We start from the raw sequence: 60,077 nt of genomic DNA on the forward strand, positions 1-60,077 counted from the left end.
GCGCGTGTCTTTAGTCTCTTGCGGGCCGCGCGCGATGACGTCATTTCATCGCGCGCCGCCTGCTGGAGAAGACCGGCACAGAGGACCTGGGAGAGAAGAGGACCTGGACTGCGTGGGAGCGGAGGTAAGGTGAGTGGGATGTTTATTTTTTTATTTGGGGGTTAGCTAGGATCCCAGGGACATGACTGATGGGGGGGGACAACTAGGCTACCAGAGACATGACTGATGGGGGGGACAACTAGGCTACCAGGGACATGACTGATGGGGGGATAACTAGGCCACCAGGGACATGACTGATGGGGGAGACAACTAGGCTACCAGAGACATGACTGATGGGGGGGGGGGGGACAACTAGGCTACCAGGGACATGACTGATGGGGGGATAACTAGGCCACCAGGGACATGACTGATGGGGGAGACAACTAGGCTACCAGAGACATGACTGATGGGGGGGGGGGGACAACTAGGCTACCAGGGACATGACTGATGGGGGGGGACAACTAGGCTACCAGGGACATGACTGATGGGGGGGGACAACTAGGCTACCAGGGACATGACTGATGGGGGGGGACAACTAGGCTACCAGAGACATGACTGATGGGGGGGGACAACTAGGCTACCAGGGACATGACTGATGGGGGGGACAACTAGGCTACCAGGGACATGACTGATGGGGGGATAACTAGGCTACCAGGGACATGACTTGGGGGTTAACTAGACTACAAGGGGCATCACTGGGGGTTAACTACAATAGCAGGGGCACTAGGGGAACAATACTATGCCTTGTCCTGGGTGCTGCAAACCCCCGCTACTAACTGCCGCGCACGGTATGCGGCCCTCGAATGATTTTATTAATGCCCGACCGGCCCTCGACATGGAAAAGGTTCCCCACCCCTGTTGTAGAGGGAGTCTTCCCTTGGATGAGAGGCAGGGGCAGGCAGAATGAAGGCAAGACGATATCCTTATTTAGATGAAAGGATAATGGAACCTTGGGGAGCGAGTAGGAGACTGGGCAAAGAACAACCTTGTCCTGGTGTGAAGGATCAGGAAGGGAGAACGGCAGGGCAAGGGCGCCAACTCTGAGACCCTCGAGCTAGGTAATTCCCCTACCTTCCAGGTCAGAAGGCACATGTAAATATGATAAAGCGGAGAAGAAATACCTGATGGAGATGCCTGGATTCACACCAAGCAAAGAAAGTTTCCCATGTTCGATGATAAAGCTGTGAAGAAAACGGCTTCCAATCCCTTAGCATGGTTTGGACGTATCCAGGAGGTATCCAGGATCATCCCTAGAAAATAGATTCTTTGAGAAGTAATGAAAAAAGATTTAGGGTGTTTGATTAACCACCAAAATGTGGAAAGAGTGTCCAAGACAATGTTGAGCCGGCCAGGTTCTTCATCCTGGAGGGCGTTTTTAACAAGATGTCCAAGTACTGAACAACTGAAATCTATTCAACTTCAACTATTACCAGTTTGTGTCCCTGCCTTTCGGCCTTTTCACAGCTACCAGGATCGTCACTAAGGTCCTCCCTACTGTGATGGCTCTGCTCTGTGTTTCTCCCCGAGTCCGCGCGCACCAGCTTTAGAGTGGCCTGTCTCAGCTGACAGGCCGCTCAGCCAATCACTGGCCGGGACCGCCGCGGCCAGTGATTGGCTGAGTGCCCTGTCAGCTGACACAGGCCACTCTGAAGCTAGAGCGCGTGGACCCAGGGAGAAGCACAGAGGAAGAGGAGCCCTGCCACCTGGACAGGTAATGTATAACGTTTAAACAAGAGCTGCAAGGACATCGGTAACGAGGTAATAGGCCCAGTAAACGAGCGCCGATCTAGCTCGTTTGCATTTATTATCAGGCCCCCATCGGCCCGTCTAATAGTACCCAAAACCTCTCCTGCTCTGGACAGTTTCTGTCTCAGACAGAGAAGTCAGCAGAGAGCCCTTTGTCAGACTGTAAAGAATACACCACTTCCTGTAGGACATATAGCAGCTGATAAGTACCGGAAGACTGGAGATTTTTAAAGAAGTAAAGTAAATTACAAATCTATGTAAGGGTAGCTTCACACCTACCGTATCGCAGCAGAAAATCTGCCGCGGATCGCCGCAGCAGATTTAGATAAATAAATAAACACAGCATCAAATACGCACTGTCAAATCCGCTGCGGATCTGCTGCAGATCTGCAGCGGATTTGATGCTGTGTTCATTCATTTAGTTACATCTGCTGCGGATCCGCAGCGGATTTTCTGCTGCGATACGGTAGGTGTGAAGGCACCCTAAGGCTGGGTTCACACTGTGTTTTTGCAATCCGTTTTTCCAAAAAACGGATGCATTTGTGTGCATCTGTTTTGATTAGTGTCAGCTACGTTTTTGTGTCCGTAAAAAAAAAAAAAAAAAAACGTTTTTTTTTTACAATGGAAGTCAATGGAAAAACGGATCCGTTTTTTTTTTTACGGACACAAAATCCTTGCTGACACTAATTTTGTGTACGTTAAAAAAAACTGATCCGTTTTGATCCGGAGGTAAAACTGACTCGTTACATATGTTCCTCAAGTTGTTACAATTACAACGATATGTAACATGTATAACTTTTATATTATGTGATGGCTTGTAAAAAATTCAAACTATTGTTCACAAATATATGTTCCTTAAAATCGCTTCATTCCCAGGCTTATAACGCTTTTATCCTTTGGTCTATGGGGCTGTGTCAGGTGTCATTTTTGTGCCATGATGTGTTCTTTCTATCGGTACCTTGATTGCGCATATGCGACTTTTTTTTTTAAACTTTTACACTTATACTAGAAGCCCCCATGGGGGACTTCTAGTATAAGCACACTGATCTCTCATTGCGATCTATGCTGCATAGTAATACAGCATAGATTGATAGTTACATAGTTACATAGTTAATACGGTTGAAAAAAGACACATGTCCATCAAGTTCAACCAAGGAGGGGATGGATACAGGGAAGGGGGAGGGGTGATATGTTCTATAAATATGCATCTATATTATTTTGGTCTAAGAACTTGTCTAGCCCTGTTTTGAAGCCCTCTACTGTTTTTGCTGTGACCAGATCCTGTGGTAGACTGTTCCACAGATTCACAGTTCTCATGGTAAAGAAGGCTTGTCGCCTCCGGAGATTGAACCTTTTTTTCTCCAGGCGGAGGCAGTGCCCTCTTGTCCTTTGAGGGGGTTTTACCTGGAACATCTTTTCCCCATATCTCTTGTAGGGGCCATTTATATATTTAAATAAGTTAATCATATCTCCCCTTAAACGTCTCTTCTCCAGACTAAACAAATGTAATTCTTTTAATCTCTCCTCATAACTAAGATGCTCCATTCCCCTTATTAGTTTAGTTGCCCGTCTTTGTACCCTCTCCAGCTCTAGAACATCCTTTTTATGAATCGGGTTCCAAAACTGGACGGCATACTCCAGATGGGGCCGCACCAAAGCTTTATAAAGCGGTAATATTATATCCCTGTCCCGAGAGTCCATGCCTGTTTTAATGCATGACAATATCCTACTGGCCTTAGAAGCAGCTGACTGACATTGTGTACTGTTCTGTAGTCTATTATCTACAAGTACACCCAGATCCTTCTCCATCAGTGACTCTCCCAGAGTAACTCCCCCCAGGACATATGATGCATGCGGGTTATTAGTACCCAGGTGCATAACTTTACATTTATCCACATTGAACCTCATTTGCCAAGTGGACGCCCAAACACTCAGAGTGTCTAAGTCATCCTGTAACATCTGCACATCCTCCATAGACTGTACTGTACTACAAAGCTTGGTGTCATCTGCAAAGATAGAAACATTGCTGTTAATTCCATTCTCAATATCATTAATAAACAAGTTAAACAGAAGAGGGCCCAGTACTGACCCTTGGGGTACACCACTTATTACCGGGGACCATTCGGAGTAGGAATCATTGACCACCACTCTCTGGGTACGATTATTAAGCCAGTTTTCAATCCAGTTACACATTAAATTTTCCAAACCAATAGACTTTAACTTACCCATCAGACGTCCATGAGGAACTGTGTCAAACGCTTTTGCAAAATCCAGGTACACTATATCCACAGCCGCGCCGCCATCCAGGCTTCTACTTACCTCTTCATAGAAACATATTAGGTTGGTTTGACAGCTTCTGTCCTTAGTAAAACCATGCTGGTTATCACTTATAATACTATTAGCCACTACATACTCCTGGATGTAGTCCCTTATAAGCCCCTCAAATAGTTTCCCCACAATGGACGTTAAGCTTACGGGTCTATAGTTACCTGGGGAAGTTCGAGAGCCCTTTTTGAAGATCGGCATTACATTTGCCTTACGCCAGTCCCTCGGCACAATACCAGTAAGCAAAGAATCACGGAATATTTCATACAAGGGTAGTGAAATTACAGAACTGAGTTCCCTAAGAACTCTGGGGTGCAATCCATCAGGCCCTGGAGCTTTGGTTACATTGAGTTTGTTTAATTTATCTTGGACCATATCTATAGTAAACCAGTTCAGTACATTACATGTGTTAGCAGCACTGGCCCCACCCACCTCAGTACTGGCCCCACCCACCACAGCTCCATCCTCTTTTGTATATACAGAACTGAAGAACCCATTAAGTAACTCAGCTTTCTCCTGATCCCCAGTTATTAATTCCCCGTCGCCATTATTTAGGGGTCCTACATGCTCTGACCTTGGTTTTTTTGCATTAATATATTTGAAGAATTTTTTGGGGTTTCTTTTGCTTTCTATAGCTACCTGCCTTTCATTGTGAATTTTTGCTGCTTTTATTACATTTTTACAGGTTTTGTTGACTTCTTTGTAATGTTTAAATGCTACAGCTGACCCCTCTGATTTATATTTTTTGAATGCCCCTTTTTTCTCATTTATAGCCCTTCTAACCTCGGTTGTAAGCCATGTGGGATTGGATTTTAACCGTTTATATTTGTTACCCATAGGAATATATTTGGCAGTACAGTTATTTAATGTGGATTTGAAGATTTCCCATTTATTAGCTGTATCAGTATGTGATAGCAGCCGCTCCCAGTCTATGCCCTGAAGTTCTGCCCTTAACCCAGGAAAATTGGCCCTTTTAAAATTAAGAGTTTTTGCCCTCCCAACATGTTTTTCTTTTCTACACTTTAAGCTAAAAGTCACTATATTGTGGTCACTATTACCCAGGTGTTCATGGACAGTGACATCCCCAACCAGCTCAGCGTTGTTAGAAATAACCAGATCCAACAAGGCATCACTTCTAGTTGGCTCCTCCACAAACTGGCCCAGAAAATTATCCTGCAGGAGGTTAAGAAATTCCCTCCCCTTTGTGGTTTTAGCTGAACCGTGACCCCAATCTATATCTGGGTAGTTGAGGTCCCCCATTATCACTACTGTTCCCTCCCGGGCAGCCCGCTCTATTTGTCTATTCAACTGGCCATCTACCTCCTCAGTAATGTTGGGGGGTCTATAGATTACACCAAGAATAATTTTTTCACTCTTTACCTCCTTCTGTAGTTCTACCCATAATGCTTCCACATCATCACAGTCATCGTCCACTATTGCATCTTTTACACTCACTTTAATATCATTTCTGACATACAGACATACTCCTCCTCCCCTTCTGCCCACCCGGTCCCTTCTGAACAACGTAAATCCCTGAATATTGACAGCCCAGTCATGTGAGGAGTCCAGCCATGTCTCAGTCACACCAACCACATCAATGGACTCCTCCAGAACCAAGGCCTCCAGCTCCCCCATCTTGCTGGCTAGACTTCTGGCATTAGTTACCATACACTTTATATTACCATTGAGTTTAACCGCTTCATTATAAGAAATGGGAATTATTACTGTGCTGTGGCCACAATCATCCTCACTGTTCATCCGCAACATATGGATCTCCCTATGCACTGTTTTTATCCTCCCCCCACAGGACCCTTCTCCTCCCTCCTCATTGTTCTGTCCCCTCTCTAACCTATCCACCACTATATTACACACTACATTGTCCTCCCTCCACATCCCTAGTTTAAAAACCCCTCCACCCCTTCTAGGATTCTCTCCCCCAGCACAGCGGACCCCCTTCCATTAAGGTGCAAATTATCTGCGGAAAACAGTTTGTACCCCAATGAAAAGTCAGCCCAGTGCTCTAAAAACCCAAACCCTTCTTCTCTACACCACGACTTGAGCCATGCATTTAACTCCCTAAGCTCCCGCTGTCTTTCCTGCGAATGCTTTCCTCGAATGCTTCCGGCTACTGCAGAGTCCAGAGTCGCCTAGGGGTTAAGTATCGGATTGGTATTGAGTATCGAAATAAAAAAGCTGGCATTGGTCTTAAAATTCTGGTATAGTTACATCACTACTGAGGTGTTGGTTAAAAAAAGGAATGGAAATGGTAAAAAGTACACCTGGAAGGGCCAGGTGGCCTGAGGGAGATGAGAGCTGTTTCCTCCTGTGGCATCCTCTGGTTTTGAACAAACGGGAAATGGGGGATCAACTGAAGGGGCCTTAGGGCCCTATTCCATAGTAACGATAATCGTCCGAATCGATTATCGTTTGGTGAAATAGAGAGAACGATCAGCCGATGATCGTGTCATCAGCTGATCGTTCATTTAGGGCCAGACCTAAAATCATCGCTCCCCCACCGCGCATCGCTACGGTTAAATAGCGGTGCGCAGCGGGCGACCGACGATTTGACAGCAGCATCATCATACATTACCTGCAGGTCTTCTCCGCGCTGTCTTCATCCCAGGGTCCCGCGCTCTCTATCTTCTGAATGGCCGGTCAGCTGACGGAGCGCTCAGCCAATCACAGGCCGGGACCGCCGCGGCCTGTGATTGGCTGAATGTGGCCTGTCAGCTGACCGGCCATTCAGAAGATAGAGAGCGCGGGACCAGGGGATGAAGACAGCGTGGAGAAGAAGCCTGGACAGGTAATGTATGCTGCTGCAAGGACATCGGTAACGATGTCCCTGCAGCCCTCGCTCAACGGTCATCGGGCCGTGGAATAGGCCCAGTAAACGAGCGGCGTTCTAGCAGATCGCCGCTCGTTTACATCGTTGATCGGGCCCTCCTCCGCCCGTGGAATAGGACCCTTAGACCAGGCCGGGTGCAGAACAGAGGGATAAGTTTACAGGAGTTACTATGGGAGTTTACAATGAGCATCAGCGCTGGATTCACAGCTTACACTACTCATTACTGCTCTATAATGTCCTCCACGCTGCAGCTACTTCTGAGGGTGTGCTATAAAACTATAGGGGAGCAGGATCCCCTCTTCTGTGTGTATACAGTGTATGGAGACATCATAGCAGCTAGTCTCCTCCTTCTGATGGTGTGCTATACAGATATAGGGGAACAGGATCCCCTCAGCAAATTTTAAGGGACCTTGGCACAGTATACGCATGGTGACCTTACTAGCCCAGATTGAATGCCGCCATTGTGCCCCACTTTTTACATTCAATGACTGTTCAATTTTTTTATGATTTTATTTCTCATAATCTTTGGTTATAAAATAATTACCTGAAGAGTCACCTGATCTACACAATATAACTGTATTTTCCCCTCAGAGACATCCTGCAGCCTTATTATCGCCTCAGGCGGCGGCTGTATTGCCTGCAGGACACATATACAAAGCCTCACTCATCTGATTACACACATTTCTCCTCACACTATCATGAATGGATCCCGTGTGTGCGCTGAGAGGCTTTGAGTATGCCACACTGCCTACAGAACAGATCGCCATTGTCAGATCTAAACTTCCTTCTTCAGCGACGTCCTGAAAACCGCGGGAAGAATAGGAACGGACCAATCAGGAGGAAGCCCGCGAAAATCCTAGTGACGTCTCCGCTTTGTGTCCAGGCGAAAAGGCGGGGGCTGGTGAAGCGACGCATGCGCAGCCGCCGGGTAAGGCTGCACACAAGCACCGGAGGGCTCGTGTATGCGCGGCGTGACGGGTGGCCGCAGGTGCGGGGGGTGACCACGGGCGGCAGCGGGCGCTGAATGCGTTAAGCTCCACCTCCTGTCGGGCTCTGCCGCTACGCCCACCCACTTCAGCGTTTTAATTATTATTTTTTGTTGATGACACCACGTGACCGGGTGGGCGTGGCTTACACACTGCCTCTACTTGACCGACAGGTGAGTGTGACGCCATTGCTCTGGTGGGGTGGGCTGTTGGCTTGTGGTGGGAGTGCGCATGCGTCAGGGACAACCTGTACACTTAGAAAAGTTGCATATCTCCTCATGACCTGTGCAACCATTGTGATGTCATACCATATAGGTGACCTGCACCTCCTTTGTGGTGTCATACCATATAGGTGACCTGTGCGCCCATTGTGGTGTCATACCATATAGGTGACCTGTGCGCCCATTGTGGTGTCATACCATATAGGTGACCTGTGCCTCCATTGTGGTGTCATACCATATAGGTGACCTCTGTGTCCATTGTGGTGTCATACCATGTAGGTGACCTGTGTGCCCATTGTGGTGTCATACCATGTAGGTGACCTGTGCGTCCATTGTGGTGTCATATCATATAGGTGACCTGTGCGTCCATTGTGGTGTCATACCATGTAGGTGACCTGTGCCTCCATTGTGATGTCATACCATATAGGTGACCTGTGCGCCCATTGTGGTGTCATACCATATAGGTGACCTGTGCGTCCATTGTGGTGTCATACCATGTAGGTGACCTGTGCGTCCATTGTGGTGTCATACCATGTAGGTGACCTGTGCCTCCATTGTGATGTCATACCATATAGGTGACCTGTGCGCCCATTGTGGTGTTATACCATGTAGGTGACCTGCACTTCCATTGTGGTGTCATACCATATAGGTGACCTGTGCAACCATTGTGGTGTCATACCATATAGGTCACCTGTGTGTCCATTGTGATCTATGGCAGGTGTCCTATTGCTTCTGGCTCTCTATAGAATGCTGAGTGGTGTGTAGTATGCCGGCTCTCTATAGCAGTGATTTTCAACATTTTTTTTGAGCCGCTGCACACTTTTTATACTTAAAAAATCCCGGGGCACACCACCAACCAAAATGGCACAAAATGACACTAAAACAGTACATATTATACATATAGTAATAATATAGATTCTAAATGTATTTATACTCACTCAGTGTGAAACCTGGGCCTGTTTTCTTCTCCCCCCTGTGCTTCTCTCCACCATACTTCTTCCCCCTACTTCTCTCCTGTGCTTCTCTCCACCATGCTTCTCTCCACCAAACTTCTCTCCCCCCCGCTTCTCTCCCGTTTCTCCCCCATCCCCACGTTTCTCTCCCCCATCCCCAGGTTTCTCTCCCCCATTGTTTTCTCCTGTTTCTCTCCCCCATCCCCAGGTTTCTCTCCCCCCCCTTCCTCCTCACCTCCTCCGAGATGGTCGCCGCTGCTGTCCGCCTCACCTACTGGCCGTCCGTAGGGCCCGGACGTGCTCCTCAAATTAGCGGAGACCGGGAGCGTGGTGCGCTGCGGCGTGCCGTAGCGCACACGTTGATTGGATGCGTGCATCACGGCCTGCCGCAGCGCACCACACTCCCAGTCTCTGCTGATTGGATAGGAGGAGCACGTCCGGGCGCTACAGGCGGCCAGTAGGTGAGGCGGACAGCAGCAGCGGGGCGATCTGCAGGGTCACCATAGTTTGGGGAACTTTCCCCGCGGCACACCCGACCATGTGTATGCCGGGCTCTCTATAGAATGCTGAGTGGTGTGTAGTATGCCGGGCTCTCTATAGAATGCTGAGTGGTGTGTAGTATGCCGGGCTCTCTATAGTGAGTGGTGTGTAGTATGCCGGGCTCTCTATAGAATGCTGAGTGGTGTGTAGTATGCCGGGATCTCTATAGAATGCTGTATAGTATGCCGGGCTCTCTATAGAATGCTGAGTGTTGTGTAGTATGCTGGGCTCTCTATAAAATGCTATGTAGTATGCCGGGCTCTCTATAGTATACTGAGTGGTGTGTAGTATGCCGGGCTCTCTATAGAATGCTGAGTGGTGTGTAGTATGCCGGGCTCTCTATAGAGTGCTGTGTAGTATGCCGGTCTCTCTATAGAGTGCTGAGTGGTGTGTAGTATGCCGGTCTCTCTATAGAATGCTGAGTGGTGTGTAGTATGCCCGGCTCTCTATAGAATGCTGAGTGGTGTGTAGTATGCCGGGCTCTCTATAGAATGCTGTGTAGTATGCCGGGCTCTCTATAGAATGCTGAGTGGTGTGTAGTATGCCGGGCTCTCTATAGAATGCTGAGTGGTGTGTAGTATGCCAGGCTTTCTATAGAATGCTGAGTGGTGTGTAGTATGCCGGGCTCTCTATAGAATGCTGTGTAGTATGCCGGGCTCTCTATAGAATGCTGTGTAGTATGCCGGGCTCTCTATAGAATGCTGAGTGGTGTGTAGTATGCCGGGCTCTCTATAGAATGCTGAGTGGTGTGTAGTATGCCAGGCTCTCTATAGAATGCTGAGTGGTGTGTAGTATGCCGGGCTCTCTATAGAATGCTGTGTAGTATGCCGGGCTCTCTATAGAATGCTGAGTGGTGTGTAGTATGCCGGGCTCTCTATAGAGTGCAGTGGTGTGTAGTATGCCGGGCTCTCTATAGAATGCTGAGTGGTGTGTAGTATGCCGGGCTCTCTATAGAATGCTGAGTGGTGTGTAGTATGCTGGTCTAGAGAGTGCTGAGTGGTGTGTAGTATGCCGGGCTCTCTATAGAATGCTGAGTGGTGTGTAGTATGCCGGGCTCTCTATAGTGAGTGGTGTGTAGTATGCCGGGCTCTCTATAGAATGCTGAGTGGTGTGTAGTATGCCGGGCTCTCTATAGAATGCTTTATAGTATGCCGGGCTCTCTATAGAATGCTGAGTGTTGTGTAGTATGCTGGGCTCTCTATAAAATGCTATGTAGTATGCCGGGCTCTCTATAGTATACTGAGTGGTGTGTAGTATGCCGGGCTCTCTATAGAATGCTGAGTGGTGTGTAGTATGCCGGGCTCTCTATAGAATGCTGTGTAGTATGCCGGTCTCTCTATAGAATGCTGGGTGGTGTGTAGTATGCCGGGCTCTCTATAGAATGCTGAGTGGTGTGTAGTATGCTGGGCTCTCTTTAAAATGCTATGTAGTGTGCTGGTCTATAGAATGCTGAGTGTTGTGTAGTATGCCGGGCTCTCTATAGAATGCTGTATAGTATGCCGGGCTCTCTATAGAATGCTGAGTGGTGTGTAGTATGCTGGTCTAGAGAGTGCTGAGTGGTGTGTAGTATGCCGGGCTCTCTATAGAATGCTGAGTGGTGTGTAGTATGCCGGGCTCTCTATAGTGAGTGGTGTGTAGTATGCCGGGCTCTCTATAGAATGCTGAGTGGTGTGTAGTATGCCGGGCTCTCTATAGAATGCTTTATAGTATGCCGGGCTCTCTATAGAATGCTGAGTGTTGTGTAGTATGCTGGGCTCTCTATAAAATGCTATGTAGTATGCCGGGCTCTCTATAGTATACTGAGTGGTGTGTAGTATGCCGGGCTCTCTATAGAATGCTGAGTGGTGTGTAGTATGCCGGGCTCTCTATAGAGTGCTGTGTAGTATGCCGGTCTCTCTATAGAGTGCTGAGTGGTGTGTAGTATGCCGGTCTCTCTATAGAATGCTGAGTGGTGTGTAGTATGCCCGGCTCTCTATAGAATGCTGAGTGGTGTGTAGTATGCCGGGCTCTCTATAGAATGCTGTGTAGTATGCCGGGCTCTCTATAGAATGCTGTGTAGTATGCCGGGCTCTCTATAGAATGCTGAGTGGTGTGTAGTATGCCAGGCTCTCTATAGAATGCTGTGTGGTGTGTAGTATGCCGGGCTCTCTATAGAATGTTGTGTAGTATGCCGGGCTCTCTATAGAATGCTGTGTAGTATGCCGGGCTCTCTATAGAATGCTGAGTGGTGTGTAGTATGCCGGGCTCTCTATAGAATGCTGTGTAGTATGCCGGTCTCTCTATAGAATGCTGAGTGTTGTATGCCGGGCTCTCTATAAAATGCTGTGTAGTATGCCGGGCTCTCTATAGAATGCTGAGTGGTGTGTAGTATGCCAGGCTCTCTATAGAATGCTGAGTGGTGTGTAGTATGCCGGGCTCTCTATAGAATGCTGAGTGGTGTGTAGTATGCCGGGCTCTCTATAGAATGCTGTGTAGTATGCCGGGCTCTCTATAGAATGCTGAGTGGTGTGTAGTATGCCGGGCTCTCTATAGAGTGCTGAGTGGTGTGTAGTATGCCGGGCTCTCTATAGAATGCTGAGTGGTGTGTAGTATGCCGGGCTCTCTATAGAATGCTGTGTAGTATGCCGGTCTCTCTATAGAATGCTGAGTGGTGTGTAGTATGCCGGGCTCTCTATAGAATGCTGAGTGGTGTGTAGTATGCCGGTCTCTCTATAGAATGCTCAGTGGTGTGTAGTATGCTGGGCTCTCTATAGAGTGCTGAGTGGTGTGTAGTATGCCGGGCTCTCTATAGAGTGCAGTTTAGGTATAACAGACTTCTGTGTGCTGCTTCCATGTAAATCTTCGCTTTGATATGGACGACATCTATGATGAGGATCCAGCTCTCCTGTCATGGTTCATGTTATGGATGCTGTAGATCCCAGGAAATGAGGGACGCTCCGGTGGTCTCCAAATACAGGAGGTTGTTGGCTGATGGTATAATATGGATGTCGGCCCTCCATAGCAAGTGACCATGGTATGGGGTGTATCGGAGTGCCTCAGAAAAAGAAGCTGTCACCAGACTCCTGACTAATATTTTTTTCTTGAAATATGTACATGCAGCCGAGCTGAGCGTGCACTTGTATGGGTGGTAGGAATAGCCGCCATCTCAATCAGTGGTCAGTGCCAGCTATCCCTTATATCTCTGGAGTCATCCTCTTCAGCCTTAGGGGAGGTAGTAAACACAACCAGAGAAAGGTGACTAAATATTATACAACCAATGTAACATAAAACATCTGCAAACAGTGAGAGAGGGAACGATAAAACGGTGACCTGATCTGTGCGGGGTCGGTGCTGAGCCAGCTGGAGCGGGATGTGGGGGGTGGGGGGACGCCTGCGGACATGTGGTTCTCATATTGGGACCTCAGGGAAAAGAATCAGCTTTGTAAGTGGTTTTACTGCAATGAAACGTTGTTTTTCCATGTGTGTACACCATGTGATCTGACATACAGCACAGAAACGTTATAGAAGAGCCACAGAATAGAGCCACATCTCTGCCATCTTTTCCTTACACATATGATTTTATGAAATTACATGAAACTGAAAAAAATCTTGGGGGGAAAAAAAATATGGAGTGTCCCTTTAAGAATTAAACATGAACCAACCACAATGCTTCCCCACCCCGACCATGTTCCTTTTTTCTCACTCGCACTCCTTCAGCTTCCTCAAAGAGGATTGTTTTCCTTTCTGGACTTGTAGTCACTTGCTTTCTTCCTTCTCTTAGATCTCTATGGCCGATGTAAACCTTTGCTGATCTTCTAGAAGGCTGCTCATTTACAGACCCCCTCATACATTCCGAGCATTGGGCGGCACTGGTCGCACACCTCTTCTTATAGTCTACAACATGGGTCTCCAAACTGCGACCCTCCAGCTGTTGCAAAACTACATTTCCCATCATGCCTGGATAGCCAAATCCAAAGCTTTAGCTGTCCAGGCATGATGGGAGTTGTAGTTTTGCAACAGCTGGAGGGCCGCAGTTTGGAGACCCATAGTCTACAATAACGTGTAATAAAGCGCTTAGGGTCCTATTACATGGATCGATTTTTAACCATAAACAATAAACGATCGCAAACGAGTTTTGTTTATCCTTAACCTGAAATCGTTCACCATATTACACAGAACGATAATGGTTACTACGATCGCATAGCAATCGTTACTATGATCGTTTACTCCTTCTGATCCCAGCAAAACAATGGGCAATGTGCAGTTACACTGAACGATTGATAAAAAAAAAAAAATGCGGAACTTGAGCAAACGATTATGGAATTACAGCGAACGATTAACGATAATTTTAGGTTCAGATCTAAATCAACGACATACGAACAATTTTTCAATCCTTGCTTGCAATTACAGAGAACGATTATCGTTTACATACGAATGAACGATTTTTTGCATGATAATCGTCCCGTGTAATAGGGCCCTTACTGTCAGGTTGTTCTAATACTATAGTGCTGTCCTAGTTATTCCAGTGTCTTCTGCTCCCTTATTACAGGTCTGCTGCTATAGAATGTGAAGCTGAATGGCTCCATTGGTGTCTACAGTGCAGGGTAATGACATATTACTTAACCCCTTAAGGACAGAGCCTGAAATGGCCTTAATGACAGAGACAAATTTTATGAATATGACCAGTGTCACTTTAGTCATTAATAACTTCGGGATGCTTTTACCTATCCGGCTGATTCTGAGATTGTTTTCTCGTGACATATTGTACTTTACATTTCTGGTAAATTGGAGTCGATACTCATAACAAATCTTTATGAAAAAAACCCAAATAATGTGAAAAAATTTGAAAAAATGCATTTTTCCAACTTTGAAACTTCTTTGCGTATACAGAAAGTGGTTATACCACATAAATTATATATTAAATAGCATTAGCAACATGTCTACTTTATGTTGGCGGCATTTATTAAACTATCTTTCATTTTTTTTAGACGATAGGAAGCTTAAAACATTAGCAGCAAATTTCCAAATTTTCAGTAAAATTTCAAAATCAGATATTTTTAGGGACCTGTTCAGGTTTAAAGTGTATTTGAGGAGCCTGTATGTTAGAAAGCCCCACAAAGCACCCCATTTCAGAAACTGCACCCCCCAAACTCTGCAAAAGCATATCCAGAAAGTGTTTTAACCCTTTAGGGGAGTCACAGAAATAAAAGCTAAGTGTGTAAGGAATTTGAAAATTTTAATTTTCTGTGCAGAGATTTTATTGTAATCCAATATTTTTCATAATTATAAACCTATTACCAGAGAAATGCACCCCAATAATTATTGCCCCGTTTCTGCAGTTTATAGAAATACCCCATATGTGGCCGTATTGCGCTATTTGACGCAACCACAAGCCTCAGATATAAGGGAGCGCCTAGTGAATTTCAACGCCTCCGTTATATTTGGTCATTTTTGACTGTACCACTTCAGGTTGGCAGAGGCTCTGGGGTGCCAAAACCTAAAAAACACCCCTAAAGGGACACCATTTAGAAAACTACACCCCTCAAGGAATGTAACAAGGGGTGCGGTGAGCATCTGGACCCCACAGGTGCTTCACAGATTTTCTGAACAATATGGCGTGAAAAAAGAAAAATTTATTTTTTACACTAAAACGTTGTTCTAGCCTTCAATTTTTCATTTTCTTAAAGGGATAAGAGGCAAAAAAAGACAAAAAATGTGTAGCGCAGTTTCTCCCGAGTACAGAAATACCCCACATGTGGCGATAGAGTGCCAAGGGGGCGCAGGACGAGCCTCCAAAGGGAAGGAGCGCCAATTGGCTTTTGGAAGCCGAATTTTACTGAAAAGGATTTCAAGGGCCATGTCGCATTTACAGAGCTCTCGTGCTGCCAAGACACTGGAAACCCCCCACAAGTGATTCCATTCTGGAAACTACACCCCTCAAGGAATCTAACAAGGGGTGCAGTGAGCATATGGACCCCACTGGTGACGGGCACAAATGTGGAACAATGTGACGTGAAAGGGAAAATTTTCATTTTTTCACTTTCATGGCACAAATGTGCCCATCATCAAGGGGTCCATATCCTCACTGCACCCCTTGTTAGATTCCTTGAGGGGTGCAGTTTCCAGAATGGGGTCACTTGTGGGGGGTTTCCAGTGTTTTGGCAGCACGAGGGCTCTGTAAATGCGACATGGCGTTCATCATCCATTCTAGCCAAATCCAACCTCCAAAATCCAAATGGTGCTCCTTCCCTTCGAAGGCTTGCCCTGCGCCCACATGGCGCTTTATGTCCACATGTGGGGTATTTACGGACTCGGGGGAAATTGCTCTACACATATTGTGTGTTTTTTTCTCTTTTAACCCCTTGTGAAAATGATAAATTCAAGGCTAAACCAACATTATAGTGTAAAAAATGTAATATTTCATTTTCACGCCACATTGTTCCACATTTGTGCCCGTCACCAGTGGGGTCCATATGCTCACTACACCCCTTGTTACATTCCCTGAGGGGTGTAGTTTCCATAATGGGGTCACTTGTGGGGGGTTTCAACTGTCTTGGCAACACAGAGGCCTTTTGAATGCAACATGGCCCCTCAAAATCCATTCCATCCAAATCCAGCCTTCAAAAACGAAATGGTGCTCCTTCCCTTCGGAGGCTTGCCCTGCACCCACATGGCGCTTTATGTCCACATGTGGGGTATTTACGGACTCGGGGGAAATTGCGCTACACATTTTGTTTTTTTTCTCCTCTTTTAACCCCTTGTGAAAATGATATATTCAAGGCTAAACCAACATTATAGTGTAAAAAATGTAATATTTCATTTTCACGCCACATTGTTCCACATTTGTGTCCGTCACCAGTGGGGTCCATATGCTCACTACACCCCTTGTTACATTCCTTGAGGGGTGCAGTTTCCATAATGGGGTCACTTGTGGGGGGTTTCAACTGTCTTGGCAACACAGGGGCCTTTTGAATGCAACATGGCCCCTCGAAATCCATTCCATCCAAATCCAGCCTTCAAAAACCAAATGGCGCTTCTTCCCTTCGGAGGCTTACCCTGCACCCGCATGGCGCTTTATGTCCACATGTGGGGTATTTCCGTACTCAGGGGAAATTGCTCTACACATTAAATGTTTTTTTTATCTTTTAACCCCTTGTGAAAATGAAAAAACATGACAAGATTAATGATTTAGAGTAAAAATTTTACAAAAATTACACTAAATGTTGGTCTAGCCTTGATTTTTTTCCATTTCCACAAGGGGTTAAAAAAGAAAATGAACACAAAACGTGTAGGGTAGTGTCCCCTGAGTACGAAAATACCCCACATGTGGGCATAATGTGCCATATGGGCACAGGGCAAGTCACCAAAGGGACAGAGCGCCATTTAGAGGCTGGAATGGAGGATGGAGGCCATGTCGCAATTACAAAGCTCCTGTGCTGCCAGGACAGTAGAAACCCCCGACAAGTGACCCCATTCTGGAAACTACACCCCATAAGGAATCTAACAAGGGGTGCAGTGAGCATATGGACCCCACTGGTGACGGGCACTTACGTAGAACATGTGCCGAGAAAATAAAAAATACAATTTTTTTCATTTTCACGTCCCAAATGTGGCCGTCACCAGGGGGCCATATCCCCGCTGCCCCCCTTCTTAGATTCCTTATGGGGTGTAGTTTCCAGAATGGGGTCACTTGTGGGGGGTTTCTACTGTCCTGGCCGCACAGAGGCTTTGTAATTGCATCATGGCATCCTCTAATGGGAATGGCAGCCATACCTACTTAGCTGGGGAAAAGGGACAATTCTAATTTATTTGGGGGGATTAGGCCAATTATTAGTTTATAAGGTTGGAAATGACAGGTGTCCATCAAACTCAACCTGTGTTGATCCAGAGGAAGGCAAAAAAAAACCCTCGTAAGGCAGACGACAGTAGCCTCATCACAGGGGAAAATTCCTTCCCGACTCCATATTGGCGATCAGAATAATCCCTGGATCAACGTGACCCCTGAAATAGGAATAAGGGACAGAATTTAGATAATGTAGAACCCCAGTGACGTGTGGTGCGCCTTGGAGCGATCCAGTATGCAGAGGCCGGGGTGATCAGGACGGGTGTCACACGGGAAAATGGTGTCCTTCCTGATCCCCCTGTTACGCCACACTCTGCACTTCTTCTGGGGTCTCCTGTTCTCCAGTGTGGGGGACGTCACCTGGAAAATGTTGCCCTGGTGCGATACGGGGTCCCTCATATCCAGAAGCGCTGGGTCCGCTCCATGGCTGCTAAATATTAGGGCCCTATTACTACTTCTGATATGTTCGGATGGTGCCGCAAGCTACAGTAGCTCGGGCAGCGAGGGACCAGAAGAGGGGGTGCTGGTATAAAAGTTATCCCCGTACAGGTGGTGACCTTTATCCAGCAGTGGGAAGATCAGTTCCCGAACGATCTTCCCACTAACTCCGAGGATGGGGGGGGAGGGGGCATCTGGGGGCTGGATTCGGGTGTCCCTTCCTACATACACTCTAAGGGTACGTGCACACTGCGGAATCGCGACAGATAACCCTTTGTGCATTCCACAGCTGGCACCCACCGGCGGACTGATGCAGGCGCACGTCTCCGTCCGTGTCGTAGACTCCATTCTATGCACGGGCGGATTCCGCTCTCCGTCCAACGTATTCATTCTTTGGATGGACGATGGAATCCGCCCGTGCATAGAATGGAGTCTATGACACGGGTAGAGACATGCGCCCGCATCAGTCCGCCGGCGGGTGCCAGCTGCGGAATGCACAAAGGGTTATTCTTCGCCATTCCGCAGTGTGCACGTACCCTAAATCTGTAAGTGTACCCAGAGGTACGCTCACAGAGTTTGTAGAATTTCACTCCATACCGTCATCTCTTATTGGGACGGTACTGGCGGAAAAGACGTGTCTGGGGGGCAGCGTACGCTACGCTACTCCCCAGACATGTCATTGGAGGATGAGGATGAATGGAGGAAAGAAGGATCCCCCCATTCATCCTCACTGGCTGTTTCGGTGTCGGAGGTAATAATAACGTATCCCTCTGACGCCGAAAACACCCTGGGGGCCATCTTTATACGGGGATTGGTATATGGGGTATGTAGTGGTGTAGTGTCAAACTTTATTCAATGTAGTGTGGTGTAATGTAGTGTTTTTTACGTGTTTTTTTACAGTAAGTATAAAAAAAAAACCTACGCCAACAAAGGAGTTGGTGATATATTCTACTGCCACGGTCTGCACTTATAAGCAGACCGTGGCAGTAGAATATAGAAAAAAAACACCCTACGCCAAAAAGGAGGAGTTGCTGATTAGCAGCGCACTTTCGTGCGATGCTGATCAACACTCAGCGGCGATAGGGTGCGGAAAATAGAAAAAAAAAAATTTGAAAAAAAAATAAATAAAAATTTCTACATTCTGAACATCCCTATAGTGGCTGATACGTGTATTACACATTATCAGCCGCTAGAGGGCAGCAGAGCGCAAAATACGGAAACAGCCGACGCTGGAGCCGAAAATAGCCGAGAGAAGCCGAACGTGACGTCACGGAAGAAGCCGAAGACCCGAACGAAGACGAGGATGCCGCGAACCCGGAAGACGCCGATCAGGAGCCCGGGACAGGTGAGTAATGTACAAATACCTGCTCTGGACCCCTCGGCTGCCTAGCTGAGGGGTCCAGGGCAGGTATTTACTATTTTGTGGGACTCTGATCGCCGTGCCACCGGCCCGATCGCCGTGAACGGCCGGCCGGCCGTTCACGGCGATCGGGCCGGTGGCACGGCGATCACCATTACTTTTTACAGTAATGGCGGTCGGTGCCGTCCTCGGACAGCACCGACCGCCATTTTTTTCCGGGTCATCGGGTCGCCGATGACCCGGAAAGGTTCCGATCGCAGCTATTGGCTGATCTGAATTGATCAGCCTATAGCGGCGATCGTAAGCACGGGGGGTGTTAACCACCCCCCGTGCCGTGAAGCTAAGATGGCCTGCTATGATTTATAGCAGGCCATCTTCCCCGACCGCTGTGTGTGAACACGCAGCGATCGGGGAAACATCGGGCGTAAATTTACGCCCTGATGCGCCAAGTACCAGGGCGCGAGGGCGTAAGTTTACGCCCGATGTCGTTAAGGGGTTAAAGGTATTATCCAGCCTTATATTGATGACATCCAGGGTCCACCCTCAGTATTATATCGCTGGGGGTCTGACTCCTAGTACCCCACCTATTAGCTGTTTTCAGGGGTTGGGGCTGCAGCCTCTCCAGTATAAACCTGCACTCATCCTTGTAGTCACCGTACAGGTATAAGGTACTGAGAGATCACTTTCTTGTATTATTCCTTTGTATTACAGCTGAGGATTAACTGATAGGCGGAGGCGTATCTTGTACACACAGAGCATTGTGCACTATCAGGGTGAGGACTCTTCATACTGAAGGCCTCATTACAAGAAGTGATTAATGGCTGATTTTCAGCCATTGTGGCCAATAATCGCTACGTGTAATAAAACGCAACAATCAGCCGACATACACGATTTCAGTTGATTGCTGTCTTTCAACAGACAGCCCATAGGAGATAGACCGCCGCTGTCTTCTATGGGCTGCACAAACCTTTTGGGTCTACTTCTCTTTGGTAGGGGCAGAGGACATTGGTTGCGCCATTCATCCCTTTGTGAACTGTAATAAAGTTGTAAAATAACCTGGCTCGGCTCCAACTTTCACTTCTGCAAAGTTTTTCCACCCTCTCTCAAAGTCACGTGTCACGTTTCCTCCTTGGGTAAACAGAACAAAGAAGAAGAAAAAAGCTGCATCACCAATACTACACCCATCATAGGCCTGCTGTGTGTGAGGCATGAGAGTTACTATATACAGCCAAACCTCACTGAGGGGGAGGGGGACCACCATTGAAAAGACGAATCAATGTATTGAAAACGACCGGCTATCGCAGAGCTAAAATTTCCATAATTCCTGGACAGCAAAAGTTTTGTCTGTGGATGATGGGAATTGTAGTTTTACCGTAGCTGGAGGGCTGTGGGTTTGACACCTGTGGTCTGGATAAGGGGGTAATATCCTGATAGAGGTGGCCTTCTAGAGAGTGTATGAAGATTTATAGGTAATAAAGGAGCGTCTAAGCATCAAGACCTTAATAGTTTGCTCCTCTCCCTGGCCTGTAGTCACAAGGCGGCCATGTCTCTAAGTAGAACGATTGTTCGGTAGGAGTTATTCCTCCTGTTTTCAATTAAAACAATGGTCGTTCTTTTCATAGTAAAATGTGTGTGATTGAAGTCAATGCAATGTATTGAACAACGACCGTCGTTTGATACGGCCATTGAAATAAGGAACATATCATTATTTTCAGCCGTAGTTCATTTATTTCTAAGCAATTTTCATTGCAAACAATGGTCATTGCTTGGCACTCTATACAACTGCCCTTGTTTGTGCGTTGTGTGAATATAGCCTGTGAATATGTATGTAAACCAGTGTTTCCCAACCTGTCACTCAAGCTGTTGGAAAAAGACTTCCTTCTGTCCGGACATGATGGGAGTTGACGTTTTGCAACAGCCAGAGAGCCACGGGATGCCGAACACTGGTGTAAGATCAGTTCTGGTCTGAGACAATGTATAGATGCCCATACACACTAGATTGACCTTAAAGGGGTACTCCGGTGATCATGAAAAAAAAAAATTATTCATACATCTGTAGGGTGTGTCATTATATTGTCTTGTTGTGTTATTTTTTTTTTTAAACTCCCCTTTGTAGCCCCCATGTACCTACGTTGATTCAATCAAAAACTTATCTGCTTCCTGTTTCATCAACATCTCCAGGGCATGCGCTCAGTCTGACTCTCTATATTCCCCTCTGGCTGTCAAGACGCTCTAGGAGTCCCCTGGCCTCTCTATGGTCCCCTCTGTTTCTCCTCACTACCCTACCACATGACCAACTGCCAATCCTGTTGCTAAGCAACATACTTTGTGTGTAAAGATTGTCCTCACAGAAAAGCAGAAACAACCCTGCTGACCTGGTCATGTTGTAAATACATATCTGTAGTTTCACCATGCAGGAATAATTGTGCTCACCTCCACTGCCGTTCTACCTCAGCAACCCCCCCCCCCCCCAGTGCGTCTTGGCAACTCTATAGTATGGAGAGGGGTATTTCACTACTGGCTTCGTAGCTACAAATCCTAGTATGACCTGGTGACATTACATGATGGGAGTAGTAGTTATGCAACTTCAGGTGGCAGAACTACAACTCCCACCATGTACCATCACCACAAGACGAGGATGGGGCTTGCAGGGATGAAACCAGGAGAGCTCCAAGTTGCACAACTACAACTCCCATCCTCATGTTGTGATGACACTACATGATGGGAGTTGAAGTTCTGCCACCTGGAGTTCTCCTGGGTACATTAGTACAGCTACCATCATGTACCATCACCAGATGAGGATGGGGCTTTTAGGTATGCAACCAGGAGAGCTCCAAGTTGCTGAACTACAACTCCCATCTTGTACTGTCACCACAACATGATGATGGGTCTAGTAGTTATTCAACTTGGAGTGCTCACGGGTTGAAGAACTACAACTCCCATCTTGCACCGCCACCACAATATGAGGATAGAAATTGTAGTGATTCAACCAGGAGAAATCCAAGTTGCAAAACTTCAGCTCCCATTATCCTGATGTAGGGACAATACTCTATGGGAGTTGTAGTTTCCCAACTTTGATCTCTCCTGGTTGCATAACTAAAAGCCCCAGCCTCATCTTGTGGTGACATTACAAGGTGGGAGTTGCAGTTCAGCCACCTTTAGATCTCCTGGTTGCATAACTACTACTCCCATCATGTAATGTCACCATGGCATACTGGGAGTTGTAGCTGTGCAATCTGAGGAGCCACACTAGATGGAGGGAGAAGCATGTAGTGAAATTTCCCACCCCTACAGAGCCACCAAGATGCTGGGATTCTATCTGTCTATCTCCTATCTGTCTGTCTATTATCTATCTATATCTCCTATCTATCTATCTATCTATCTATCTATCTCCTATCTATCTATCTATCTATCTATCTCCTATCTATCTATCTATCTATCTCCTATCTATCTATCTATCTATCTCCTATCTATCTATCTATCTATCTATCTCCTATCTATCTATCTATCTATCTATCTCCTATCTATCTATCTATCTATCTATCCATCTCCTATCTATCTATCTATCTATCTATCTATCTATCTATCTATCTATCTCCTATCTATCTCCTATCTATCTCCTATCTGTCTGTCTATTATCTATCTATCTATCTATCTATCTATTATCTATCTATCTATCTATTATCTATCTATCTATCTATCTATCTATCTATCTATCTATCTCCTATCTATCTATCTATCTATCTATCCATCTCCTATCTATCTATCCATCTACTATCTATCTATCTATCTATCTATCTCCTATCTATCTATCTATCTATCTATCTCCTATCTATCTATCTATCCATCTCCTATCTATCTATCTATCTATCTATCTATCTATCTATCTATCTATCCATCTCCTATCTATCTATCTATCTATCTATCTATCTCCTATCTATCTCCTATCTATCTATCTATCTATCTATCTCCTATCTGTCTGTCTATTATCTATCTATCTATCTATCTCCTATCTATCTATCTATCTATCTCCTATCTATCTCCTATCTGTCTGTCTATTATCTATCTATCTATCCATCTCCTATCTATCTATCTATCTATCTATCCATCCATCTCCTATCTATCTATCTATCTATCTATCTATCTATCTATCTATCTATCCATCTCCTATCTATCTATCTATCTATCTATCTATCTATCTCCTATCTATCTATCTGTCTCCTATCTATCTATCTATCTCCTATCTATCTATCTCCTATCTGTCTGTCTATTATCTATCTATCTATCTATCTCCTATCTATCTATCTATCTCCTATCTATCTATCTATCTCCTATCTATCTGTCTATTATCTATCTATCTATCTATCTCCTATCTATCTATCTATCTATCTATCTATCTCCTATCTATCTCCTATCTATCTATCTATCTATCTCATATCATCTATCTATCTATCTATCTATCTATCTATCTTCTATCTATTATCTATCTATCTATCTATCTATCTATCTTCTATCTATCTATCTATCTATCTATCTCCTATCCATCTATCTCCTATCTATCTATCTATCTATCTATCTATCTATCTATGCAGAGGATTTACAGCACTGTTGTGCTTTGTATATAAATATACGGTACCTGAGTTTTGTACCATGTATTCACGCTTGAAAATGGTGACAGAGAGTCACTGAAACGTTGCGCTTGGAGTGTTGCACTATGAATTGACTGAATAACCACAACTTGTTGAGCTTTTTCACTACGCTGGAGTGCTGTGGATTCTCTGGCTATATACTTATTATGATCTCTGGTCTGGATCAAGATCCGCTGGCACCACCAATACAACATTATGCAGTGCTGCTTCTTCTCTTCCTTCCTATCTATCTATCTACTGAAGGTAAATCACCACGGCACTCCGGATTCAATCAAAATCGTGATTTATTGATCCCACAAATGCGACGTTTCGCTCTGTCACTCAGAGCTTTTTCAAGCCGCCCCCCCCAGGTCATTGAGTTCAGTGCTGGGGAAGGAAGGGGGGCTTTTATCAAGATTTGGGTTACTAGGAAGAAGCAGTGTGTGTATTGCAGCATAGAGGTGGTCTTGCACCCCTACCAAATAATGCAAATAATGTTGGTAATAATAATGCCACCTGCTTTGCTCCATATAGTAATAATGTCTACTGTGCCTCCATATAGTAATAATTCCACCTGCTGTGTTTCCCATAGTAAAATGCCTCCACTCATGTGCCCTATGCCTATATAGTAATAATGCTCCTGCTGTACCCACCATAGTAATAAAGTTCCCCCCCCCCTTTGCCTGCAATACACCTACCCCCCCCCACACACTATCCCACCTGACCCCCCTACACACACTACCCCCACCTGACCCCCCCCACACACACACTACCCCCACCTGACCCCCCCTACACACACTATCCCACCTGACCCCCCCTACACACACTATCCCACCTAACCCCCCTACACACACAACCCCCACCTGACCCCCCCTTCACACACTATCCCACCTGACCCCCCCTACACACACTATCCCACCTAACCCCCCCTACACACACTATCCCACCTAACCCCCCTACACACACAACCCCCACCTGACCCCCCCCCTTCACACACTATCCCACCTGACCCCCCCTACACACACTATCCCACCTAACCCCCCTACACACACAACCCCCACCTGACCCCCCCTTCACACACTATCCCACCTGACCCCCCCTACACACACTATCCCACCTAACCCCCCTGCACACACTATCCCACCTGACCCCCCTACACACACTATCCCACCTGACCCCCCCCACCCCCTCACACTACCCCCACTTGGCCGCCATCCTAACAGACACACTACCCCAACAGCCCGGCCTATCTCTGAGTACAGATAATGTAGATGTCACCTGCAGTCCTATGTAACAGCACAGATAACACAGTGAGAGAAATATGTATGTATGTATGTATGTATGTATGCAACTGTATCCCTCACCTGCAACACTTCCGGGACTACTCTGATGCGCTGTTCTGGTGTTGCGGGTGTTGTTGCTGGTCCCGCTCTGATGTTCTGTCCCGGGGAGGGGGGCAGTAGGGTGTTGTGTGGTCCGCTCTTATGCATCTTCCAGGGGGAGGGGGGACGGGCCGCTTTGATGCACCGTCACACATAGCACAGCACACTTACCTCATCACACATACAACACACTCCTTACTTCATCACACATATCATACACTCCTCACCTCATCACACATACAACACACTCCTCACACATACAACACACTCCTCACTTCATCACACATATCATACACTCCTCACCTCATCACACATACAACACACTCCTCACTTCATCACACATATCATACACTCCTCACCTCATAACACATCATACACTCCTTACCTCATCACACATAGCACAGCACACTCCTTACCTCATCACACATAACACAGCACACTCCTTACCTCATCACACATAGCACAGCACACTTACTCCATTACACATAGCACAGCACACTCCTTACCTCATCACACACTACCCCAGCACACACATCATACACTTCTTACCTCATCACACATTACCCCAGCACACACATCATACACTTCTTACCTCATCACACATTACCCCAGCACACACATCATACACTCCTTACCTCATCACACATATACACGCCTTACCTCATCACACATATCCCAGCACACACATCATATACTTCTTACCTCATCACACATATACATGCCTTACCTCATCACACATAGCACAGCACACTTACTCCATTACACATAGCACAGCACACTTCTTACCTCATCACACATAGCACAACACACACATCATAGACTCCTTACCTCACACATTACCCCAGCACACACATTATATACTCCTTACCTCATCACACATATCATACACTTCTTACCTCACACATAGCACAGCACACACATCATACACTCCTTACCTCATCACACATATCCCAGCACACACATCATACACTTCTTACCTCACACATAGCACAGCACAACACTCCCACTCTGATGCTCCATTCCAGGTGAGGGTTTGGGGGGAGGGGCTGCTCTACTCCTTAGTCCGACGTGGGGGGATGGGCCTGCTCTGATCAGCAGGATGTGCAGACCTCTCTACTGCCGGGGGAGGGGAGCAGAGTGATGGAGCCGTGCACTGTGCTCCTCTCTGCACAGCACAGTTCGTAGGAGAGAGAGGGGAGTACAGGCGGCCGCTCTGTGATGCTGCCCTCTGGGGGATGGGAGTGGCAGTACCTATTGCAGAGCGTGTGTGCAGAGCCAGCCCCAGCCGAGCTTTCTTCCCTTCCACATCTTGCCTGACAGGTGGCTGCGGTCCCCAGCTGGCCCCTCTCCCCCTCAGGGCCCCTGTGCAGTACTGGAGTGCAGCATAGGGCTGATTGTGCAGGAGACTCTCCTCTGATCGCTCACCAGGCGCAGTGCAGTCAGAGTCTCCTGCACACTCAGCCGTATGCCGCACACACACACCGACCGGAGAGGATCTCTTACTATGGCTCTATTGCAGCCCTCAGAGCCCTAATCTAAAGGCTGCCATTAGCAGTAATACAAGGAAATACACGTTCGGGGGGTAATTATTATATGTGCAGTGTACACAGGCTTGCTTGATGTCACCCTCTCCGGTCAGGCATAGAGCAGAGTAACCATGTCAGCGTGTGGACTGTAGGGGACAATGAGAGGAGCAGCAGAAAGTTCTTCCTGCTCTCCACACGCTGACATGGTTACTCTGCCCTATGCCTGACCGGAGAGGGTCACATCAAGCCAGGAGGCCGGGTTACAGGCAGCTTTACCTGGGGACAGTGCGGTGACAGGGGAGACTCTCCTGGAGGAACAGAAAGTCTGCAGATATGCCGGGCTCCCAGCTGTCATCTCTGCAGGAGGCCCTGTGTGACCCGCGCACAGGGAGGGAGCTGATTGGCTGCAACTGCAGACCAATCGGAGGAGAGCAGGAAGACACGGACTGACCAGGAGTGATTGGCATATGCAGGAGAGACGAGAAGGGCGGTTAGTGACGTATCGTCGTCGTCGGAAAACGGGGGTCGACAGTCTGGTGGAGGACCTGACATTTTCAACTTCCTGTGGGGAGGAGCTGGGACCAAAAAGAAGACCAAGCTGCAGGAATCCATTAGGTAAGTATATTGCAATGTTATATAACTTTACCTAACCTTTTCATTGCAGGTTATTTTTATTTCACTGGAGTACCCCTTTAATGCTCTTTTATGGAGCAGTTGGAAAAAATAACCGCCAGCTGAGCATGCCCTCAACCACCAGTTATGTGTGACCGCCAGCTGAGCACGCCCTCAACCGCCAGTTATGTGTGACCGCCAGCCATGTCTACAGACGGCTCAACACTCTCCAGCCTTCTCTCTTTTGCCCTCTGCTCCTGAACAGATTGATCAGGTCTGCTCAGTATGGATGACATCCTGCCCACTGAGATCCAGTTAGTCCATGAGTCCATCTATGAGCAAGGGTCGACTACCAATATCCCCCATATAGCGGTGCTCCGTGACTTCGGCTGCATGGTGACAGAACCTATGTAAGTCATAGTGTATATCAGCAGCTATGTATACAGATAGGACCTCAGGTATATGCCTTGATATCGGTGATTTTTGATGTTTGTATTGAAAATCAGTCAAATGTATAGGGGCCAAACATGTACCAGAAGGACAGTTTCCTGACATATTTTCTATATACGGCTGTTGTCTATGCACGGATATGATAGGACAGGACAGGACAGGGCATGGCAGTGGGTATGCCTACTCTGTAGATAGATGGAGGTGACCCATTTACACCAAATAATGTCATTTTACTGCTATTTGATTTATCTGCCATAAAGCGAACCCACACTGCTGTGCTGTCTATAGAAAAACCTGTGTCTACAATATGACTGATGCAAGGGGAGAATTATCAATAAAAGATTATTCGCTACGACACTTAAAGGGGATGTTCAGGCTTAGAAAACATGGCCATTTTCTAGAAACTGCGCCTCTTGTTCTCGCTCTGGGTTTTGCAGCTCATTTTAATTGAAGTGAACGGTACAGAATTGCAATGTCGCACTGTTTTAGCAAAAAAGTTTTGTTTTTTTTTCTTTTTTCCTAGTTCTGGATGACCTTTAAGAGAATCAGAATGCATCACCTAAAGGCTTCAATGTAATATTAAAAATAAATACTTCTGTATAGGCTCCCAGCACTTCCCTCCCCCACCCTGTGTGACGTAACAGCAGATGGTCATCCAGTGCATTATGTTCTGTGCCCTGAGGCTTAGAAATGCCTTGTGTATCCAGCTATGAGAAGTATCTGACTTATATACACGTCAGGTACAGTAATGTAGGGCTGCAGAGATCCCGGCTAGGTGACTGGATGGTGCAGGAGATCCCGGCTAGGTGACTGGATGGTGCAGGAGATCCCGGCTAGGTGACTGGATGGTGCAGGAGATCCCAGCTAGGTGACTGAATGGGAGAGGAGATCCCGGCTAGGTGACTGGATGGTGCAGGAGATTCCGGCTAGGTGACTGGATGGTGCAGGAGATCCCGGCTAGGTGACTGGATGGTGGAGGAGATCCCGGCTAGGTGGCTGTATGGTGCAGGAGATCCCGGCTAGGTGACTGGATGGTGGAGGAGATCCCGGCTAGGTGACTGGATGGTGGAGGAGATCCCGGCTAGATGGCTGTATGGTGCAGGAGATCCCGGCTAGGTGACTGGATGGTGAAGGAGATCCCGGCTAGGTGACTGGATGGTGAAGGAGATCCTGGCTAGGTGACTGGATGGTGAAGGAAATCCCGGCTAGGTGACTGGATGGTGGAGGAGATCCCGGCTAGGTGACTGGATGGTGGAGGAGATCCCGGCTAGGTGACTGGATGGTGGAGGAGATCCCGGCTAGGTGACTGGATGGTGGAGGAGATCCCGGCTAGGTGGCTGTATGGTGCAGGAGATCCCGGCTAGGTGACTGGATGGTGGAGGAGATCCCGGCTAGGTGACTGGATGGTAGACGAGATCCCGGCTAGGTGGCTGTATGGTGCAGGAGATCCCGGCTAGGTGACTGGATGGTGAAGGAGATCCCGGCTAGGTGACTGGATGGTGAAGGAAATCCCGGCTAGGTGACTGGATGGTGGAGGAGATCCCGGCTAGGTGACTGGATGGTGCAGGAGATCCCGGCTAGGTGACTGGATGGTGCAGGAGATCCCGGCTAGGTGACTGGATGGTGCAGGAGATCCCGGCTAGGTGACTGGATGGTGCAGGAGATCCCGGCTAGGTGACTGGATGGTGCAGGAGATCCCGGCTAGGTGACTGGATGGTGCAGGAGATCCCGGCTAGGTGACTGGATGGTGCAGGAGATCCCGGCTAGGTGACTGGATGGTGCAGGAGATCCCAGCTAGGTGACTGAATGGGAGAGGAGATCCCGGCTAGGTGACTGGATGGTGCAGGAGATTCCGGCTAGGTGACTGGATGGTGCAGGAGATCCCGGCTAGGTGACTGGATGGTGGAGGAGATCCCGGCTAGGTGACTGGATGGTGCAGGAGATCCCGGCTAGGTGTTTAAGTTTTTTTTTTTTTTTTCTTCAGGATGCTGGGGGGAATGCAAGATCACCACAAGGAGGCCCTTATCAGGCTGAGAGTTCGGTTAATACAGGAGATGGTGCCTGACGAGCTCATAGACCATCTGGTAGCCAAGAAAGTCCTTACACCATATATGCAAGAAAAAATCCAGGTAAAAGTAATGTTATGTTTAAGATACTGATCACAGAACCTCTAATGTATGTGAGTGACTACAACTCCCATCATGCACTGAAAGCCTTCAACATTAATGGGCATGCTGGGAGTTGTAGTTCTGCACCAGCTGTAGAGCCCCAGGTTGAAAATGCTGTAAAGAAATGTACTCTTGTTAATCTGTAGCAGCAGTATGGGACTGATCTAGAGATGAGCGAACCGGGTTCAGGTTCAAGTCCATCCGAACCCGAACGTTCGGTATTTGATTAGCTGGGGCTGCTGAACTTTGATAAAGACTATATCCAATGACTATATCCATATTTTCCACATAGCTTTAGGGCTTTATCCAAGTTCAGAAGCCTCCGCTAATCAAATGCCGAAAGTTCGGGTTCGGATGGACTCAAGCATGCTCCAGGTTCGCTCATCTCTAGACTGATCCTGATCTGTAGCCGCAGTATGGGACTGATCCTGATCTGTAGGCGCAATATGGGACTGATCCTGATCTGTAGGCGCAATATGGGACTGATCCTGATCTGTAGCCACAATATGGGACTGATCCTGATCTGTAGCCACAGTCACGGTGAATGTCGGGATTTATCCGCAGGCATTGCACCACAGAAGACAATGTTTTAGGCTCCAATGTGTAACAGTGACTCACAGATACTACCGCGTCTCTGTCATTGAGCATTTTCTTAGCTCTTACTGCTGATAGATGGAGTCTGTACGGCCAGTTATCGTTTCTTTAGCCATGTATTTGTTATGAATCTTCCCTATATAGAACTGATGACATTTAGAGGACAAGGCATGGGCCCCTGTATTACACGTGTTGTGGTGCTTGGATTATAGAGTAGTCACAATATACATAAGTGTAAATTGTTAAAGGGGTAATACCATCTCAGCTCCATGAGATAAGGGAGCTCTCCATTGATTGCAGGGACAACTGCATCTCGGTCCTTGTGAGGTCCCAGCAGCGATCAGCTTGTTGTGCCCTTGCCTATGGAACTGTCCTTGAAATCCCTTCTCTCCCCAACATCTGCCATGGGAGACCCTCATACACATTAGAAGCTTAGCCGGTCCTGCTAAAATCACTGCATTTAGCTGAGTTCAATGTGAAGCAGGGATAAGGAACCTGCAGCCCTCCAGTTATTGCAGAACTGCAAATCCCATCATGCCAAGACACCCAAACCTTTGCCTTCGGCTGTTGAGGCATGATGGGAATAGTAGTTTTGCGATCTAGCATCTTAGTCCTTCTTTATGATTCCCTAGTCATGTTAGATTATTGGGGGAATGGCCCGGGCTCTGTATTTTTCTCTCTTACATAGGGCACTATATTTAGGTGACAGATCTGCTAGAATATTGATGATCTTAGGTCTTATTGTTTCTCTCCAATCTTTCTCATTAAGTCTAAGGGGGTGAGTTTCCGACAGAACGGTGCCCTGCTGGACCTGCTTCCTAAACGCGGCCCGGATGCCTTCTCCATATTCTGTACCGCACTGCGAGACACCGATCAGGAGCATCTAGCGCAGCAGCTGGAGCAGCAGATGAGGACAGCTGAACCAGAGGTAAGATCGGCCTTCATCCCAGCGTACATATTGTAACTCCACAGGTGACAGCATTGCCATGTTATAGAGCAGGCATGTCCAAAGTCCGGTCGGAGGGCCATTTGCGGCCCGGGTTCCGAACTTTTACGGCCCCCCAGGTATCCAGCTTGCTATTATCTGCCTGTGTTATAAAGCATATAGCATGTAGCATGTAAAATGGTCGGCCCTCGCACATGTTCACTTCATCAAATTTGGCACTCTTCGAAAAAAGTTTGGACATGCCTGTTATAGAGGATTGTGGAGATGGGGGTTTTACTGTATGATTGGTACAAGGGACCCGACCATTTCCCACCATGTGATATGTCTGGGGAACTGTCTGTATTGCCTCTATAGCCATCCATTAAAGGGGCACGCCAAATCAAATGGTTTCAGAAAGTTATATAGATTTGTAATTTACTTCTATTTAAAAATCTCCAGTCTTCTACTACTTATCAGCTGCTGTATGTCCTGCAGGAAGTGGTGTATTTTCTCCAGTATGACACAGTGCTCTCTGCTGCCACCTCTGTCCATGTCAGGAACTGTCCAGAGCAGCAGCAAATCCCCATAGAAAACCTCTCCTTCTTTGGACAGTTCCTGACATGGACAGAGGTGGCAGCAGAGGGCACTGTGTCCGACTGGAAAGAATACACCACTTCTTGCAGGACACACAGTAGCTGATAAGTACTGGAAAACTGGAGATTTTTAAATAGAAGTAAATTACAAATATATATAATTTTCCCAAACCAGTTGATTTGAAAGAAAAAGATTTTCACCGGAGTTTAAGTCCTCCAACTAGTTTTTTGGGGGGGTTGCTAATTTTCACCGCTATTAACCTATGGATTGCAGATTTGTATAGAGTTACATAAGACACCAGTCTGTCTAGTTTCTCACTGTTTTCTTGCTTCCTGTGAATGAAGACAATCCTGTTTACATTCAGAGGCTAAAAACGTGTTCTGCCTCCTTGCCGGACAGAGATGTAGAGCGGCTGTAAGTATGGAGCGGCCGGAGGCACAAATGCAGTCGTTACTGTGATCTTTGGAGCGAGAGCTAGAAATACATTCAGCAGGAAGGAGAGCTGTAAGGGCCCTATTCCATGGGACGGTTATCGTTCGCATAATTGTTAACAATAAACGATCTCAATTGGCCACTATTGCGAACGACCTGAAATCGTTCACCCATTTACACAGAACGATGATCGTTACTTATGACCGTTCTTGTGGTCGTCTTGTCATCGCTATTGCGTTTGGCGCTACTGCGAATGACCAAACGACGTCTTATTCCATGCGAACGATTTGCAAATGAGCAACGATAAAAATAGGTCCAGGTCTCATTAAGTGATCAACGATTTCTCATTCGTCATTTAATCGTTAACTGCTATCCAACCGAATGATTATCGATGCGTTCTGAACGATTTAACGATTATCCGAATGATAATCGTCCGGTGGAATAGGGCCCTAGGTCCTTTCTATTCAGTACCTGTCATCTCCTAAAATCTCAAGTACAAATGGAAGATCTGACGATACATAGGCTTTATAGCAAATTTAGGTGATACATTTGTATCTGTACAAAAGACCAGGATAAATTACAGAGATGTAAATCAGACATCATAAAAGAGGTGTATCATCTATGGTTCCTGTATAATCTATCAGTGGTAGAGAACCTTGGCTCTCCAGCTGTTGCAAAACTACAACTTCCATCATGCCTGGACAGCCAAAGCTTTAGCTTTGGCTGTCCAGGCATGATGGGAGTTGTAGTCTTGCACTTTGACTAAAAACAATTGCACCAAAAATCTAGAGGTCGCTGTGAAAGTCTATTATTACTTGGGGCCTATTCTAGTAAATTTTATTTTCCTATGGTGGGAGCTGCTCCTTGCTGAGGCTCTGGAATACAGAATATTAAATATATAAATGCATAGGAAAACTCTTAAGATAGACTGCATCTGCCCACGTGAGGGTTCTTGGCTTGGGATCTCCCCCAGGAGCCATTCATGTAAAGAGTGTAGTCAGACATTGCTGGGATTTCCTCCTAAGACATGTGAAGCTAGTAATGACACCTAGAAGGGAGGATAGTGTCAGCCTCTTGTGACTATCATTACCTTCATAGAGCTTATTTCCATGTTCTGTGTGTGACCTGTAAATATAGCGGCGTTCTTTAGAATGGAATTCTGAGTCCCTATCGTCATGTATCATTATGATTCCAGGAGCTCCAAAACTGTATAAATGTTTGCTCTAGTGTACTGACATCACCCGGCCCCATGTTCTCACCGGCATCTGGATTAGCTGATCCTATTGTATCACATTCAGTGTTTACAGTCTCTTTGTCTCTTATTACAGGAAACCTGCTTCCCTATGTCGGTGGAGGAGCGAGGAGGAGTCCATGGCTGGCGGGGTGAGGCTGACACACATTACTCCCTCTGCTTTTCTATGTAACCAGTTCCTGGCACAGCACATTATCATTAGAGGTTATTGGAGGGATTTTATGGTTCACAGAACAGAACAACACACACACATATATATAGTTGATGTAGCTGAACGTTTTTTTTTTATCTTATTTTTGCAGATTTAGCTGTATTTTTAGTGGCACTGTTTTGGACTACATATAAATTGGTATACATATCAGCAGAGTATCTGTCTTACCACTAATCACGAGAACAGAAGACCCCCCCCTCCCTCGAGTGTATTGGAACAGCAGCGCACATGCTCAACCATCGCTCCATTAACTCTGGGACTTGGAAAGTTCAGTGCTCAGCAATGCTCATAAGCCTCATAGAGAATAAATGGAGCGATGGCTGAGCGTGCACATTGTTCCTGCAATCACCCTAGGGACAATTGAACTCAGTTTTTATTATCATTGGGCGGTCCCGGTGGTCAGCACCCTACCTATCAGCGGGTTATCACCAGTCCTGTGGATGGGAATAACTTTTAATCTTGGGATAACTCCTTTTAACTGTTATTATCTCTCTTGGTAGGGTAAACACGAAAAAATGCAATCCTGCTATTGTATTTTTCCTTTTTATATTTTGCACTATGCATAAATAATAACCTAAATGATACATATGCGATTAGACTAGCATATGCTGGCACTGTGTGATCGGTCATGGTCCAACCTCAAGGGACCCTATCAGTCCTAAGATTGTAAGTCCTCTAGTGCTGGTTGCTCTTCTCCCTGCACAGTGACCTCTGTAAACCTACAGTCATGCAGGATACCTGTAGCACATCTCTATTCAGGTGAATGGGGCCATCTGCAATTAATTGTATAGCTTTTCTTATAATAATTCCTTAGTTTGTATAGTACCAACATGTTCTGAATCATGATAGATAGATAGGAAATAGGTATATACTAAGATGTAGTGTTATGCTTTACAGTCTGGTAGGTGACACATGATACTGTTGGGTTATGTCTCTTCTATGTTATCTACATCACTTTTCATTTGCATGTCTTCTCCTAGAGCCCTGTGAGAGATGTATAGATAATGGAGACGGCCCAGGAAGCGTGTCTCTGACTACTGTGAATTTCTACCTATCACATCACCAGCAGGTCTGTAAGGGTGAAGGTTGGAAAAAATCTGCCATTTTCTAAAAGCAGCACCTTTTATAGGCTGTGTTTGGTATGACAGCTCAGACTGTGCCCATAAAGTGGCACGTTTTCTGAAGAAGAACAGACTTCTGTTACGGTCTGGATAGCTGTCAGTGATCCCATTGTCTTTCTTCACATTGCTTTCAGGCCTACAAGATGACCACACGGCCACGTGGGATTTGCCTGATCATAAGTAACGTCTTGTTCACGACTCCTGAACTTGACTACCGCCACGGAGGGGACGTGGATCTGAACGCTTTGAAGCTTTTGTTTTTTCAGCTGAACTTTAGAGTCTGGGAACGCAGCAACATCACCGCTCAGGTAACTGCAGATTAAGCCGCCATCTCCTCTGCCAGTGGTTTACTCATGGTCTAAATGCTACAGCAACCTGCAAGTGCCAGGACTTAGAGTCCTATTAGAAGGGCCGATGACGGACAATAATCTTGACATTTACTGAGCCTATTACATGGCTTGATTATCGTTTAGCAAGGGCTGCACAGACATCATATAATAGGGCCCTTGCCGTATACGGTAGGTTCTGCCTGTAGCATTTTTATATTTGTCATAGAGACACATAAAAAGTATTGATTGGTCTGAGTTTGGGTGTTCAGAACCTCAAAGGGGTTTTTCTGTTAAGGTGAGGAGTGATCGGCAGAGGTGTTTGAATAGACTGGTGATCTGACATGTGCACTACCACTTTATGGGCAAGAGGAAGATGGTTGTGTACAGCACTATCTTCATTCAGCCTATAGAGTGGAATGTAATAGCCTCTATTTTTGTAATTGGTGTCAGACACTCACTCATCTCCAGTGCAGAGGGTAATGGGTGTCTTTCCTGGGGATCCCACCAGCCTTATGTATATAGAGGCCTCCTTGGTAAGTGCACATGGAACAGGTTTGGTGCATTGATACGAATCTGCTGGGAAATCTATTGTGGCTCATTTGCACCAAAAAAACAACTTATAGTGTGTAGCATTAGGGTTCCTGCGGATTTTGATTGCTCAGTTCATATCGATATAGAACATCTGGGAATGATCTGCGGCTGATTTATCTCTGCAGAGCGATGTGTGAAATTCATCCAAGTACAGGAAAATCATCAATACAATTTACATTCTTGTTTTGTTTTCTATTTCTACGAAATAGTTGCCCAATCTTATGTTACTTCTCTGTTTCTATTTTGATCATGTTCCAGTGAATTTCGGATCACATATGATTTTCAGCATGTTGTGGTTTTTTTTTTCACATTCCCTGGATACACTTGTGGGTTTTTTGAGTTGTAATTTGAGGAAGGAGAAGTTGCACACAGTCTGGTTTTGCAGGGACAGATGTCATGTATGTTGCGGTCATCCTCAGGTTACATATAGTGATACCTGATGCTGCTCTATAGATTTGTGATGATGTCTATGCTGCCTCCCCATCTCATATTATCATGTCAGGCTTTTGTGATGGGTATAGATTGTGTCTCCTGTGTATCTTACCAGATCCCATCACCTCTTGTTTTTTTCTTATAGGAAATATTGTCTGAGCTGGATCTGTTCTCCAAGCGACCCGAACACTCCCAGCTGGACTCTTGTATCGTCGCCATTTTATCCCATGGAGTTGATGGTGCTGTGTACGGATCTGATGGAAAACTTGTTCAAGTAAGAGGGAAAGGCAAATATGTGTGTGTGTGTGTGTGTGTGTGTGTGTGTGTGTGTATATATATATATGTATGTATGTAATAAAAAAAAAAAAAATAAATATATATATATATATATATATATATATATATATATATACACAATAAATTCTAGTTTGCAGCTTTAAAAAAGCCTTAGGCTGTAGTGACAACTTTCATTTTTTGCAGTGTTTTTTGCAAAATACCTATATATCTAAATAACTGAAGACCGCATCAAATCTGCACCATCAAATCTGCTGTGGATCTGCTGCAGATCCGGTGTGTGTGAAGGCACCCTTACAGTAAGGCCTCATGCACACAACAGGAAATTCGGATTCATTTCCAGAACCATAGGCTTCTCTTTTTCTGAAGGGTGTCCATGCTGGAAAATAGGTCAGGAAATCATAGATCTTGTCCTATTTTGTCCGGAATTCCGTCTTGGTTGTCACCATAGAACCCTATGGGAGCATCTGGAATTTCGGACGGCTCCGGATGCACATGCACAAACTGGCTGGAATTCCAGATGCACTGCTAGCCAACCTGGGCCAGCGTGGAAGAAAAGTCCGTCAGCACGGTGAACTTCCAACCGATTCTGTCTTTATTCCAAATTAAAAGCACATTCCATGATTCCTACATGTTTCAAACCTGAGCTCCAATCATGGAGCGTGCTTTTGAATAAAGACGTAATTGATTGGAAGTTCTGCCGGACTTTTCTTCCACTGTATCTGTTTGGACTGCCATTCTGCGTATTCATGCACAGTGTGATATTCCCAGTCCTATTGCTACATCCTGGAAAGTGCTCCACCTGGCCCATTAACTGTATGTGCTCCTAATTGGTACCGCATACAGTTAAATGCAGTGCTATATTTGACAGGTTAATGAGCCATTGACTCCCCGCCCTGTCAGTCACTCTTCTGGCAGAAGGCAGTATTATACCTCCAGCCACAAGAGGCCACTCTCTCCCCAGTAGAGAAGACAAGCTGCAGAGCTGCAATGCAAGTATGTGTTTTGTTTTTTTGTTGTTGTTGTTGTTTTTTTTTTTCTCTTTCAATTTTTTTTAGTCAGGAAATATTGACTTTTTCCTGGAACCTCCTGAAAGACTTTCTAATCAGTATTTTCTGACCATAGAGACGGTCATGGACCTGTGCATGGGGCCTGAAATTTGTGAGCGTAAATAGGACAGACCTGCTATGGGGATTCCATGCAGATTTGTGTCGTGGAAACCTGCAGCGGATTACAGAAATAACAAATCAGAATGTTTTCTGCACAGACATTGACGTGTGTTGTGGATTTATCAGTCTGCAGTACGTTGCCTTTTGTGGGTTTTGCTGCAGTTTACTTACAGATTCACCCACAGTTGAAGAATTTGGGTTTTTTCTATTTATTATTTTTATCTTGGCAAATCCACACCTACTTTGTGTAAATCTTGGTTTGGATTTCCTGTCGGCTCCCCCCGCCCTGAAATCATAGTGGTTACATAGATCTGACGCACGTCAGAGGGTCATAGAGGAGCTCGTAGTATTGTCTTCACCTTACCATACTTGTATTTGGATAGTTTTATATTTGTGATACAAGTAAAGCTTGTGGACAGGTGATGTGAATTTGCTGACATCTTTTCCTGTCATAGTTGCAGGATGTCTTTACCAAGTTGGACAATGCTCACTGCCCGCAGCTGCAGAACAAACCTAAAATGATCTTTATCCAGGCCTGCCGAGGAGGTGAGTGATGCCCCCAGTGTATCTACATGTGATGTCATTGTGTAGCCATCTTGCTTCTGGCCAAACAGTCCATGTGTTCTCAGTGGGGAGAGGGATGTAAGCAGCTGCCAGGCACCTCTGACTCCTCTGGCAACTTATCTTCCCTGAGAACAAAAGGATCAGAAATATGTAATCAAATAACTAGATCCTTCTCTCCTCTGAGAAACTTGGGACAACCCTAATGATCAGCTGGTCCTGGCAAAATCTGTGGGTTTGGACAATATTGATCATATATGTATGGGCACTTTGCATCTATCTATCTATCTATCTATCGTTACCATTGTTTGTGTGTGTACCTTTCAGCAGAATACATAGCATAGTGTTCTCAGGCCTGTGTATAGGAATGAGTCTACTACGAACACTGTACTCGAGCTGCCTCTTCAGCTATCCGCACCGGCAGTCATTGCAGACCCCTGTTTATTCATTGTGTATATTTCTCCACTAGTGATGTAGTAACACATGTAACTTCATACTTTCTGTATGTCTAATAGATGAGACAGACCGAGGTGTCGACCAGCGAGATGGAAGAGAGAGAACTGGATCTCCTGGCTGTGAACAGAGCGACGCTGGAAGAGAAGACATCAGAGTCCGGCTGCCAACTCAGTCTGACATGATCTGCGCCTATGCCTGTCTGCGGGGTGAGTGTGAACTATGCATAATGGTGACCACCTGTATGAAATATACAACATACAGGATAAGAAATGTATGTGCACAGTGACCCCATCAGCAGAATAGTGAGTGCAGCTCTGGAATATAATTCAGGATGTAACTTAGCATTAGTACAGGATCAGTAATGTGTAGATATTGATGAAATGTGAGCATGTACTCTGATTACAGGATTTATCACTTTCTTCCTTTGTTAGGTACTGTATCACTCCGTAACACAAAGCATGGATCATGGTTCATACAGGATCTTACCAGTGTATTTTCCAAATATGCCAAGGACACACATGTAGCGGATATGCTAGTCAAGGTGAGACCCTGATTTGTTGTATATTCTGTCTGGACTCTTTATGGATACTGTCTCTGTATACCAGCGTGCTGTTCCTGTGTATAATAATATATTGGTGTATGGTGAGCCATGTGACAGTGTTAGTGTTTTTATACTGGGATACTATAAAAGGGTCTTTCCACCATAATAAGTAATGATGTGTTGCTCAGACATCACTTATTAATCATAGAGGTCTGACTGTCAGGTCTCCTACCAATCTATGTGTGGGAGGCATTAGTCAGCTCTGTACTAACCCTTAAATCTTTGCCTAATCTAGTAGTAGTACTATCCCTTGATGTGCAATCCTCTTCTCTGTTCTCCAGGTGAACGCCCGCATTAAGAAACGAGAGGGCCATGCGCCAGGGACTGAATACGACCGCTGCAAAGAGATGTCCGAGTACAGCAGCACCCTGTGCCGGGACCTCTACCTGTTCCCCGGATTCTCCCAGTGACCTGCAGAGCAGCGCTCCTCTTGTACAGAATGATCTTTTTTTTTTTGCAAAAGAGAGATGCTTTATTTTTTGCACGTCCTATTCACGTCTTCCAGCTTTGTATTGTCGCCTGCTCCTTTGTTTGCACGTTCTCCATTCATGGACCAGCACATATATCACATTCCACCGTCTGGTTAGGCCGGGTTCACACAGGGTGTGGTGGGTGACATCCGTCTGGTGTCATGCTATATAATATTGCACCAGTCCTGAGTTACTGATACTGTAGGAACCTTTGATTTTTATTCTCACAGCATGCAGAGGGAAATGTTGGCGTTTCTGCCATTGCTTTCTGTTCCCTATTATTTTAGTGAAAACTAAGAGCTGATATGACAGTGGGAACCATGTCTAGTTTTGCATTAATCTGGAATATTATCTGGAAGCATCTATCAGACTTAGAACCACTGTCTGAACTTGGCTTAACAGCGGGTCTTCTCTGGGGTGTAGGAAATCTAACCACAGCCATGTGGGGGACCATTGGGACTATTGGGCCTTTATTATGTGTTTACAGCCACGAGCCACTCCCAGCCTTTACGGACAGGAATTGTCTTACACTGATGCATCTGTAGATTTTCCTGGAGGAATAACAGAGGGACAGCACAAAAGAATGGTTACTAATGGGAATGAAAGTTTTTACTAAGAACAGATGGGTCAGAGCTGTGGATAGGATTTGTTTTACAGGACTTATCGCAAGATTATAACATCGCCTAGCTAGAGGATAGGTGATATGTGTCTGATTGGGACCCTCACAATTACAAGAATAGGGGGCCCTTGTACCAAAGCTTCACATACATGCAATAAAAGGCTACGTTCACACTATGTAAGTTCTGCAGAAATCACGGCCGTTGTTACAACGGCCATGATTTCTGTGGTACTTATCTAGTGCTGCAGGCTGAGTAAATCCTTGCCGGAGTGTATATGCATAGAATACACTCCGGTCGGGATCCCTAGTAGCGCCGTAGAAAACTGACAGGTCAGTTTTCTGCGGCCACTATTCAGTGAGTAGCGCCTGCAGAAAACCTTGTCGGTTCACACAATGGAGCGAGCGACTCTGGCCGCACGCTCCATAGTGTGCAGTGGGGAGTTCGGATGTGCCCGCATCAGAATCCAGCGGCGCTAAAGATCGTCTGCAGTACTGGCCGGGATGATCTTTTCAGAGACAGGCCGTTCTCATACTATGTGTGACCATAGCCAAAGCCTGTATAACTATAAAAGTTATAGGTTGTGTAAAGTAGACACCATGCAATGGTTTTGCATTAGTTCTATTTCCCATGGCCTCGGCTCTGGTCCTGTCGTGTCCGGGACCCCTGTATTCGTGATCAGACTCATCACCTCTCCTCTGGATAAGTTGCAGTTTTGCAATAACTCCCTTTAGGGTACAAACACACACAGTATTCGCATTGTATTTACTGCTGAGATACGCAGCAGATTAGATCTAAATAACTGAACACAGCATCAAATCTGCACCACCAAATCTGCTGCGGATCTGCTGCGTATACGGTGTGTGTGTTTGTACCCTTAAGGAGCTTTCCCAGCACTCACTTGTGACCTATTGATTTGATATCACCGTCTGTAACGTCTTCTGGGAGGCCAAAGGTCAGGGTTATGGAAAGACCCTTCATTTTAGCACTGTGAGGATCAATATGCCATTAATGAATGTGAAACCTACTGTAAATCTATGGCCATAATACCTGTCATAGGGCTTGTTACGTGACCTGGATATAAGCTGCCCTCCAGGCCGCTTCTTAGAGGTTATTATATACAGCTCTGACTATTTCAGTATTTTAAGGAGCTTCACCGATAAGATTTGTTCTGCTAGGTCTCTGCCATCGAGTTAATGGATCTCTTCTGTTATATAAGGGAATTGCATTGTCTGCCAGTCCTTACCGTCTCTTCACTAGCCACGTTGCTCCCTACACATGAAAGGGACGTCATCTTACAATCATGGGAAAAAATTTTTTTTTAAATTTGATTAATTATTTCCAGATCCTTTTCTGCCAATGGCGGCTGCCACCTTCTGGCTTTGGTTGTCGGTATAATCATTTCTATGTGATTTTTAGTTGTGTTCTAGCACTTTTAAAGCCCGGCTGCACTTTTATTTATCTTATATTTTTTATATCTAGCAGGGCTTCAGGAAGCTGAGCTATATGGAGGTGTATGATTGGGTCTTTGCTGTAACTTCTTACATTGTAGTGTTCCTGGAAGTTGAGATATCTGGCTCTGTATGGTGAGGTCTTCATCCACAGCGTTACTTCTCCTTAGTATAGAAGTGTTTATACAGGCTGAGACCCCAGCAAGCCGCGTAGTCTCAGTCATTTACATTCATCATGGAAGTTTTAGGCTACGTTAGATTTTATTTTCCAATCAGGATGTATTTGTGGCCCTGGAGTAACCGTACCGCTATGAGGGTGCGCTGATGATGCATTCCATTATTGCTGCCATAGGTCTGAGCATCGCACGTGACTCCGTGGCCGCCTTCTATCGCTGTATCTCAGGACTTTTCTCGCTTCTGTCACTGCCGCACTCTGTATTGTTTTATACTCTGCCAAATATGTTGTCACGTATCATCGGTGCGTGCCGCAATGTATCTCCGTTAAGAAAAAATAAATAAATCTTTTTATACCTACTACGTTCTGTGTTGTTAAGAATGCATGGAGAAAAGTTTTCGAAAAGTTTCACATGATGTGATCAGTGGCCAGTTTCGCTTACATTGTAACTTCGTTTCTTAACTTTTGGATAATTTTCCTTGTGTCAAAAAGTCTCTGCACTCCTGCAAAGTTTTGGTCAGCTTCAGTATCAGTTGGGTTCACCATCATGTATTCTGGTATTAATCCCCTAACCAGTGGATACTTGGCGTCTGTCCTCATAGTGCAACACATCTTTGTGACTGTTGACACAAGAAGCTGCCTGCTCAGCCAATCAGTGGCTGCAGTGATGCCCCGCCTCCTCCACTAATTGGCTGAGCGGGCAGATAGTCATTAGGCAGACCTTACAATACAATGCTTACTTTGAATTAGTCAACTGCAGTACCAATTGTAACCAGCAACAGCAGCGAATGCTTCTCATAATAATTCAAATAATATCACTGAGCAATGGGAAGAAAGGATATGCAAAATAGCTCTCACACCTCTTGAGCAAAGAGATGTCCCTTCAAGTCAAGTCTTGCTCAGCCAAGGAGCCTTAGAACATTGACTGGGGATTTTATGCCAAGCCAAACAATCTCTCCGAAAGGAAAGATTTCCCATCTGCAGACAGCTGTTTTGGGGTTTTTGCCCCTCATCAGTGCAGAGCAGGGTGTTGGCTGGCTAGTAAGAGGTCTGTTTATGTGGGTCTCTTTGCTCAAGAGGTGTGAGAGCTCTTTTGCATATTCTTTCTTCCCAGACTTCTCAGTGGAGCAGCAATGGTCTGTAAGTCTCCACACGTTTTTATGACGAGCTCTTCTTAAGGAGAGTAACTACTCCTTTGACCCACTGAGCAATGGGGAAACATGGCCGGTCAGATTGATTCAGATCTCTATAGGGAAACACTACCAGTCAGATGGATCCAGATCTCTATGGGGAAACATGGCTGGTCAGATGGATCCAGATCTCTATGGGGAAACACTACCAGTCAGATAAATCCAGATCTCTATAGGGAAACACTACCAGTCAGATGGATCCAGATCTCTATGGGGAAACATGGCCGGTCAGATAAATCCAGATCTCTATGGGGAAACATGGCTGGTCAGATGGATCCAGATCTCTATGGGGAAACATGGCTGGTCAGATGGATCCAGATCTCTATGGGGAAACATGGCTGGTCAGATAAATCCAGATCTCTATGGGGAAACACTACCAGTCAGATAAATCCAGATCTCTATGGGGAAACATGGCCGGTCAGATGGAGCCAGTATTGAAGAACCTATTAATCCCTTAATGACCAAGGGTGTAAATGTACTCCCTGGCGTCACTAAGGGTGTTCAGAGGGGGGTCCGCGTGGCGACCCTGCTCTGAACCGCCGTGATCACAGTTGCTATCTGCAGCCCGGCAATTAGCGGGCACGGTCCATCTATGCAGTATATCTATACTGCATAGATCTCAATGAGAGGTCAGAGCAGTGATACTAGAAGTCCCCCATTGGGAATAACCCTAACCCCAGGGGGGCTTCAAGTATGTGTTTAAAAAATATATATAAAAATCCCCTCCCCTAATAAAAGTTTGAATCAGCCCCCTTTCCCCATTTTATAAATAAAAATAAACATGTTTGCTATCGCCGCGTGCGTAATCGCCCGAACTATTAATTAATCACATTACTGATCTTGCACTGTAAATGGCGTAAGCGCAAAAAAATTCCAAAGTGCAAAATTGCACATTTTTGGTTGCATCAAGTCCAGAAAAATTGTAATAAAAAGCGATCAAAAAGTCGTATATACACAAACAAGGTACCAATAGAAAGTACAGATCATGGCACAAAAAATGACACCTGACACATAGACCAAAGGATAAAAGCGCTATAAGCCTAGGAATGTAGCAATTTTAAAGAACATTTATTTTTTTTAAAAGTTTAAATTTTTTTAAAAGTCATTAAATAAAATAAAAGTTATACATGTTCGATATCGTTGTAATCCTACTGACTTGAGGAACATATATAACAAGTCAGTTTTACCCCAGGGCAAACAGCGTAAACACCTCCCCAAATGAAAAAAATAATTTTTATTTTTTTTTCAATTTCTCCACACATTTAATATTTTTCTGGTTTCCCAGTGTTCTTTATGCTAAAATTCAGCCTGTCATTGCGAAGTACAATTAGTGTCGCAAAAAATAATGGCTCATGTGGGTCTCTAAAGTAAAGTAGGAAAAAAGCGAAAGTGCAAAAATGGAAATTGGCCCGGTCCTTAAGGGGTTAAAGCGTTCTTGTGTAATGACCAGTCTGATAATAATAATTGTCCTATGTTTCCAGATGACTTATTCCCACAGAATATACCAGAAATAAAAAGGCAGTGACTCCCTTACTAACCTGCCTGCGCGCTTTGTCTGACAGTGTAGTACCCAGCATTGTCCAGCAGAGGTAGACAGAGTGCCACCATAATGACTCATATCAGTGTATTCCTTGCAGTAATTTGCACATAGCGCCTCATGAAATAATCATGTTCAGGGGGACTGCTGCGTTCTGGCTTTGCCTTGGGAATGCTGAAGACTTAATACTATTGGACCGGGGCCTATTCCTGTGAAGTGGGGGATTTACCGACTTAACTCACAAAGTCCCACAAGTGAGATTTAAAGGCATCGGGTTGATTTATAAAGCTTCCTACTTAGATGTAGCAGAGCTCAGTTTGTCATTCAATGGTGATTCTGAGTTATTTTCTATAGAACTGACTACTGGTGACCAATCCTGATGTGGTGCTGGTATACCGGGCCTGTTATAACTGTATATAATGATCAGACATTGGGAACACACATATAACATGTCCTGTGTGTGCAGAGACTAATGGGGTCCACTGTGCGCCATATGGCTGGGGGGCTTTTGCAATGTTTATAACAGGTATTTGATGCTGGTAAGTTGCAGTGTTACATGCAGGGCCAGCTCCAGGACTTTGTGGGCCCTCGGGCAACAGAACCTCAGCGGGCTCCTAATCCATCAACTATGCACAATCACTTGAGACATCACTAACATATACAACACACACTCTGACACTGACACACTCAGACACATACACACAGCACTTACAGTTCAGTCTTTTCTCTCTGTCCGGCTTCTCTCCACACTGTAAGGTTCAGGACCTTTGGGTCATGTGATCAGGCCCTTCACCCTTTTCTCTTGCTGTGCAGGTCCTGCTCCATCTCCTGTGTCTTCTGATGTTCAGCCCCTCAACCTGCACTACAGTGAGAAGGCTGAACATTAGAACACAGGACCCTTTTTCCTCTCTGGGCCCCTAGAGGCTCTGTGGGCCCCGGCACTTGACCAGGCAAGCCATGTGCTGACTCCGGCCCTGGTTACATGTCTGTCCATGGAGCAGCACACAATGTCTACTGATTTTTTTCTTTTATTATATTAGCTGACTGGTGACTATGTTAGATGGGGATCATCATTATTAAGGTGTACCTGTCGGTATAAAAAAGAATGTTTGATAAGTCCTATGGACCTGTATGAGGATTCAGAACCCAACTGATCATTAGTACAAACAGGGATAGGAGCATGCAGAGGCCATCATGGGACACAGCGATTACACGTAAACCACTTTGTTATATACTCTGGAGAGAATCCAACTGGTGTCAGAAAGTTATATAGATGTGTTATTTACTTCCATTAAAAAATCTCAAGTCTTCCCATACTTAGCAGCTTCTGTATGCAGCAGTTGATTTGAAAGAATTATAGTTTTTTTGTGAACACCACCTTTAACAGGAGTCAGAATTTACAGTTTTTAAGCTAAAAGTAACCGCCCTGCTTAGTAATGATTGAGCCTGATCCCTCTCTAAGAGCACGGAGGATATCTTCAGTGTATACGTTTTACTACGTTTTACTACGTTTTTCCTTTTTTTTTTTTTTCTTTTTTGTTATTTTTTAATTTGATTTGATTGAAAAATTTGGCCTTTTTTTTTCAAACGTAATATTGTACGAGGCATCTCAGCCCTCCTGATGTCCTTCGGTGGAGGGAGAATGGCGCAGACCACATGTTCCTTCTTTGTTGGTTTCCACCAGTCATACTGAAAAACACTCAACTATTTATAATACACAGAACACACTCCGGATTATGCAGTTGATGTCACCGCCCGCCAGACATGCTCCTTCACCCTATATGATCTTGCCTGAGGGTAGAATTTCTTCTCTGTCCCAGAGCTTCTATTTTCCTCCCCGATTCTGCTTAATCTGATCCATGATATACACATATAGGCTATGTTCGCACTACGTAAAAGTACGGCCGTTGTTGACATCGGCAACAACGGCCGTACTTTATGTGGAGTGGAACACTGCCTCTGCCTCAATGGGATCCCGGCGGGAGCATATACACATTGTATACGCTCCAGGTGGGATCCCGTGCGGCGCCGCAAAAAACTGAAATGCCAGTTTTCTGCGGCCGGAATTCAGTGAATTGCAGCCATAGGAAACCCTGTAAGTTCACACAGTGAAGCAAGCAGCTCCGGACGCTCGCTTCACTGTGTGCTATGGGAAGCTCTGATGCAGGCAGAGACCGGTCGTTCCGTGACCCGGCCGGTCTTATACGTTGTGTGAACATAGCCATACACTGTATGTCAGAGCACTGTACATTATGCCAGAAATGGATGGTCTGATGCTTTAATATGCTACCCCATAAGAACTGGTTGTCCTCTTAAAGGGAATGTGCACCTAAGTTTTCTTTTACTGATTACAGTCAGATACTAAAACTTGTTCTTTTTTTCTAATTTGTTTCTATTTTCTGATTTTTATTTTTATTTTTGTACATTGTTATGGGGGTGGCTATATTGCCTGGGCTGTTCTTAACAGCATTTAGTGTGTTGCTTTACAGAAAGACTCATGGACATAGATGACACTAGACAGAGTGTCCCCTTGAGATGAATGTGAATCATTACTGAGACCTGTGTGACCTTGAGCTGCTATTATCTTGTATTGATGTTATCTATCTTCTTTTGTCACATGACTCTGCAATGCTGTACACATCCCTTTACAGCAACCTTTTCTTATCACTACAGACGCAACAGGAAGTCTCAGCTTAGTTTTAGCCCCAATGGTAAGAATGAAAACGGCAAGATATCAGGATTATTTTACAATATAGATAGAAAATTGGAAAATTTGAAAAACTGTCACCAAAAATTCTTAAAAAATGTTTTATGTAAAATCATTATTAAAACACTGTCATTTTCTTATGACACATTCTTTTTAAAGGATTATTTACAATCCACAGCTGACTGGGGACCTCTACTGGCCATGAGCAGGAAGGAGGACCCCCAACTGAATGGAGCAGCAGTAGGCATGCTCCACCAGCATATGTGGTGTCCCACTATTAAGTGCCTTATGCACCTGTTGCAAAGTTCTCACTCCAGGTTAAGTGGTGATAAATGAGTCTTGTTCCATGCACAGCTGAGTAAGGTAATGGGTTAATGGTATTGTTAAGCCATGTGTTCTCTGCCAGCCAATAGGAGGTGCTCTCTCTTTCTCAGCTTATCCCTGCTCTCCGCACACACACTAGCTCAGTGTGGGAGGAAGTGAGCAAGTCAGTCTAGTCTAGTGTGTAGATGCAGCTAGAGACAACCAGTTCTTTGACTACTGCCACTACAATCAGGATGCAGTGCTAATCCCTTTAAAGGGAGACGAGTCCAGGAACACCCTAACCCACGCCAAGAACATGTCTAAAAAGCACAGAGCAGTATCCTGAACACAAGAGGAACTAGCTTGGATAGAACAAAACTACCATAAAAAAGGACTACGTATCCTATCTCGCAGTGCATGTAACTGGGACACCCGCGGGCACTTAGCTAAGCCCAGATAACCACGTCTGGGGCTTGTGGTACCCTGACAGGACGGGTCATTCGACACTGTAGGGCAGACACAGTCGAAACACTACAAGTAAACTTGCAAACAAGCACCGCCACAACTACCTCTATTCTACTCTACTTCTCTAAGCACCTCCTTGAGCACAATGAATTCAAGCGCTAAAGTCTGTGTCAAAGATTTATCTATTTGTGAAAGCGTATTGTACTACAGAAGAACTCTGCAGTAAAGCTGTTCTATTTTTACATCACTGAGACTCTGTCATATTTTGTACGCACCAGCACCCATATACACCAATCGCAAACCTTGGGTTATTTTTTCCCCTTTCTGTGAGTGGCGGTACCGATATTCCAGGTGGGTCAGTTGCCACTCAGGAATACCGTGACAAGAGCCCAAGGGACCCATCACAACGCGGCAGGTCACCGACCATTGGGGAACACAACCCGTCACATGAGCAGGTACCAACATTACACCTGTGTGCTGGACAAGCACTGGCGTTACAACATTTACATCTCTGGCTGAGCCTGGCTGTACCGTCACCTGATCAATTGATTTCAATGGTTCAGGAAGTTGTAATGGTGACTCCATTAGGCCCATTTCTAAGTGTATACTGTTTCCGTTTTTTTGGGGACTCAAAAATGCAGTCAACCCTAAGAGGAAGTGTGTATGACCACCGAGGCCAGTGATAGTATGGTGGTATCACCAGGACACTTCCCTGGCACAGTGCCCCACTGGGATTACTGCAGGGACTGTTGGCTGTGAGTGGAGAGTTACCATATACCCCCTACATGCCAACATGCCCACTGGCTACAGAACATTCTAGAGTGTGGAGGATCTTGCGCTACAGAAGGAACAGGAAGTAGTAAATTGTCTAAAGGAGAGCAGAGAAGAGACCTTTTTTCTCTGGTAGCTGGACTCCTTGAGGCTATCCTGGCTCCTGTGTCCTGCCCCGGAGAATAATATATCTTATTTCCTCCTTAAAGCAAGTTAGATACAGAGAGTGAAGAGAAGAAGGAAGAGTTCTACATCCTGCGGGGACAAGCTGTACTGGTGCCCCATAGCTTCATTCGAGGACCTTACTGGGATTCAGGCCGGGCCTAACACCAAGGGTCAAGAAACCTGCACACCGCATCATTTTGCGTACGGGGTGGGGGGGAAGGATTTTCCGAGTTGCTTCACGCTATCTACATTATTAATAATCTTGTATATGGAATTTTTCAGCAGATTTCTGCTCTGAAAGTTGTCTTTATGCTTTTTTTCTCACTCTCTCCACTCCCCCTCCCATCTTCCTACTCCCTAGATTTGTAGCTAGCTCAGAGATCAGAATACAAGTTGTAACCAGTAAACAAGTTTGAGCTAGTTTTGAAAGTGCAAGACGCAAGAATGACGTAGAGGAAAGATGCATGATAACAGGAGAAGGAAGCTTTTTTGTCTGATAAGATATATTACAGGGTTTCGTATATTCCTATAAGTATTCTTATATGTACTGTTTGTTTATGGAAAGATTGTAAAAACAATAAAGACAATTTAACTTTGGTTAAAGGGGGATTCTCATCTGACAAAGTTATCCCCTATGTATAGGGTGAAAAACTAGGGAAATTCTTTTAAAAAATTTGATCACTGCGTAACAGTTTCATATAAGTTCCTTTAACTCTTTAATGCTCTCTGGCCAATCAGTGTTTCAAGATCAAAAGAGGAAGAGCCTGGACCATCTCAATCTATTCTTCACTCTTCATCCTGACAACCGTTAGTGAATATACCCAGCGTTTCACCTTAGGCCGCCACATAGGCCTTCACCTGCAAGACAAATTCGTAAGTTCCCAATAGGTGTCACCCAATTTTGGGGTAGCTTGATCACAAGGTCATGTTACAAAGCTGAAATAAAACTTTCTGTCATCTCAATCCCTTCGAGCCCCACGCTCAATGATTATTATAATCAAATTTTACTGCATTGTATCTATTGTTAATTTTTGGCTTGATCATTCAAACCATCTTAAAGGGTTCATCCAGAATTAGGAAAACATGGCAGCTCTTCTTTCTTCCAAAAACAGCACCACTCTTGTCTCCAATTAGGCTTATTTACTTCAATGGAACTGAACAGCAAAACTGGAAAACCCCTTTAAATGTGTTAAGTGTCACCAGTCAATGTGTGCGGAGATACGTTTAAATTTTCAATGAAAAAGTTTGTATCTCAATAAGAGAGAAGCTCAATTTAAAGGGGTTATCCAACGCTACAAAAACATGGCCACTTTTCCCCCTCTCTTGTCTCCAGGTCAGGTGTTGTTTGCAATTAAGCTCCATTTACTTCAATGGAACTGAGTTTGAAACCCCACCCAATCTGGAGACAAGAGAGGGGGAAAGTGGCCATGTTTTTGTAGAGCTGGATAACCCCTTTAAGTCCAATTGTTCAGCAATAAAATATCAGTGGCTGAAGAAGTTGGATGCTGCCCTAAGAAGTTCAGGAATACATGATACAGTCATAGGCCTTAGGCTATATCCATGTTTTCCAGGAATCCCTAGGGCGGCATCCAACTACTTCAGCCACTGGTGATCAAATGCCGAATGATCGGACTAGGGCGTGCTCTACTAATTTCTATTTTATAGCAATGTATGGGGCAAATTTCTGGTGCACATAGGGCATCACATTTATGAAGCGTCTTTGACATAATTTAGTTAAACAAGGTAAAGTAAGCCAACAAAGAGATTAAATTAAAAAAAAAAAAAAGTATCTAATATTTCCCAAAATTTGGCATACCTAGTATTTTTCTAAGCTGTAGAAATTCACAACAATAGTAATAAATGTGCCCCTATGTGTACCAATGGAATGGTCCATGGATTTGATTATCCCTTGTAACGCCTAGTTATGTAGTCTGTATGTGTATCTGAAGATTGTTCGTATTACATCAGGGCGTCATATCTTGCACAACCCCAATTTTGCCATTTTATTAAAGGAAGCACATTCCATAGGAGCCGAAACTTTATTTCTCTTATATTATATCTATCAAACTTTCTGAGTTCTCAAAAACATTCATCTCAGTCTGTCGCATTTCTTTATTATGTCCTTTTATTAAAAATCAAAAACCAAAAAAAAAACATGACGGATAAAGTGCAAATGGCCACCAAAAAAAAATCAAGTCATTTCTTCATTTAAATACTTAAGCAATGTTTTACCTTTTGGCGAGAATAAAAAAATAGATAAAAAAAAAAGACATAAAAAAAAAATCAAAGGAAGGAAAACAAAAGAACCAGCAAATAAAACAAACACAATTGTAGAAACTATGAAAAGAAGAAAATAATAGAAGAGAAAGAGATATAGAGAGACAGTAAGACTAATAAAAAAGAGAAAAATACAGAGACTAAAAAATAGAGACTATGGGGGACATTTATTAAGTCCGGTGTTTTTTACGCCGGGTGTAAAAATGTCCCCGCAGCTCCTAGGCTCAGGGGATTTATGTAGAGGATATAGATGAGCGAATTCGATTTGATCGAGATGGTATTCGATCGAATATTGCGGTATTCGAAAGATTCAAATTCAATCGAGTAGTGTGACGAATACGCAGGAAACATTCGAAAGCCCTCCCATCGCAGTTGGCGCTTTTTTTAATCCAATGACCATGCAGGGAGGCTGTGAGGGACCCTGGCAGTACGCACGCAGCGTGAAAATGGCGTCTACCCTCATTGGATGGCTGAACCACATGACCTCAAATCTTAAATACTTGGTTCCCGCCTCTCGACCGCAGATGCGCTTTCAACCTAGTCAGGGAGAGATCTTGGAGCAGGGAGAGATAGGTTTAGTAGCGTTTTGGTTAGGCAGGATTACTACAGAACCCAAAAGTCCTTTTCAGCGAAAAAGTCATCTCTGCATCCAAAGCTTCTCAGTGCTAAGAAATAGATAACAGTATTAGCAGGTGTATTTATTCCAGTACCCTGTGTGTACAAGTGACTTATAGTGTCCCTGGTTTAGCCCAGTAAGGGCACCTGATATATACTGTTCCAGTAGCCCAGTAAGGGCACCTGATATATACTGTTCCAGTAGCCCAGTAAGGGCACCTGATATATACTGTTCCAGTAGCCCAGTAAGGGCACCTGATATATACTGTTCCAGTAGCCCAGAAAGGGCACCTGATATATACTGTTCCAGTAGCCCAGTAAGGGCACCTGATATATACTGTTCCAGTAGCCCAGTAAGGGCACCTGATATATACTGTTCCAGTAGCCCAGTAAGGGCACCTGATATATACTGTTCCAGTAGCCCAGTAAGGGCACCTGATATATACTGTTCCAGTAGCCCAGTAAGGGCACCTGATATATACTGTTCCAGTAGCCCAGTAAGGGCACCTGATATATACTGTTCCAGTAGCCCAGTAAGGGCACCTGATATATACTGTTCCAGTAGCCCAGTAAGGGCACCTGATATATACTGTTCCAGTAGCCCAGTAAGGGCACCTGATATATACTGTTCCAGTAGCCCAGTAAGGGCACCTGATATATTTTGTTCCAGTAGCCCAGTAAAAGGCATGTCATACATACTGTTCCAGTAACGTTCGTACAGCATGATGTGTGATACGCACGAATAACATGACGCTCTGCGGATGCACATTGGAATCATGTATGTAATGCTGCGCAAGAAATACAAAGGAAATGTGTGAACATTGCCGTAAACGTTCGTAAAGTGTTTGCAAATATTTTTCCTTCGTAGCTGCAGAGAGTGGCATTATACTGCGATTTTGGGGTGTTGGGTGCACCCAGGCATGCTCCCCCTGATGTCACAGTGTCTTTCCGGACGTGTTGGCATCGTTTAGGGAGGTTTCATGGGGGACTTGGTGACCTCCAAGTGGTCGAATTTGGATTTCCAAGTGCCGATTTTATACTATAATGGGATCGTATATTCATTCGAATAGTCGAATCTCGGTGCCTATTCGATTCAAATTCTCGAAAGTCAAATATTTCACTACTCGCTCATCTCTAGTAGAGACGCATTGCCTCTACATAAATCCTGATTTCATGAAGCCTCTCCATGCGAAAATTTTGAAACCTCAGCTCAGAGCTGGCGTAGGTTTCAGTATCATTTTCATCGCGAAAAATGATAAATTCAGCGGACCCAGAGTTCGCACCCCCCCATCCCTACACACCTCCTCCCCACTCCACTGGCGAAGGTGGCGTAAAATGGCTATTTGCAAATAAATAAAGTCGCATCTGGCCGTTTTACACCAACAAATACAACTTTTTTGCTTGATAACTTTCCCCCATTGGGGGAGATTTATCAAACATGGTGTAAAGTGAGACTGGCTCAGTTGCCCCTAGCAACCAATCAGATTCCACCTTTCATTTTCCAAAGAGCCTGTGAGGAATAAAAGGTGGAATCTGATTGGTTGCTAGGGGCGACTGAGCCAGTTTCACTTTACACCATGTTTGATAAATCTCCCCCAAAGAGACTATACAAGATACAGAACCAGACATGGGTGTAAATAGAGACAGAGACTTAAAAACAGAAAGTTGCACTCTCTAAACAAAGAAAAATGTCTATTGATGAGAGAGAAGAGAACTGTCAGCAGAAGTGATGCCAGGGCCGGATAAGTTTTGCACAGTATTAAAATCTGCAATAGCTGACTATGTAAATTACACTGAATAGTCAGATGGGCGGGAACTTTATTTAAAATGGGTTATAAATGCTACACTAAGAGGGTAAGAATGTGAGGAGGAGGAGGGGGCGTAAAGCATGTTTGGAGGGTGTAATCAGCTCCTAATCACACCCTCTGGGTCTATTAAAGGGGTATTCCCTCCAAAAAGATTTTTGCTTTAATAAATTGCCCACCCCTAGCTTTTCATCTTTCCAATATACATTTATTACGGATTATGCAGAGTTTTGCTGTTTTCTGGGTGCACTCACTCCCTCTGTTTGCATAAAATCATCAAATCTTAGTCCTGCCCGACACCGCTCCCTGTTCCTGGCCCCCACCTTCGGTGACGGGGTCACATATCCTCCATCTCTTCAATGGGCAGGGTGAGCGATAATAACCCTGCTCATTGAAGAGAGGGATGACAGTCTCCCCCTGAAGAGAGGCACACAGCGGGCCCATATCCCTCTGTTGGCCACCCCCTCCATCCGGCAGCACCCTCAACGCACCCCTAACCCCGGGACATACATATATGTTACACTACAACCCGTCCAGCACCCGCAACACTCCGCCGCTACAACCCGCCCCTGCACCCCCATCGCCGCTGCTCTCCCTTGCCCAGCACAATCATCCCCATCCTCCCCTTCCGCCTGCCGCCGCTGCTCTTCCGCTCCGGTCCCCCGGCCTGACACCGATAACACAATCATCCCCATCAACCTTCACCTTCCCTCCGCCTGCCGCTGCTGCTCTCCAGTACTGGCCCCCAGCCCGGCACCAACAGCACAGTCACAATCAATGATTGTGCTGTTGGTGCCGGGCTGGGGGCCAGTACTGGAGAGCAGCGGCGGCAGGCGGAGGGAAGGTGAAGGTTGATGGGGATGATTGTGTTATCGGTGTCAGGGCGGGGGACCGGAGCGGAAGAGCAGCAGCGGTGCCGGGCTGGGGGCCGGTATTGGTCAGCAGCCGTGGCAGCAGGTGGAGGGTGGTGGGGTGGGTGGTGTAGGATGGGGATGATTATGTGATATAGGTGTCTGGCCGGGGGACCGGAGCGGTAGAGCAGCGGTGGCAGGCGGAAAGGGAGGATGGGGATGATTGTGCTGTAGGTACCGGGCCGGGGGACCGATACAGGAAAACAGCAGCAACGCAGGCGGTATGATTGCAGACCGAATGCCCACATTAGTTCCCCCCACACTGCACCGAGATCACCCCCAACCCCCATGTCAGCCTCCTCCCGTATCCTGCTATCCATCCACATCTGTGACCTGATCTATTGTGATGTGGATGGATTGCAGCTTGCTGGTACCGGTGGTTCTACACAATATATCAGGTCACAGAACTTCTGTAGAACAACAGGTCCCAGCAAGCTGCTATCCGTCCACATCACAATATATCAGGTGACACAGTTTCTGATTTGGATGGATAGCAGCTTTTTCTGTTGAAAAAGCAGGTCCCAGCAAGCAGCGAGAAGCACTGCATGCTGGGAAATGTAGTTTCCTGGCCAGCGCCATATTGGATTTAGATGGCTTTTAGAAAAAACTTTTTCTCAGGAATGGCAGCAGCTAGAAAGACAGGAGATGGCTCCAAATACTCAGGGGGACTAGGTGAGTAAGACCAGCTAGGTTTGGGAGCATTTCATTTTTTTAGCTCTTGGGGGGAATACCCCTTTAAGTCACACCCCATTTTTCAATAAAGTCTACACCCATCTGTCTATTTTAGTCAAATCAAGTACAAATCAACCAAATAGTTAAACCTATATCTTGGGAATGGGTGGGTGTAGCAAAAAAGTAAAAACACTGTTGGACTCAAAGCTATATAAGCGATAAAACTTTTCAGACCGACCACAGGTCAGTCTAAGCATAGCATCCTTGGGGGGTGGGTGGTATCTGTTATCTGCCTGGGTCTTAGTGCCCTTCCTCCTCTCATCTCTCTATGCCCCCTTTGTATCCGGATCCTTGGGACAAACTAGTGCGGAATTTTGCAGAATGGATAATTGAATATCAGTTTCCTGGGACGACGTATTAAATAAAGTTGCGGTGATTAAGAATGTGAAATATAATTTACTGAGGGCGGAAAATTAATTAGTATCGGAATCATCTGAGGTCTCGACTGCGTCACGGTGTTCATTTATTTACCGCGCTGAGACAGCGACGCGTTCGGGAAAATAAATTTCTATAATTGTGGCTCTGGAGGAAGGGCTCACATCTCGGTTCTTAAAGGGAATCTGTCACTAGGTTAATACATAAATGCTGAAGATCGGTGTATTACTTACATCATTTTGTTCAGCCGTTCTCCTAATATGCAGGAGAATAGTATTATTGCCACACCCCTCCCCCCACCCTTCAGCTGCTGATTGACTGCTGACTGCCTATACACAGCATGGACAGATAACTGCCAATCAGCAGCTGGTAAGCGGAGTTTGCTGTTGCTCATGAATGTCCAGGACTACTGAGCTCATGCACATAATGTAGAGGACTACTTATTGTTCATGTTATTGAGAAGGATATCTCCAAATCAGCTGCACAGAACAATGTAAGTGATACATCATTCTGTTCAGCTTCTCTGTCACTAGTTGATGCTACCCTCAGATAGGGCGACCTACCGACAAGGTCTCTTTAGAGGAGTATGTAATAAATCTGGAGAAGGTAATATTAGGGTTAGTCACACAATCAGGATTTTGCCCATTCATACAAATAAAGATCAGTCAGGACCGTTATTGCTATTATTTTTTTGGTGTACAAGCAATCTTGGGGGTTGATCCACTGTTCCCAGCCATTCGGTCCAATGCATCTAATATCTACAGAGCAGGTGTTTATCGTGTGTACACCGGGGGGAGTATGTACGGTAAGCCCTTGCACCTGTGAGTTGCTGTTGCACTTTCTGTTTTTTTTGTCTGTACATAAGCCACATGCAGCATGCAACCTGCAGTGTGAACAGAGGCAGAGAGGTGTTGCCTTTTTTTTCTGTTGAATGTGGGGGGTGAGGCTACCTCCTTTTGGCTTGCATTCCACCCGTGTCCCAAGGGTGCTGTAAAGAGAGATTATTTGGATCATTTGTTCAGCCCATAAGAGGCCATTGCTAGTGTGAGAATGCTAGAGTAGGGACCATGTCTCTGAGGACACTGTAACCTGGTGACATAGTACACGCTGTAACGTGGTGACATAGTACACTCTTTAACGTGGTGACATGGGACACTCTGTAACGTGGCAACATAGAACACTGTAACGTGGTGACATGGTACTCTCTGTAACGTGGTGACATGGTACACTCTGTAACGTGGTGACATGGTACTCTCTGTAACGTGGTGACATGGTACTCTCTGTAACGTGGTGACATGGTACACTCTGTAACGTGGTGACATGGTACACTCTGTAACGTGGTGACATGGTGCACTCTGTAACCTGGTGACATATTACACTCTGTAACGTGGTGACATGGTACTCTCTGTAACGTGGTGACATTGTACACTTTGTAACACGGTGACATGGTACCCTCTGTAACGTGGTGACATAGTACACTCTGTAACGTGGTGACATGGTACACTCTGTAACGTGGTGACATGGAACACTCTGTAACGTGGTGACATGGTACACTCTGTAACGTGGTGACATGGTACCCTCTGTAACGTGGTGACATGGTACCCTCTGTAACGTGGTGACATGGAACACTCTGTAACGTGGTGACATGGTACACTCTGTAACCTGGTGACATATTACACTCTGTAACGTGGTGACATGGTACACTCTGTAACGTGGTGACATGGTACACTCTGTAACGTGGTGACATGGAACACTCTGTAACGTGGTGACATGGTACACTCTGTAACGTGGTGACATGGTACACTCTGTAACGTGGTGACATGGTACACTCTGTAACGTGGTGACATGGTACACTCTGTAATGTGGTGACATGGAACACTCTGTAACGTGGTGACATTGTACACTCTGTAACGTGGTGACATTGTACACTCTGTAACGTGGTGACATTGTACACTTTGTAACAAGGTGACATGGTACACTCTGTAACCTGGTGACATTGTACACTTTGTAACACGGTGACATGGTACACTCTGTAACCTGGTGACATGGTACACCTGGTGACATGGTACACTTTGTAACGTGGTGACATGGTACACTCTGTAACCTGGTAACATGGTACACCTGGTGACATGGAACACTCTGTAACGTGGTGACATGGTACACTCTGTAACGTGGTGACATGGTACACTCTGTAACCTGGTGACATGGTACACTCTGTAACGTGGTGACATGGTACACTCTGTAACCTGGTGACATATTACACTCTGTAACGTGGTGACATGGTACTCTCTGTAACCTGGTGACATATTACACTCTGTAACGTGGTGACATTGTACACTTTGTAACACGGTGACATGGTACCCTCTGTAACGTGGTGACATAGTACACTCTGTAACGTGGTGACATGGTACACTCTGTAACGTGGTGACATGGTACACTCTGTAACGTGGTGACATGGAACACTCTGTAACGTGGTGACATGGTACACTCTGTAACGTGGTGACATTGTACACTTTGTAACACGGTGACATGGTACACTCTGTAACCTGGTGACATGGTACACCTGGTGACATGGTACACTTTGTAACACGGTGACATGGTACACTCTGTAACCTGGTAACATGGTACACCTGGTGACATGGTACACTCTGTAACGTGGTGACATGGTGCACTCTGTAACATGGTGACATGGTACCCTCTGTAACCTGGTAACATGGTACACCTGGTGACATGGTACACTCTGTAACGTGGTGACATGGTGCACTCTGTAACATGGTGACATGGTGCACTCTGTAACCTGGTAACATGGTGCACTCTGTAACATGGTGACATGGTACCCTCTGATCAAATAGTTTGCTAAGATCCTCAATTTTTTTATATCTACAGAGCAGGTCTTTATTATGTGTACATCGGGGGGAGTATATACGGTAATCGCTTGCACCTGTTTGTTGCTATTGCACTTTATGTTTTTTTGTATGTCTCTATGATATGTCAAAAGTTTTTTAAAACGACAGTGAAAAAACACAAAAATTGAGATGGCACAGTCATTAAATACCTGAGGCTGCCCTGATCACACACCTCTTTAGAGTATCTTGATACACACTTACGTTCCCAATATAGGTGGGTTTATATTTTCTTGAACAATTCACTTAATGTATATAGTGTCCCTGTCTGGAAGCCACCACCCCGCCTGGCAGGGTTGGACAGGGCCGGGGGGGAGCGTGCGGGTCTCTTGCAAGTACAGTGAGCTTCCGGCACAGGCAGCCTGCCACACACCGGCCTGGAAGCTCACCGCTGTAGCCCTGCGGTGCCCGGACTTCTCCTCTCTCCTGCTTCGTGGTGGACATGTGACGTGATGACGTCACATGTCCGCCGCCGAGGTGAGGAGAGAAGTCCGGGTGCTGCGGAGCTTTAGCGTTGAGCTTCCAAGCTGGTGTGTGACAGTCTGCCTGTGCCGGAAGCTCACTGTACTTGCAAGATCAGCTGCCAGAAAGAGGGAGACGCTGCTGCAGGATCCAGGATCCAGGAGAGGTGAATGTATTTTTGTTTTTTTTTAATTTTTCTCATAATTGCTGCAATGTGGGGGCTACAAAGGGGCCCATACTATGGAAGGCTACATGGGGGAGGGCTATATTATGGGGGGCTAGGCTATACTTTGGGGGTCTACACGCGGGGAAGGCATTACAATGGGGCGCTACACAGGGGGAGGGCTATCCTATATGGGGCTATTACTATCTGGACTGCACAAGGGGATTATTACTATAGGGGGAGCACAAGTGGGATTATTACTATTGGGGCTGCATAGGGGGATTATAACTGTGGGGGGAGCAAAGGGGGGTATTACTATGGGGGAGCACAGGTGGGATTATTACTATGGGGGAGCACAGGTGGGATTATTACTATGGAAG

The 60,077-nt window shown here is 45.6% G+C and overlaps 1 protein-coding gene across 6 annotated transcripts; it reads left to right on the forward strand.

Moving 5' to 3' along the window:
* The first annotated feature begins 8,038 nt into the window (after positions 1 to 8,038).
* CASP2 (caspase 2) lies at positions 8,039 to 41,473 on the forward strand. 6 transcript variants are annotated; one of them, XM_069979820.1, is made up of 13 exons: positions 8,040 to 8,114; positions 14,184 to 14,238; positions 28,397 to 28,446; positions 29,858 to 30,002; positions 31,405 to 31,563; positions 33,915 to 33,969; positions 35,030 to 35,118; positions 35,305 to 35,478; positions 36,668 to 36,796; positions 38,441 to 38,531; positions 39,062 to 39,208; positions 39,434 to 39,543; positions 39,885 to 41,473. In XM_069979820.1, the coding sequence occupies exons 3-13, from the start codon at positions 28,403 to 28,405 to the stop codon at positions 40,011 to 40,013; spliced, it is 1,272 nt and encodes a 423-aa protein (XP_069835921.1). In that variant the 5' UTR covers positions 8,040 to 8,114; positions 14,184 to 14,238; positions 28,397 to 28,402; the 3' UTR covers positions 40,014 to 41,473. The 6 variants fall into 6 exon arrangements, with proteins under 6 accessions (XP_069835923.1, XP_069835921.1, XP_069835924.1 ...); XM_069979823.1 differs by lacking the exon at positions 28,397 to 28,446; XM_069979821.1 differs by lacking the exons at positions 8,040 to 8,114; positions 14,184 to 14,238 and adding an exon at positions 27,771 to 27,833.
* Positions 41,474 to 60,077: the final 18,604 nt, after the last annotated feature.

The sequence above is a fragment of the Dendropsophus ebraccatus genome, chromosome 8 (assembly GCF_027789765.1).
Source record: "Dendropsophus ebraccatus isolate aDenEbr1 chromosome 8, aDenEbr1.pat, whole genome shotgun sequence".
NCBI lineage: Eukaryota > Metazoa > Chordata > Amphibia > Anura > Hylidae > Dendropsophus > Dendropsophus ebraccatus.

What these genes read in the sequence shown, in the direction of transcription:
- CASP2 (XM_069979818.1), top strand. Translation starts at nt 27,709, where the DNA reads ATGGATGACATCCTGCCCACTGAGATCCAGTTAGTCCATGAGTCCATC. An exon ending in ATATGCAAGAAAAAATCCAG is followed by an intron (nt 30,003 to 31,404) that starts GTAAAAGTAATG and finishes TTTCTCATTAAG; the next exon opens with TCTAAGGGGGTGAGTTTCCG. An exon ending in GCAGCAACATCACCGCTCAG is followed by an intron (nt 35,479 to 36,667) that starts GTAACTGCAGAT and finishes TTTTTCTTATAG; the next exon opens with GAAATATTGTCTGAGCTGGA.